Source organism: Bufo bufo, chromosome 6, assembly GCF_905171765.1.
Source record: "Bufo bufo chromosome 6, aBufBuf1.1, whole genome shotgun sequence".
Lineage (NCBI taxonomy): Eukaryota > Metazoa > Chordata > Amphibia > Anura > Bufonidae > Bufo > Bufo bufo.
In genome coordinates this window covers 356,654,865-356,726,255 of record NC_053394.1, presented here as the reverse complement: position 1 = coordinate 356,726,255, position 71,391 = coordinate 356,654,865, and the positions used below count along the sequence as shown (strand labels likewise).

Here is a 71,391-nt window from a genome sequence, read left to right as displayed (position 1 = left end):
ACATATAAGAACGTACGTTGTTGTGCCGAATGACCCTGAGTGAATTGGAACATTTGTTATATTTCTGGGAGATTCCCAGAATCTGTCCTGAGACAGATAAGTGAACCTAACTCACAGGGGGGGAGGATGTGAAGTGCGTAGGTGAGATATTATAACAATTCTGTACATCATAGAGAAGACAACATGGAGTCACATTTGCCTTCAATCCCTTCTTTAGAACCAAATTTCTTAGATAATATGGTTCTTACCCTTGCCCTTTTCCCTGTATACCGCCAGATATTTTCTATATCCTTCAGGTGAGTTGTCTTCAGGATTAGGCAGCAGAGTCTCATAAAATGACATATTTGATACTCCTCTCATTATCAGTTTCCGTACACATGGTATGATACATGTTGCAACTAATGCTATTACTATAATAATTATCAGGATAATAATTCCCAACTGTACAAGTGCCTTTTTCCAGGTAGTGAACCAGCCAAAATACTGATCCCAAGGGTTATCGATATCTGAATTTCTTTTGAGCTCGATTGATAAATCCTCGAGTTTCTTTATTGCCAGTGTGACCTTACCATTAGGGCCGGTGTTGTTGGGTATGAACGTGCAGCAGGATGAGGGGTCTGTCAATACCTTACAGACACCACCTCTTTCTGCAAGTATCATATCGAGTGCCATGCGGTTTTGAAATGTCATAATGGAATCTGCCTGTAACTGTTCTGCTACACCCTGTAACACCCTGGTGTAGTTTACAAACCTTTGTTGATTATAGTAAATATAGTTGATCCAGTCTACATTTTTGTTGATTGTTATGTGGGGAATTATGGATTCAAATCCTGATGCCACCTGATCTCTGGCCTTGAATTCATCAGGGACCCCTCTTGGGACCCCGATTGCATCAATATACACGTGTGGGTCGAAGCTACCTTTTGGGAGGGCGCAACGGTTGCGTATATGTGTGTTGGCGTCTATCATTTTCAGTGAAGATGTGTATGTTCATGATGGCTTTAGCAAGGGCACATTCACCTTTCCAGGAACCCTCTAGTCTAGATCTTATCTTTCCATCCCCACAGATCCAATATACATCTCCAATCGAGTATACTTGATTCTGTGTGAGGGAGGTATCTGTTTCACTTTAAGTTGCACAGTATGCTTCAGTGAAATTACCCAGGGATCTTCCTTGATCTCCCCCTCTGTGGCAGGTATAGTTACCAGGATAGATATGTATACCTGCACCAGGACAGGGAGTTTTTATGAGGAGTGGGTATTTTTGCTTCCATTCTTCACATGCAGACTGGTTACTAAATTAATTTGAGAATAATTGCAAAAAACATTCCTCAACACTAGAGGGCAGTATGAAGGGCACAGTACCTAGGTAAGGCTTAGCGGTCCCACATATATAACAATTACTTTTATTTACTGAAGCAGCACTGTACTTCATCCATTCTAACCATAGGTTGGCATCAGAGAACCCAGTTTCTTCTGCCAGAGCCTCCTCATATGTTGGGTCAGATATTGCTCTCATATTGTTAAAAGTTAAGATACGGGGTTTGAGGGGGTTTGTTTGTTTCTGAGGGTATGTCCATTCTTATAGTGGTTGCCGCATCTTGTGGAAGGACTGCACTTCATTATGCTGCATAAACAGGAGTAAGTTGCAACGTGAGTACTGGAGGAATTGTACCAGAAGGTAGTGATTTCACCTTTCTGCGTTATAGCAACTTCAGCTTTGTTATCCTCCGGCAGAGTCATTAGGATCGTCAGTAATCCCACAGTCCAAGTGGACCGTCTGTGCCATCTTCCAGAATTGAGGGAGTGCATCCTGGTGGAGGTCAGAGCTGTCTGCTCCCGTTAGTACCTCACTTTGTCCTTTTTCGAGGTCAGAGCTGTCTGCTCCCGTTAGTACCTTACTTTGTCCTTTTTCGAGGTCAGGACTGTCTGTCCCCGTTATTACCTCCTTTTGGGGTGCCTCCTTTAGCAGTTTCACTCTGGTGGCGTGGATCCAAGTAGGTGCTTCTTCCGTGAGTACTGCTGTGCGGGTCGCGGCTACCACTGTAGTCGGTGGTCCGTAGGTGAAGTCTCCTGCAAATTTTCCTTTCTTTAATTTCTTTATCAGCATGAGCTCTCCCACTTGGAATGGGTGAGTTGGTTCCTGTGGAAGACAAGGAGACTTACAAGCAACTTTTTTCCTCAATTTCACTTAGGGTTTTAATCAATCTGGTTACATTGGTGTTTGGGTTGTTCCTCAAACATGTGATACATCTTCCCACATAATCTGACACTTACTGTTTAATGCCTGTAATATAGAAGTTCTGTGCTAGCAGCATGTGTGTTTGAATGCTGTTGTGTCCTACTCCATGAAAATGTGCAATGAACAGAGGGGAGCTGTGCTGTGGTATGCATGTTTCCCCCTCTTTGCAGAATAATCCTGTCCTAGGATTCTTTTGCAAAATTGGATAACACCAATCGGCCATTTCATCGTCAGTAGCTGTGGACTGGAGATCCACAAGCATCTGAGTTAACTCAAGTGAAGGAGGTACTAATTTCACCATCTGCAATGTGGCCGGGGCCATCAGTGCAGCCTTCTTGGCCTCCGCGTCTGCCAGGGCATTGCCTTGGGACACATGATCCTTACCACCAGTATGCGCCCTGCAGTGGACAATTGCAATCTGTCAGGGAAATCTTATGGCTTCTAAAAGTTGTATGACAAGTTGTGAATGTGAGACGTACTTACCATCAGCTGCAATGAATCGTCTCCTTTGCCAAATGACCCCGTGGTCCCAGACCACTCCATGTGCGTACCTGCTGTCAGTGTAAATGGTGACTAGCTTGCCTTCATGTAGTATGCATGCTCTCGTGAGTGCAATCAATTCTGCTACTTGTGCAGATTGGTATGTGATGGGTCTGGCTTCCAGGACAATATGTGTAGCATAACAATAGCATATCCTGCATGATAAGTGTTGTCATTTGGTCTGCTGCAGGATCCATCAACAAAAACATCAGGATCCCCTTCTACTGGTACAGATTGTAAATCAGAGCGGGGTGATGTCTCATGTTGTATGGCGTGTATACAATCATGTGCCTCTGTCAAGTGATCCTCAGGTCCTTTAAGTCCTAATAGGGCATTCAAGATAGGTGCTGGACCTGAGGTGTGTGTTGCGTATTTGATTTGGAGGGAGGGATTGCTGAGGAGTAGAATCTCCCATCCAGATAGTCTTTGTGCAGACATGTGCTGTGTGTGTATGCCTTTGAGAAGGCCTACTACATCATGTGTGGTGTACAGGATAGTCTCATGTCCCATTGTGAGTGGCGTTGCAAGCTCAGCTATCACAGCACAGGCTGCAAGAGATCTCAGACAGGCCGGCATTCCTTGGACGGATGCCAGAACCACCTTTGAGAAAAAAGCACAAGGACGTAACTTGCCTCCGTGATACTATGTCAGCACACCCGCCATGGTTTTACAATTTTGTCGAGCATATACGTGGAATGTGAGTTTGTAGTCAGGGAGGCCTGAACCTGGACTTGTCATTAAAAGAACATTTCAAATAATCGAATACATTAAACATTTCCTCAGACCACCTGATGAGATCTGGCATGTCTGCCAGAGTGGCTTGTCTCATTACATTGTCATAGGAGGATCAATCTGGAATCCATTGTCTGCAGTATCTTATCACACCAAGGAAAGATAACATTTCTTTCTTGGTGTGCGGGGTGACCAGGCCCGCTACCAGACTGGAATCTTTCTGTGCTGATTCTCCTTTCTCCCTTTGTGAGAACAAAGCCCAAGTATTCAACTTGCTTTTTAAACCATTGCATTTTCTTGCGTGACACCTTGTGTCCACATTCAGACAACCATTTCAACAAAGATAAACCATCTGTTACATTGGCCTCCTCTGACATACTGCACAATAACAAATAATCCACGTATTGCAAGAGCACAGAACCCTGGGAGGGGGGGGGGGGGTGCCAGTGTTTTAAACTGGCTTGGAGGACAATGCTGTACACTACAGGTGAATCAGCATATCCCAGGTGAGTTTACGTCCCTCAAAGGAAAAAGCAAAATTTGTCTGGTCCACTTATCAACCGGAATAGAGAAGAAAGCATTTTTCAAGTGTATCACGCTGAAACAGACAGCTTCTGCAGTAGATGGCTGAGAGCAACTGAGAAATGTCTCGGCTGTCTACTCACGGTTTTCCTAAACGTTTGCAACTATGTGTGGGGGTCTGTATCTTCCTGATCTCAAAGCATCCCGCTGCCTCCTTCTCATATAAATGTTTCTCAAAGTCTTGTATTTTGTCTGAGGTCCATGAGAAAATGCGCTGCTTTACAATCAACATGAGATTAGGAAGGAGAACTTGGCTGTCAGTTTTTTTGCAGCCTTCAGTCTCTGGTTGGGAGGGGGAAACTCACACTTAGATTTTCCTTCACCCACAGTAAGAAAATGCATCAAATGACAGAGTGATAATATTACAGTGAGATATGTTCTTACACTTACCACCAGAACAATAGCTCTCACACAAACAGATTAATCTTAACACTCTATGTATCTTATACTCTAAATATAGGTATGCGTCAAACCAAGGTAGGTCAGTCTCCCGGAGACTGTTCTCTTACATGTACTTCTGGTACAAAAAAAATCTCTGTCGACAGTTAGAAAAAGTAAATAGACCTCCCGGAGAATCTATGGTGTGTCCCTGACACACAACAACTTACGGAATGGATCATGTGATCCTATGATGTGTCCCTGACACAAAACTAATCTCCCGGAGATTTTTTTCCGTGCGTGGCACTCCAAGTGCCGGCCTTATTCATGAAAGTACTCCAAGTACTCATTATAAACTCCCGGAGTTTATTTTTAAGGCTTAACAATGTATCCCGGATACATAATAAAACTCACGGGTAGAGATGTGGCCAGTGCCCTCGTACCCGGCAGTGGACAAAAGGGATGTCTCTCTTACCGGACACGAGGATGGCCTTCTCTATCCCGGAACGGAGCCCCCAACTGAAAGGATTTGGACCTTTCTGGACCTCTACGACCACCTTGGTTTGATGTCACTGACGTCAGGAGAGATGTTTCTCAGTTGGCAATAACAGACACGCACACAGGCAATCACTGAGAAACACTCTGATTTTATTATGCTATTGCTTGGCATCATATAGGCAGCAGAAAAGTTTGCACAACAACAGCGTTAAACCCAGGGCTTTTTTTCTGGCGGAACGCACCGGAACGGCGTTCCGCCACTTTTTGACATCGCAGCCTGCGATGTATCAACGGGGAGGGACTGGGAGGAGGAGCTGGGGGCCAGTGCGCTCACTGTGCTCCGGCCCCGCAGCTCCAGTAGAGACTTATAAAATGTGTAATTAAATGAATAATGATTCATGCTGCCCCTCAGTAGTATAACTTTCAATATATTGTACTCACAGCCGGCTACTGTTATCGTAATGCAGGCCGGCAGGGCAGACGAGCGGCAGCGTCACTGACTGACGTCACGTGCCTGCGCCGCCTGCTTCATTCATAAAGTAGGCGGCGCAGGCACGTGACGTCAGTCAGTGACGCTGCCGCTCGTCTGCCCTGCCGGCCTGCATTACGATAACAGTAGCCCTGTGAGTACAATATATTGAAAGTTATACTACTGAGGGGGCAGCATGAATCATTATTCATTTAATTACACATTTTATAACTGTACTGGAGTGGCAATGGGGGGTCTGTGGATGACACTGTTATGGGGTGGGGGTCTGTGGATGGCACTGTTATGGGGTGGGGGGGTCTGTGGATGGCACTGTTATGGGGTGGGGGGGGTCTGTGGATGGCACTGTTATGGGGTGGGGGGGTCTGGATGGCACTGTTATGGGGTGGGGGGGTCTGTGGATGGCACTGTTATGGGGTGGAGGGGGGTCTGTGGATGGCACTGTTATGGGGTGAGGGGGGTCTGTGGATGGCACTGTTATGGGGTGGGGGGGTCTGTGGATGGCACTGTTATGGGGTCGGGGGGTCTGTGGATGGCACTGTTATAGGATGGGGGGTCTGTGGATGGCACTGTTATGGGGTGGATGGGGGGTCTGTGGATGGCACTGTTATGGGGTGGATGGGGGGTCTGTGGATGGCACTGTTATGGGGTGGGGGGGTCTGTGGATGGCACTGTTGTGGGGGGGGGTCTGTGGATTGCACTGTTATGGGGTGCTGGGGTCTGTGGATGGCACTGTTATGGGGTGGGGGGTCTGTGAATGGCACTGTTATGGGGTGGCGGGGTCTGTGGATGGCACTGTTATAGGATGGGGGGGGTCTGTGGATGGCACTGTTATAGGATGGGGGATCTGTGGATGCCATCCCCAGATCCTCCACCCCATAACAGTGCCATCCCCAGATCCTCCATTAACAGTGCCATCCCCATCTGGGGGGTTTCTTTGCTGGGCTGGACTTTTATAGCCCCCCCCAAATTTTACTTGCATCCCTGTTCTCTAAAGGGGCGGTTTTAGGGGGCGGTCCTAGGGGTGGGTAGGGGGCGGTCCTAGGGTTGGGTAGGAGCATGGCCAGGGGAGGGGGGGTGAGTTCCACCACCTTTTCTCTGAGAAAAAAAGCCCTGGTTAAACCAATAATAAAATGATAAACATTGACGCCCATACAGATACAATTGGAACATCCCTTTTATGGGTATGTAATACGTCACATATAAGAACGTACGTTGTTGTGCCGAATGACCCTGAGTGAATTAGAACATTTGTTATATTTCTGGGAGATTCCCAGAATCTGTCCTGAGACAGATAAGTGAACCTAACTCACAGGGGGGGAGGATGTGAAGTGCGTAGGTGAGATATTATAACAATTCTGTACATCATAGAGAAGACAACATGGAGTCACATTTGCCTTCAATAACAGCCCTGCTTCAATCTGTTTTTTTGTGGGGCAACTGGTATATCACACCAGTAGTAATTATTTATTCCAATGGCATTCGTCACTATCTGTAGCTGCGGTAACGCAGCAAAACCGCAAACAAATGCTGCACTACCTAAATGCACTATATATAAAGTAATTTATTGATATATAACACTGCTTCAATCAGTTTTTTGGAGGGGCAATTGGTATATCACAACAGTAGAAATTATTTGTTCCAATAGCGTTTGGCACTCTGTGTAGCTGCAGTATCGCAGCAGAACCGCACACAACTGCTGCACAATGCAAATGCACTATAATATACTTTCTATGTTAGAAAGTATATTATAAGTATATTACATCCCTCAGTAAGTCACCTAAAAGGACTTTTGTGGCCCTATTAGCTAGTGTTTGGTGTTCCTAACAGTCTGTCCCTGCACCACAAAGGAACCTCCCCCTACGCTGGCAAAAGACTGAATCTAAAATGGAGGCCAGATCAGGTTTATTTATAAGGTAGGGGGTATGTCCATGTGCTGAAACGTCTCAATTGGCTGTCCTGTACCACCTGATGGATGTGTCATGGGTCAAAGTTCTTCACAATGCAAAAGGATATGGCGCCGGCGGACATCGCCATATGTTTGCTCGTTCGAACAGGAAAAGTTTGCTGCGAAACGACCTTCGGGCGAACCGCAAGACCATCTCTACTCCTGAATATGAGCCCCCCACCCTCAGGGTCTTGCATCCGTGGTTAGACATACCAGGTCTCCTAACCTCCATGGAACTCCATGATTCAAGTTTTTTCTCTTTAACCACCATGCTAAGCTCAGAAAAGTTTGGTCTGAGATTCTTATCTTTGAATCTAGGGAGCTGTTCTTTTCCCAGAAAGAAAGGATTTCTCACTGGAGAACCCTTGAGTGAAGTTGTGCCCATCTTACTGCCGGGATACATGACGTGAGAGACCCCAAGATAGACATTCCCTTCCTAATAGAGACCACTGGGTTTCTAGTTAGATCTCGGAGTCTAGGATCAATCCCAAAAAAGTCTGAATTCTGGTAGGAAGAGGTTTCGACTTTTCTAGGTTTAAGACCCAGCCTATCCTGTCTTGAATTTCTGATACCGCTGAGGCAGCTCTTCCACAGGCTTCCTCTGTTTTTCCTATTAAAAAATCATCCAGGTATGGTATAAAAAGAATATCTTTTTCTCTTATATGAGCCACCATCTCTGCTATTATTTTTGTGAAGACCCTTGGAGCCATGGAAAGGCCAGGAGATTCTGGAACTGAAGATGTAGCTGCCCTCTTATTTTTATTGCGACTCTTAAAGAATTTTTGATGTCCGAGGAAGATTGGAACGGGATAGTATGCATCCCTGAGATCGAGTACTGCCATGAAACAGTGAGGAGGGAGGAGGTTTATTACTGATCTTATAGTTTCCATTTTGTATTATTTATTTTTTTATCTGTAGGAATCGGTTTAACATTTTTAAGTTTATTATTGTTCTGAAAGAACCATCAGTTTTTACTAGAAATAGGGGAGAGTAAAATCCTTTGCCTTCTCCCTTTGGCACAGGAACTAAAACAAATTTGACAAAATTTTAGCACTTCTTCCATAGCAGAAATTCCTTGAGCCGAAGTCTGAATTTTTGTTATTAGGAACCTTACTGGAGGGACCATACGAAATTCTAGTTTTAGTCCGGTGAGAAGTGTCTAGAATCCACAAGTTGCAAGAAATCTGGGACCAGGCGAGGAAAGAAAAAAAAAAAAAAAGCGTTAATCTGCCCCCTACCTGACTTCTGGCATCATTGCTGATCCTGTTTCTTTTTGTCTCCAAAGGGCTGGATCCACCTCCCAGGACAGGAAAGGTATGAATCTTCAGACGCCTCTCCTCCTCAGTGGTTTTTATAGACGAGACAAGAGACATCTTCAGTACATCCGGACCAGCTCCATCTCATGGTTTCGGTCATTATCAGAGTTTAGTATTATAGTTTTATTTTTATTTTTTTTGCACACCCAGTGATGCAGGATCCAACACCAAAAAGAACAGAATGGAAGAGTAAGGTGGAAAGGAAACAGGAGGGGGGGAATTAAAGTGGTGCTGTCATGGACTCCGGAAAACAACATTACAGGTATCCCAGAGTGAAAAATTAGGGGGGGCCCACAGCCTGAAGGACTTTGCGTCCAAAGGAAAGATTAGACACTTCTGACAGGTTTAATCTATAGTGTCTATAGAAGGTAGAAGCAACGTTGCTGCTCTGCAAATGTCTTGTATAGAAACCTCTGCCCTTTCTGCCCAGGAAATTGCTACCGCTCTTGTGGAATGGGCCGACCAGCCAGACGGGACAGGTTCCTGCATAGAAAGATTTGCCAAAGAAATAGCCTGCTTGATCCAACGGGCTAAAGTACTTTTACTAGCTGATTTTCCCTTATTCTGGCCTGAAAATACGACAAACAATGAAGAGGACTTCCTCCAACCTCTTGTAGCCTCTAGGTATTGTAGGACACATTCTCTAACATCCAAAGAAAGGAAATCTGCCTCTTCCTTGTTCCTCGGATTCTCATAGAAGGAAGGAAGAATCACTTCCTGACTTCTATGGAATTCCGATACTACTTTGGGTAAAAATGCTGGGTCTGGCCTAAGACGGACATAATCATCTTGGAAAATCGTATATGGAGGGCTAATGGAAAGAGCCTGAAGCTCACTAATTCTCCTGGCTGATGTAATAGCTACCAAAAAAATACATTTCAAGGTCAGGAACTTAATTGGCAGAGAGCAAATGACAAAAATTGGTGGCTCACTCACTGTCCACTAATAGAAAAGGTGCACTGCCCCACAGCACTCCCTATTGCTGATGTGGTAGAAAAATTTGTATAGGGTTGGGCGTCACTCAGTATCGGGAAACCATATAGACAAGTAAAATATCTGAAAGTAGTTTGTCTGAAAATTATTTTATATATATCACACTTAAAATATTGACAACATGTTGCATGAAATCATAAAAATCAATACACATTAAAAAACAATGCACATTAAAATATCACGTGTCTAGAATTATCTAAAATGACTAAAATTGGATGGCACTGAGTCTCTGAGGCCCTGGTGAGCCTAACTGTTATCGATTGTCCTCAACAGTTTAGTTCAAAGGCATATGCGATAATCATCCAAAGTTTGTATAGTGACTAAACGCCACACAATTAATAAAAAAATTCGATAATATTTCTATAATTTTCGCAGGGTACTTTACCACTCCTGTGATCGGTCTCCTTTTCTCCAAAGGTTTTGCAGTATAGTGCTCTGTTGTGAGTTGCAAGGACCTGTGAATCAGGTCTATATGTGGAGATCAACTGTGTTCCTGGATAATCGTTCCAGCAGTCTTGCCGCTTTGACCTTCCAGGACCTGTTTGTGGCATCCCACATGGTTTGCTGGGCGGTCAGGTGACTTTCGATTCCAGGCGGGGTTTTCAAATTTCTTTAGCGTCCGATTGTGGATATAAGTCTCTTTCCTTTATCGTCCCTCACTGTCTTTTACCATACGCGTTTCGGGGTAAAGGAGCCCCTTCCTCAGTGGTGTAGACAGTGATGGCTAAATGTCCTTTTTATATTATCATTAATTGGTAAGTTGCATGCTGGGACAGTGAGGGACTCAGAAGACCTGGATATGGATTTCAAATTTACCACAGTTCAGATATACACTTGTGGAAAGACGCATATGCGATTTCTATATTTTCGATATATTCCCTTCGTGTCTTATATTAGTTGCAGAAAACCGCATGTGCGATTTTTTTCTCTTCATATTTTCGATCTGTCTTTTTAGAACATCGAAACTTTTTGTCAGAATTATTTGCCTTATACTGTGCAGAGACTGATGTATATTGCTATCTGATAAATAGTCATGTATATCCATAAATAATATATTAAGACCTAAAAACATTTTAAACATTATTAAATTTAAAAACCGCATCATTGTAATGTCAAAAAAACAGAAAACGCACCTGCGTTTTTGCTAAAAAATTTAAAAATAGGAATAAAAATGAAGAAAAATACAATCGGAGACTACTGGTGCTTTTATAGGGTAAAGTTTATACATTCGTCCACATGTGCTGTTGTTCTATAATGCTGTGTATACAATAGAATGTGGGTATGATGTGTATGGGGGCGCGGGCCTGCCAGGAAGGAGAGATCTGGGTGCTGATAACAACAGCCTGACACAGATGTCTCATTTCTGATAGACAGACGCCCCCTTATAGAAACCCAAAGAGTTCCATGTCTGCATTCAGACCCCTTGGGATTAGGGAGTCGAATTCAAAGATCCTCTTTGATTCGTTTCTGGACATTCGGAGGATAAGATTCCCTCCTCTCCATGGGTATTCAACTCTCTCTAGTGCCATGTATATAAGGCTGGATGGATCGCTTTTATGGTAATCCCTATAGTGTTTAGATAGGGAATGCAATTCGTATCCCTTTTTTATATTAACGTGTTCTGATATCCTCTTTTTTAATGTACGCTTTGTTCGCCCTATATATTGTTTACGACATGGGCATTCTATCAGATAAATCACGTTAGTCAAATCACATGTCAAACCCTCTTTGATGTTCAGAGAAAATGAGTTTTGAGTTGAGGTTGCCTTTAAAATGTTCTTAGGAAATGTAGTAATTTTACAATTAGAGCAACGTCCACATCTATGAAAGCCATTAAAAGATAGCCAGTTCTGTTTTTGTATACCTTGATCTTTGTTTTTTATAGAGGGGGCTACCTTCAGACCCAAATTAAAGGCCCTAGTATAGGTGATCTGGGGTGTATTGGTGAGCATTGGTCCGATTATCTTGTCCCCAAGCAAATGATGCCAATATTTCCCAACGATCCTCTCCATATTTTTTATACTGTGCATGGAATGGTAGGATCATTCTCAATGTTTCATCATTCGCTTGTTTTTGCTTGGGGACAAATAAATCATCCCTTTTCATTGTCTTAACTTCCCCCAGTGATTTTTCCAAATGATGGATTGGGTACTGTTTGTCAATGAATTGTTGTTTTAGGGTCTCCACTTCTATTTCAAATTGTTGGTCCTTTGTGCAGTTTTGCTTTAGTCTCCTGAACTGACTTTTGGGAACATTGATGAGCCACCTAGGCAAGTGGCAGCTCGTATACATTATATAACTGTTTTTACTCACCAATTTATGGTATGTACTGCATATTAATTTATTTCCATCCACCTTGACATCAAGATCCAAAAATTGTATATTTTTTGTGTCAATGGTGGAGGTGAATCTTAAATTCAAATTATTTACGTTTATTTCTTCCAAAAAGTCAAAGAGGGCCATCATTGTGTCTTGCCATATAAACACAATGTCATCTATGTAGCGCCGCCATAGTACCAGGCCCGCCCCCAACCTAGGCTTTTTAACAGTGGATTCCCACTGTGCCATGAATAGGTTGGCATAGCTGTGGGCGAATCTGGTACCCATGGCAGTGCCCTTACACTGTACATAGAAGTCTCCATTAAAGGTGAAATAATTGTGTGTCAGTATATATCTGACACCTTCTATTACATAAAGTATTTGTTCCTCCTTCATGGTGTTGCTCAGGACTAGTTGTTGTTGAAGCGCCCCTAAACCCTCTTCATGGTTGATTATTGTGTACAGGGAATTAACATCCAATGTACACAATATCCAACCCTCCTTATATTCCATCTCCTCCAATACTTTGATCACCTCAGTGGTGTCTTTGATATATGAGGGTATATTTTTCACAATAGGTTGTAGTAATTGATCAATATATCTCGACAGATTGGAGGAGATGGAATTAATCCCCGATATTATAGGTCTTCCTGGGGGTTTTGTTAAACTCTTATGTATTTTGGGGATACAATACATTACTGGCAATCTTTTTTCTGTATTCATAATATACTTGGCTTCCTGTTCTAGCAGAATCCCTGAAGTAGTGCCCTTTCTATAGTACTGTGTTAATCGTTTAAAAAACTCCTCTGTGGGATCTCGTTTCAATTTTGTATATGTGGTCTCCTCATTCAATTGTCTCAAACATTCCTCTATATAATCATTTGTATTGAGGATCACAATCGCTCCACCCTTATCCGCTGGCCTTATTGTTACCTCATTAGTGGACTGTAATTGTTTGATTGCTTCTATTTCCTTTCTGGACAAGTTATATCTCAGATTATTTACTTTTAATTTCCTCAAGTCATATTCCACACACTTCTTAAAAGTTTCTATTTGATGGCTTATTTCTTGTTTCAGATAATTTTTTGAAGTCATCCTCAGCCCTGTGTGTACATATTGACTATTACCTAAGTATCCATTATCAGGTTTTTAATAAAATGTTTTTTCAGACAAAGCTTTCTGATAAATTTTTCCACACTTATGTATGTGGAAAATTTATCCAACTTAGTGGGGGCGTATTTTAAACCTTTATTTAATAAAGTGACCTGTTCATCCAAGAGTTTAGCACTACTCAAATTTACTATACTCAAAGCGTTTTCTGTTTGTTGTACCTGCTTCTTTTTACAGTGTCTTCCTCTTCTAACCTTCCTTTTCCCCTGTGGGATTGTGTCCTTGTGTGTGTCCTCACCTCGTGATTCTGTGGTGGGAAGTGATTCTGCCTGGGATAGTGATAATTGTGATTGTGCCTCTGTGGAGTGTCTCTCGTGGGTGTCTCAAATTGTAATGGTGTGGCTGCCTTTGTTCCCTCATATTGTCCCTTACTGGGGTCGGTGTTCAAGTTCTTCTCATTCTTGTTTTGTGGTGGGGGGGGGGGGGTGTATAATCTAAAAAAAAAGAGGTGAAGAAAGTGATTTATACCGATTTGATGTTGAGACATTATAGTGATTCAAGTCTCCCTTTTTATTTGCATCACCATTCTCTTGTAGTTTTGGAAACTCAGTCTCATGCTCATTAGTAATGAATTCCCCTACAATTGTGTTGGGAATATCATTAGTATTGAGCTTCTTCAGTTTTTTAATTTTTTTTTATACATGATATCATTCTCTAATGTATCTAAGTTTCTACAGATTCTTTGTTGGCATTTCTGTACTTGTTCTGTATTTGGGAAGTGATCCATTATTTTTTTAATATCAGTAATCTGGTCTGAAGTTTCACTTAGAATTTGTGTGCGTCTATTTATAATAATGTGAATCAAACTAATAGATTGTGTTTTAAGGAAAGTGTCCCATTCTTTTTTAAAAGTGTCACTCACCAAATCTAGTGCAGGTGTTTTATTAAGTGTTAATCCTTTGGGGATATTACCACTCTGTATATATTGATTGAGAGCCTTCACCTCCCATTTATTACATAATTGCTTCTGTAGTAATTTTTCTAAATTGTAAAAGCTCTCATCAATATTTCTTTCAGGTTGGTCACAATTATCAGTAGTGGTTTCAAAATTATACGCATCTATTGTCTTGTATTTAGTATCTATATGTTGCCAAATATCCATAATGGACCAGTGGGAGCACAACCAGAGGGAGAAGAAAAAAGCAAATGACAAAAATTGGTGGCTCACTCACTGTCCACTAATAGAAAATGTGCACTGCCCCACAGCACTCCCTATTGCTGATGTGGTAGAAAAATTTGTATAGGGTTGGGCGTCACTCAGTATCGGGCAACCATATAGACAAGTAAAATATCTGAAAGTAGTTTGTCTGAAAATTATTTTAGATATATCACACTTAAAATATTGACAACATGTTGCATGAAATCATAAAAATCAATACACATTAAAAAACAATGCACATTAAAATATCACGTGTCTAGAATTATCTAAAATGACTAAAATTGGATGGCACTGAGTCTCTGATGAGCCTAACTGTAATCGATTGTCCTCAATAGTTTAGTTCAAAGGCATATGCGATAATCATCCAAAGTTTGTATAGTGACTAAACGCCACACAATTAATAAAGAAATCGATAATATTTCTATAATTTTCACAGGGTACTTTACCACTCCTGTGATCGGTCCGCTTTTGCTCCAAAGGTTTTGCAGTATAGTGCTCTGTTGTGAGCTGCAAGGACCTGTGAATCAGGTCTATATGTGGAGATCCCCCGTGTTCCTGGATAATCGTTCCAGCGGTCTTGGCGCTTTGACCTTCCAGGACCTGTTTGTGGCATCCCACATGGTTTGCTGGGCGGTCAGGTGACTTTCGATTCCAGGCGGGGTTTTTAAATTTCTTTAGCGTCCAATTGTGGATATAAGTCTCTTTCCTTTATCGTCCCTCACTGTCTTTTACCATACGCGTTTCGGGGTAAAGGAGCCCCTTCCTCAGTGGTGTAGACAGTGATGGCTAAATGTCCTTTTTATATTATCATTAATTGGTAAGTTGCATGCTGGGACAGTGAGGGACTCAGAAGACCTGGATATGGATTTCGAATTTACCACAGTTCAGATATACACTTGTCATATGTTTATAGTAAGTGTCTATGGAATAGACCCACTATAAAGTATTCTCAGTGGTCTCAAATATATATTGATTATTAACTGAGTATGCCTTGTTGTATTTATTTTAAGATTAAACTTTTATTTTTATCATTTAAAATAATGATGAGACGGCTGAGTTCAGTGAAACTGCTGCGCTATTAATATTAGAGAGAGGGAGAAGAGGGACCAATTACATAGTACTGGTTTTGGCTTATCTGTCTAGAAGGCTTATTGCATATAGGGGGAGAACCTAGTTAGTTTCACTAGAAGTCCCTATGCCCTTACCCTACTTGACCTAGTCTAGTCAGGGTAATAGCCTAAATGGCTGTAGTCGGAGCACTCGTCTTGAAAAAGACGACCCCCAGCCTCAGGAACCTCGGGCCTGTACTAAGAGTCCCTATGCTCTTACCTCTCTATCGTTTGTTGTCCTTTTTCATCCAAAAGGGATACCACATAAGCGATTTTTTGAGGCCACATCTCCTGACCAATTCTTGAGCCAAATAGCACTACGAGCAGAATTAGCCATGGATGAAGCCCTAGCGGACAACCTGACTGCATCCGCAGAGGCATCTGCCAAAAAATCGGCTGCTTTTTCAATAGCCTCGACCGATTCTAATAATTTATCTCTAGGGGTCTTATCCCGGATCTGCGTCTCCAGCTGTTTTATCCACAATATTTGTGCCCTAGCCGTACAGGTGGAAGCTATATTATTAGGTTTAAAGGATGCACCTATGGATTCCCATGTTCTCCTTAAAAAGGTGTCAGCCTTTCTGTCCATCGGATCCTTAAGATTGCCCAAATCATCAAAGGGTAGGGATGACCTTCGAGACACTTTAGCTATGGGCACATCAATTTTGGGGGCCCTATCCCATAGAGAACATTCACCCTCTTCAAACGGATATTTTCTTTTGATTACTGATGGGATTCATCATGGCCTCTACATTCTTGTGGATAAAAAAGGCTCTTTTCTTAGTCTGCAGGCCCCAAACATGATATCCTGAATCGAGCGAACCTCTTTTGTATTTTCCAGATTCATAGTTGCCCTCACTGCCTTGATTAATTGATCTACCTCCTGAACAGGAAAAAAAGGCTGCATTCCTCATCTGAAGAGGATGTAATGGACTCCCTTTCACCGTTTTCAAGTTCGTCCTCTGAACTAGAGGGGTCAGAATTTACAATTGAAAAAGATGTTATCTTTGGCGCTCTTTCGTCTGCGTTCTTTACTTGACATGACTTAATTCTTCTCTAATCATTTTCTTCATACATTTGACCATACTAGGGGATTCTTCCGCTATGGTACTCTCAATACACCCTTTATATAGGGGCTTAGTGTATGAAGTATCTAGTTTAGCCTTACAGATACCACATTCCTTATGACGTATTTTAGCGGTAGCTTTTCTGGGTTTCTCTGTTTAAATTTCCAGGGTGTAACTAACAAAAAATCACGATCTCTAGAGAAAAGTTAAATGTAGATCACTTACATTTCTTCAGGCCCATACCCATTCCTACCATAGGTGCAGGGGTAACTGGGTCCTTAGGGTTTTCTCCAGAACTCTCCATGCTGGAAATATCCCTATAGCCCTGGATCTGGAAGACCTCAAAGACCACAGGGAAGACTGGCTGGATACTGGCTTTATCTTTAGAAACTGCACATGAACGTCAGGCAGAAGCCTATGTGCTGCTCTGGACGCTCTGCGCTCCTTCCTTTTCAAATTTGCTGTCTTTCCCTTAAGCTCTGCCCCTTCCTGAGTCACTGGATCTTCACTTCGTCGATTCCTCTGCCCTGTGCTTGCTGCCCGCACCGCACATGTCCTCGCGCGGTATCTTGATCGGGTACAGTGCTGGGAGGGTAGAGAAGACTTCAGTACCCGGTATTTTAGCCATCCATCTCCCCTCCAAGGTGTGTGGAGCGGGGTCACCCGGCGCACACCTTCGCCAGCCTGTAATGTTCAAAAGGTAGAAACTACCCCACCGAAAATAACAAACACCTGTAAGTGGTCCTCCCTAGGACAGGAAACCACTGAGGAGGGGCATCTGAAGATTTATACCTGTGGGTTTCCTGTCCTGGGAGGTGGATCCCTCTCCTGGTGCTGTCATTTGGTTTCTAAATCTATCCTCCCTTGTTTTTTTTAACCCCTTCTCGGCTATTTTGAAAAGGATGGTTAAATTTATTCCTCGAGGAAAAGGAATCCTGAAAATCTTTTCTTTTATCCGCAGCTTTGTCTAATAGATCATCCAGTGCCGACCCAAAAAAGTATTCCCCTTCACGTGGAGCACCAAGCAGCAGATCTAACCACCAATCTAACAGAATTGGCTCAGAGAGCCAGACCATAAGGGAATGGGCCGTTCATGTGGAAGCTATACTTGGTCTGAATGAAGAGGTAGACGCCTCCCAGGCTCCTTTTAAAAAAACACCAGAAGCACCATTATCCTAGAGACTTAAAAAATATCTACATCTATTCTAGGCGCCTTGTCCCAAGTAGCAGTCCTCTTTAAAAGGATATTTTTGCTTAAGGCTTTTTGAAATATAAACTTTTCAGTTTGGTTTCTTGCACTCACCTTTGATTAAGGCCTCATGCACACAACTGTTGTGGTCCGCATCAGAGCTGCTTTTTTGCAGCTCTGGTGCAGACCCACTCACTTCAATGGGGCCACAAAAGATGTGGACAGCACTGTGCTTTCCGCATCCGTTGCTCCGTTCCATGGCCCTGCAAAAAAAATAGCATGTCCTATTCTTGTCCATTTTGTGGACAATAGGCATTTCTACAATGGGCCGCCCATTCCGTTCTGCGAATTGCAGAAGGCACACAGGGGACTTCCTTTTTTGCGGACCACAAAAAAACAGAACGGTCGTGTGCATGAGCCCTAAGGCTGATACATTCTTATGTACTGGGAAGGCGCTGTGGTGTCTGGATTCTAGACGACCACCCCCCCCCCCCCCCCCCCAAACATAACATCCTGAATGGACTTTGGTTCTTTTATCTTTTCTATGCCCATTGTGGATCTTACATCTTTTAAAAGTCAATCCGTCTCTATTGGAAAACATAGTTTGCCACTTATCTCTCCTTCCTCAGAAGATAGGGATGAAGTTTCAGAATGCCAATATAAAGGTGGAGTGCATTTTATCTTCAGAATCAGATTTCTCCTCCTCCATGCTTCCCACTGGACCACCAAGCCAGAAACTGATTAGGACGCAGTCCTCCTGCTTACAGCGCTCTTCGCATAGGCGCTCTTATTACATCACCGCACCCTTTCCCAGGCCTATCTCCTTGCTGGAAGCTCCTCGCCATGGTCAGGAAGTCTGTCTCTAGTGCATCAGCAATTGCACACAACGCTCTAAGCACCCAAGATGCTCCCTCTGGCACCCAAGATGCTCCCTCTGGAGACTTGCTGTGCCTCTGCCTGTCCCCACAAGCGCACCAACCGATGCTGCTTCTTACCCTCTGAGGACTGCAGGTAAGCTCCAGGCCCTATTCCAGCCTAAAAACTGGGTCCGCATAGGAGCACTACACCATGGGGAATGATCTGAAAGAAAACTACAGGCTTCCCCAGAGACCGGAAACCAGATGAATTGGGAGGAGTGTCTGCCCTTTTATTCTGCAGGTTTCCTGTCTATAGGGCAGATCCTCTTATGGTGCTGTTGTGGGTGAAAGGAAAAGGGAAAACAGCAGGAGGCACTATATGGATAAACTTTGCATCATTTATTAGTGTATTTCAAAAGCAATAAAAAGAAAAGTGCAAAGCCAACCAAGTTAATTTTGCAGGATGTGCTACAGGTTTTTTGCTACCATTTTGTACAGAAAACAATTAGTGTATTTATAGCAGCATAATTGTACTATTAACTGCCTATAGGTCATTCTTAAACTGTTGGGCCTAGTGTAAAGGATAGGCCATTCTTCACCCAACACTTAAGTGTAACTGAAATCTGTTAGCTGGAGTAGATTTTACAGTAATTTTGGCACACAATACAAATTAAGAGGTGAGCACTGCTTAATAAGTTTAGCGTGGTCACGCCACTTTCCCTAAGACCAGCATATGAAATGCCAGCCTTTAGTGAATCTGCCCCTTTACCTTACCCATACAAGGCACATGTCAGGTGGCACCAATTGTCTCCATCTCTTGGACATAAGCTCCTGGACAAACACTATTGGGCACCAATCATGTGAAGGAACCTGCAATCCTGCACCCATTTTTTGTAGATTTGAAACAAATAGAGTATTGGTGCATTTTACTGGTCAGTGCAATACACTTTTTATGGAATTGTTCTGACTAGGGATGTCCAGTTTTTTTAAGACTGAGTACGAGTACCGATACTTTTATTTAAGTACTCACCGATACCAATTACCGATACTAATTTTAACAATAAAATACACATGTATTTTCTGACCACTGACCAACCAAAAGGCCCAAAAACAGAACTATAACATTCCAAGGAGACCTTACACTGAATGGGCATTATACTGTATGGGGGCAGCCACAAGGAGGCGTTATACTGTATGGGGGCAGCCACAAGGAGGCGTTATACTGTATGGGGGCAGCCACAAGGAGGCGTTATACTGTATGGGGGCAGCCACAAGGAGGCGTTATACTGTATGGGGGCAGCCACAAGGAGGCGTTATACTGTATGGGGGCAGCCACAAGGAGGCGTTATACTGTATGGGGGCAGCCACAAGGAGGCGTTATACTGTATGGGGGCAGCCACAAGGAGGCGTTATACTGTATGGGGGCAGCCACAAGGAGGCGTTATACCGTATGGGGGCAGCCACAAGGAGGCGTTATACCGTATGGGGCAGCCACAAGGAGGCGTTATACCGTATGGGGCAGCCACAAGGAGGCGTTATACCGTATGGGGGCAGCCACAAGGAGGCGTTATACCGTATGGGGGCAGCCACAAGGAGGCGTTATACCGTATGGGGGCAGCCACAAGGAGGCGTTATACTGTATGGGGGCAGCCACAAGGAGACGTTATACTGTATGGGGGCAGCCACAAGGAGACGTTATACTGTATGGGGGCAGCCACAAGGAGACGTTATACTGTATGGGGGCAGCCACAAGGAGACGTTATACTGTATGGGGGCAGCCACAAGGAGGCGTTATACTGTATGGGGGCAGCCACAAGGAGGCGTTATACTGTATGGGGGCAGCCACAAGGAGGCGTTATACTGTATGGGGGCAGCCACAAGGAGACGTTATACTGTATGGGGGCAGCCACAAGGAGACGTTATACTGTATGGGGGCAGCCACAAGGAGACGTTATACTGTATGGGGGCAGCCACAAGGAGTTGGCTCTCAAGTGAACCGAAGGTCAGGAGGGACTTGCTCCTGGCAAACACCGCTCTGCTGCAGTGAAGCAGACTGTGATGTAGTTACAATGTATAGTTATTGCAGGGACTCAGAATCGTCTGAGAGTTTATTAGTTAAAAGAATCAAATGAGTCACTGTCACAGAGTCCCTGCCAGGCTTCCTGCTCTGCTACATGCACCCTGTACACACACAGCTCCACTACATGCTATGCTAATAATGCCCCCCCTTCCCCCCGGACGGACTTACAGGGAGCCGCAGGAACTCTGTGACGGTCTCTGACTCATAACTAATAAACTCAGACAAATCTCTGAGTCCCTGCACTACGCTCCCTGTGCTGCGAGTCAGTGCTGGTTGCCTCTGATTGGTTGGAGGGCAGGGAGGGGCGGAGCTAGCTTTCACCATAGGCTCCTATTACACTGCCTGCTGCTGCCTCTGAAGCTGTATTTGCTGTGCGAGATGCAGGGCAGGCCGCGGACGGACACAGACACATAGAAGCGGCGCACAGGTATCGGCAGTGGAATCTGGGACATTTGCACGAGTACATGTTCTCGTGCAAATGTCCGGTAACGGTCCTGATACCGATACTGGTATCGGGACATCCCTAGTTCTGACTAGGGATGAGCAAATAGACTTCTGATGAAACATCTGCACCATCTTGCCAGTCAGCTTGAAGTCAAGGGGGTAGTGGGTTCCTTGCTTCAAGTCAAGGTAGGCACGCCCCTAAACATCCCTTTTTGTTAGATTGACAGCCTGCAGTGCAGCTGGGATCACTAACAGCAGCAGCCGGAGACAGAATCGCATTTAGCCAAGGAGCGCACTGCGTATGTGTGAGACTTATGCGTTCCTGGGCGCACTGCAGGCTGTCTAACAAAAAAAAAAAAGGGGATGGTTAGGGTGTGTGCTAGCCTTGATGCAAGGAAGCCACTGCCCCCTTGCCTTCAAGCTGACTGGCAAGATGGCACCTTAAAAACATTGTTTTTTTAATCTATGGAGCCTCAGACTACTGGATCAAACATTTGATTAACAGACTGGGGCTACTATGAAATCATGCTGGTGGTTTTATAGGTTTGAGGTGACCGGTTCCCTTTAAGGTTTTGGGAGTTTTACACCGAGTATCTAACACGTCGGACCTCCACAGTTGTTTGATAAGGCAGCAGTGCAACATGCTTGCCTCCAAACCAAGCACAACACTGTACATTGTATAGAGGCTGTGCTTGGTATTGCAGCTGTCCTATTAACTTCTATGGCACCAAGCTGCACCTAGGCCCTGTGACGGATGAATGCAACATCACATGGCCATGGGAAAAACCGCAATTAGACTTACCGGTAATTCCGTTTCCTTGAATCCACCATGACGGCCCACCTTGAGATTGACCCTTGACCTCTGTAGGGGCAGGAACACATAGAGAGTTTAAGAACCCCCCACCCCTCCACCTCCTCAGTGCTTTACAATTACCCGAAAAGGTGGAACAAAAGTAAAAGGATATTAATCCATACCCTTAAACTCCTATCTATCCGTAAGTATGCAAAGATATATTCGTAAGCATATATCTCCCCTTTTTTTTTTTTTTGGGAAGGGGAATAGTATGGGCCGTCATGGTGGATTCAAGGAAACGGAATTACCGGTAAGTCTAATTGCGGTTTTTCCATTTCATCCACCATGACGGCCCACCTTGAGACATAACAGATAACTAAAAGGGTGGGGATAACGCCTGTAAAACCCTCCGGCCGAAAAGAGTTTCATTCGAATCCGGAAGATTAAGACGGTAATGTTTTACAAAGGTATTGGTGCTTGACCAGGTTGCAGCCTTGCAAATCTGGTCAAGCGAGACTCCTCCTTTCTCAGCCCAAGAGGAGGCAGTGGCCCTAGTAGAGTGGGCCTTAACATTATCAGGACTGGGTATATTCTGGAACCTGTAACAATATTCAATGGTGGATCTGATCCATCTGGCTATGGAAGACCTAGCTAGTTTCTTTCCCTTATTTTTCCCCGAAAACTGAACAAGGAGATTGCCATCAACCCTAAAATCCCTGGTATAATCCAGGTACTGGATCACTGTATCCCTGACATCTAAGAGATGTAAATTAACACTAGACCCTGAAGATTCAGATCTGGGGATGGAAGGTAGAAAGATCTCCTGTTCCCGATGGAAGGGAGAGACTACTTTTGGGAGAAAACCTGGATCGAGAGTTAAACGGATGTGATCTTGGGTGATCTGGAGGTAGGGTTCCCTACAAGAAAGGGCCTGGATCTCTCCAATACGTCTTGCTGAGGTGATAGCAATTAGAAAGGCAGTTTTTAGGGAAAGGTGTTTTAAAGAGATTTCTGATAACGGTACGAAGGGAGGTTTTGTTAGGCCTTCTAGGACTATGTTAAGGTCCCAAGTAGGAGCCCTTGATTTCAGAGAGGGTCTCAATCTTGAAACCGCTCTAAAGAACCTCCTGATCCATCTGTGGTTAGCTAGGCTGCAGTCATAAAAGGAGCTGAGAGCAGAAACCTGGACTTTCAGGGTACTAGGTCTTAGGCCCAATTCCAAGCCGCACTGTAGAAAATCCAAGATCCTATTGATGGGAGGGGAGGAGGTGTCTGGGCGCTCCACTCCTAACCAGGAACAGTATCTCTTCCAGATCTTTAGGTAGATGGCAGACGTCACATTTTTCCTACTGGCCCTTAGGGTAGATATCACTTTTTCTGAAAGACCCCTGTTTCTTAATGTCTCGCTCTCAGGATCCAGACTGACAGTTTGAATATCCCGGGGTCTGGATGACGTAGAGGGCCCTGGACTAGAACATCTTTCTGGAAAGGGATTTCCCATGGATCTTCCAGCGATAGCTGTTTTAGAGTGGAGAACCAACTCCTCTTCGGCCACAAAGGGGCTATTAAGATCAGAGTAGTTGGTTCCCCTAGGAGTTTCTGGATGACCCTGGGAAGAAGAGGTATTGGGGGGAAGGCGTAGGCCAGGTTCCAATTCCAGTGTATCGATAGGGCATCGATTGCCCAGGGTCTGTCTTCCCGGTTTAGGGAGCAGAAGCATTCCACCTGCGCATTCTTTCTGGAGGCGAACAAGTCTACCTCCGGACGGCCCCATCTTTCCGAGATCTTCCGGAAGATGTCCCTGTTCAGAGACCATTCTCCTGGATCTATCGTCCTCCTGCTCAGGAAATCTGCTATGGTATTTTCGCAGCCCTTTAGGTGGATGGCGGAGAGAGATAAGACGTTCTCTTCTGCCCAGGAGAAGATTCTTCTTGCTAACACACCCAAAGGCCGTGACCTTGTCCCTCCTTGATGTCGCAGATAGGCCACCGTTGTGGTGTTGTCGGACATTACTCTTAGGTGTTGCCCTTTTAAAAAACTCTCTCCCCTTACTAACGCCTCCAGGACTGCATACAGCTCTCTGTAGTTTGAGGATTTGACTCGTATCTCGGCTGGCCAGGAGCCCTGTAGAAGATGATCTCCAATCTTTGCACCCCAGCCTCCGAGGCTTGCGTCCGTGATAACCTGAACTGCCGGATGTTTCTGCCACTGTAGGCCTCCGAGCAGTCTTCCTCTTTCTTTCCACCAGTCTAGGTCTGTTTTTACGGCCTGCGGGATCCGGAAAGTCTTGTCCAGACTTACCTGCTTCCCGTCCCAGATGCCTAGGATCCAACTCTGGATCACCCTTGTGTGGCCTTGGCACCAGGCAACCGAAGGGATGCAGGCTGTTAAGCTTCCCAGGAGACTCATGGCCTTCCGGATGGAGCAACTGCGAGACATCTGAAATGCTCGGATCTTTTCCACTAGAGTCGTGGTCTTGTCCCGAGGGAGGAAGGTTCTTAACAGGGATGAGTCCAGCTCCACACCCAGGAACCTTATTCTCCTGGATGGGATTAGGGTGGATTTCTTTAGATTTATGATCCAGCCGAGATTGTTTAGGAATTCCGAGAATCTTTGCGTAGCTCGGAGGTTCTCGGACTGTGTTTTGCCCAGAATCAGGAAGTCGTCGAGATATGGGATGATTGTAATTCCCTCTTGACGAAGATAGGCCACCATCTCTACTACTACTTTTGTGAAGACCCTGGGGGCCGAGGAGATACCGAAGGGAAGGGCCACATATTGAAAGTGATGGATTGATCCGTCTTGACCCTTTATAGCAAATCTTAGATACCTCTGAGAGAGATGATGAATGGGGACGTGGTAGTAGGCGTCCTTTAAATCGATCGATGTCATGAACGCCCCCTTCAGGATCAGGGGAATTATGGATGGGATTGTTTCCATCCTGAACCTCCTGTATAGAATGGACTTGTTTAGGGGTTTTAAGTTTATAATGGTGCGAAAGGATTGGTCTGGCTTTTTTATTAGAAAAAGGCTGGAATAAAACCCTCTCCTTTCCTCTGGGATAGGGACCCTTTGAATCACCCCTAGGTCCAAGAGGTCTTGGACGCCCTGCCAAATTTTTGGAAGTTCTGATCTGCGCTGGTGTGAGATGCAGAATCTTCCTGGGGGGACTGATGCGAATTCTATCTTGTAGCCCTGAGAGATTACATTTAGAACCCAGGGATTTGAAGTTACCTGTTTCCAGGAAGATAGAAAACCCATCAGTCGCCCCCCTACTCTGGCGTCACTGCTGTTTGTTTGGTCTATTTTGGGGGTTGAGTATGAAGCCTCTTCCTCTCCCTCCTTTGGGATAGCTCCATCGGCCAGTTTTCCCTTTCCCCCTGTAGGATCTCTGCTGAGGCTGGAATTGACGAAAGGGCTTCTTTTTAGAATCTTTCTCCTCTGGGAACCCCTTTTTCTTGTCTGCTGCCCCCTCTAGGATTTTATCCAAAGTGGGACCGAAGACAAATTCCCCTGAGAAGGGGATGGAGCAGAGTTTAGCCTTGGAAGCCTTGTCCCCGGACCAGGCCTTCATCCATAAAGCCCGCCGGGCTGCATTAGAAAGAGCCGCATCCTTGGCTGAGAAGCGGATCGACTCTGCAGAAGCATCGGCCAGAAATGCAGTGGCGGAGCGTAGAAGAGGGAGCGAGTCTCTGATCTCTTCTCTTGGGGTTTTATTTTTCAGGTGTACGTCCAACTCCCCTAGCCATATATGCATTGCTCTAGCAACAGAAGTAGCAGCGATATTAGTCTTGACCCCAAACATGGCTGATTCCCAGGATTTTTTTAGGAGCCCGTCCGCCTTTCTATCCATAGGATCGTTCAACTGTGAGGAGTCTTCAAAGGGTAGAGCGGTCTTCTTTACTACCTTAGCCACTTGTAGATCCACTTTAGGGGTCTGATTGTAAGGTTTGCATTCAGTCGGATCAAAGCAGAGCCTGTTTCTGAACTCCTTAGGAACGCCTAACCTCTTCTCCGGGTCTGACCATTCTTCCATTATCATCTCCTTTATATTTTCATTAATAGGAAAAACTATAGGGGATTTAGATCTAAGGCCCCCAAACATTTCGTCTTGTACCGTACGAGGTTTAGGGGTATCCTCGATACCCATTGTGGATCTAACTGCTCTCAGCAGCTCCTCCATTTCATCAGCGGAGAAGAAATATTTTTTATCCTCGTCCGGAATTTCCCCGTCAGACAAGGGTTCCTCATCAGGAAATTGTCTGGATGAGATGGAAGCCACTTCCACCTCCTCGCCCTCAGAGGAGGAGATAGCGGACAACTTGCGTTTCTTGGAGGGGATAGGAGTACTAGCGGGGGTTGTCAGGGTGGCTAAAGAGGACTTAATTTCGTCTGCAATAAAAGATTTCATTTCAGACAGAATATCTGGTTGTTCTTCTTTCCAAATTTCCGATGTGCAAGATTTGCACAACCTTTTTTTGTAGTTCTCAGGGAGACGCTTTGAACAAGCGCAGCATTTTAGGAGTTTGGATTTTGGCTTTGACTCCTTGCTGCCCTGGAGAGGAAACAACCAGATATGCCAATTAGAATTTCAATGTCAAAAGACTGAAATATATACCCCCCAGAAGGGGACTCACGGTACTGGCAGTAGTGGGATCAGGGCCTTCCTGGCGGGGAGCAGGTGTCTCAGACATCGCGGTGCTGCAGTCAAGAGCTGGAGGGAACCGCGGTCTCTTTCCTTTTCAAATTTCCCGGCGTCTGACGTCATCAAGCTGCGCCTCTAGTGACGGCAAGAGCCGGTGCCACACGAGCCTATGAGAGGATGCGTGCGGCGTCCGGCCTGCCTCCTCGCCGTACCTGCTCCCCCAGCCGGTCACAAGCGCACAGCATGCAGAGGAAGAGCGTCGCATACCGCACACCGCGCGCCCATGAATCCGGCACCCCCGACTGCTTCCCTAAGGAGGGAAGGAAGTACAAGAGGTATGGGGGAGGGCCACAGGCCTCAGCATAGGCCGAGACGAGGGTCCTCGATGTTCCAAGCTGGCCAGCCTTAGCCCATGCCGCGGGAGGCCAGCTGGAGAACCTGCAAAGCAAAAACTAACGATGTAATCCTCCCTGAGGAGGATCCTCTCCACGTGTTGGCCCCTGTAGGGGCAGGAAAGCACTGAGGAGGTGGAGGGGTGGGGGGTTCTTAAACTCTCTATGTGTTCCTGCCCCTACAGAGGTCAAGGGTCAATCTCAAGGTGGGCCGTCATGGTGGATGAAATGGAAAGATGCCTAAAGCACCAATGCCTTCTCAAACTGCTGATCAGCAGGGCTCCTGGATGTTCAACCTGAACTGATCAAATACTGATGACCTAGCAGGAAGATAGGTCATCAGTATAAAACTTCCAGAAAACCCCTTTATAGGCTCTCTGGTATCAACTACAACTCCCCAAAAAGACCCTGCTAACTTTTCTCATTACCACCACCACCACCAAGGTAACTCCCATTATGCACTCAAGGATTGTTTCTCTCTTCAGGGACATGCAACCCAAAGAGAATTTGAATTCTTAGTGCCAGCTAGAGTGGATATCAGTTTAAGCCTTTTAATAACCACCCCTTACAAGTCTAAGAATCTTCCAGCCCATTATAATACACCTGAGTAAAAATTTCTAAGGTGGTGCAAACCTAGCAGACCGTATAGTGCATAGGCCCATGCCACAGAAGCTTTCCAATTCCAAAGAATGTAGAGCCATGGTGCTTCTTGACTCAACCATGACAAGATGAAATTGTAGTAAAGGTGGGGCATGTACAAGTCCTGTGCATCAGTTTTCTGGTGAGTATTTCATGCAAGCCTTCTCTAATATGCAATTTTCTTATGCCATTAAAAATTGAGCACACAGACAGTCCTAGTGATGGGTGAGGCCACTGCAGCCCAAGAGACAACCTTCACTGGTGAAGGTGTAAACCCTAGCACATGATATCCAAAGAGGTGCCAAACCCTCCTAATCTGTCACTTCATGCCCCAGGCCTTTTACAAAGTACAGATCAGCTCTCATTAATTCCTGGTAAAGCCATTTGATCACACTTCATGAACACAAGGACTAGTTAAGAAATTTTAATGCAATTCCATGTACAAGTTACATTGTGACTGGTTGCAGTCTGCACAAATCTTTGTGGTTTGATAATCTATTAGAGGAATCAAGTCAAGGATCCAACTTCATGATGAGTAAACATTCAGTCGAGCTGGAACGCTCCCATCTAGGAAGAAAAGGGTTGTTAGAACTGCAGGAAAAGAAATGAAATTTACATGACCGACAGCATGGTTGCCAAGTAACACTACATTAAAGGGGGTATGGATAACAGACTGGGGAGGTCCTACAAATTGGGAGCCCCATACCACTGCAGCCTTTTGAAAAAAAAAAAAAAAGGAAAAAGGAACCAGCTGGTTGGGCATCTGCATATCCCCTCCATTTCTATGGGAGACCCACAGATAGCAGTAGGACCAGTATACCCCTTTAATAAAAATGCAGCATGGCAAGCTGACCCGTTATGCAAGATCTGTATGTTAATGGCTTGTCTCATCAGGGTGAACCCTTGTTCACATCAGGGGGATGCCCCAACTTGGGACCTCCTCCTCTAAGGGACAGTCTGTGGACTGCACTCACATCCCTTTTACTGTGACTGTTAGGAGCTTAAAGGGTGAAAAACCCTCCCAAAATGTCACTATTGTAGATTTCTGAAGTAAACCTTGGAGCACAACTCAGGGAACAATTGTGTGAAAGAACCCTTAGTGAAATAACTAAAGTAGAAAAATGACAGAGGGACTCAGTTGGATCATATGAGATATGATCTTAAAGATGAGAATACCCCTTTAAGTCTAAAATTAATGTCATAAAAAACCTCACCCATGTTCTAATTATTCTGTTTATGTAGTGCCACAGTTGTATCCTGTATCCAAAAGATACGGCCCGCTCCTCTACCGCATCTCTGGGCCGCGGCTGCACAGAGAGGACCTTTATTTCACCCAGGCAGCCGGTCTGTTGCTCGGGAGTGTGCACGCCGGCTGCCACGCATGCGCATTAGAACATTCATGCTGCATCAGATAGGGAGAGGATCGGAGCTGCTGCTTGGCGGGGCTTGTTGCGGGGGTATTGAAGGCACTGGGGGTGGCTGATGGACATATTGGGGGCTGCACTTGTCTAAGGCACTTCCTTCATGGTGCATTAGCATTGCTCTGAGAGTGAGGATTGAACAGCAGAAGCTGCTTCACATAGACGGCAGGCTGCCAGAGTGATGAGTCATACATTCCTCATGAACGAGCACGCAAGGACTGAGCTCTGAGTGATGTCATAAGGAGGTGTGGCCGGCCTTCACTTGAACTGCCTAAGCCTGCCCGATCTATTCTGAATGGGGTTATAGCAGCAAGCACATGGCTTTCAGCAGGCCCCATTCAGATGAAGGGAGAAAGTTTCAAGTTTCAGAAACTTCTGCATAGTGTGAAGACACCCCAATATGGCAGCTAGAAACATGTCAAGTGTGGACTTTAACCCTTGGACAATCCCTTTTACCACACAAGACATGCAGAGTACGTAGCACGACTGCTACAGAGAGGCCTCAGTAATAGAGTGTCTTCATGAACAACATGTCAGACAGGGATAACAAACATCACAGGCTCTCCACACTGCATAAACCCCGCACAGCACAATTCTTACCTGATCAGTGCCATACTTTGTCCTTCACATGCAGCAAAGACTTGAAAGGGATACGGCAACTTAAAAAACAAAAAACAAGTGTAAAGGCATGGAACCAGAACATGACAGTCATCTGGATGTACAGAGATGGTGACAATCAGCAGGAATATTTATTCGTCAGTTATCGCATCTGACGGCACTTCCTATAATCCTGGTCTCATCCTGTGTCAACCAAAGTTATGGGGGGACCATGTTACCAGTGGAGCACTAGTTTTAGTAGATGGCCCCCTATGGTGCCCATCTCCAGCTTCACCTCCTTTATCTGCAAGCTGAGAAGTGTACCCTTCAGTGATGAATAGGCTCACTTGGCTGTTTTTAGATCTAGCACAGGTTAACCCCATGAGGACCAGGCAAATTTTTGTTTTAGCTTCTGCTTTTTACCTCCCATATGGCACCATTTTATATTACATATGATGCACAGAGATGCTGAAAAATTCCAAATGTGCTGGTGTTTAGAAAAAGTTGGGGTTTTGTTTTTATAGTGTTCCATATGCAGTAAAACTGACCCATTACCTTTATTCTGCAGATCAGTACAATTACAGTGAAAATTTATTGTCATGTTCTGACACAAAACATTTAACTATAGAGCGGTGAGGGTGCTCTGCAGTTTTTATCGATACCATTAGAGTGTCATTGTGATCACTATTCAATTTTAAGGGGTAAAGTGATGAACAGTGAATCAGCCATTTCATTTTTTTTAGCAAGTAATAAGTTTATATTTTAATAGTATTGGCATTTTGGGATGTGGTGATGACTGATTTTTTTATTGTTTGACAAGTGTCATTTGATTATATAAACACTTACACCTATATTAAGTTCCCACAGGGCTCTTTAATATGCAATAGTCTGATGGCTTGTGCCATAGACTGCAATTAAGTACCACTACAGCACAGGGCAGTTTATGTTCCTATGGAGCCTCATCAGGCAGGAGCATTGCATGGTAGGCATAGGAGCCTCCATCAGGCTCAAGGCTACCACAGCAAACAGGGCTGTGGTAGAATCTGAGGGTTTAAGTGCCCGCGATCAGCTTCATTGCCGATTGTGTCTGCTATGTAAAACTTCTAATGCATTGGCTCCATCTTCAAAGAACTGCACCTGGATGGACAGTTATGCTCAGCTGCAGAAAGGGTGTCCTTATACTTGAGACAAAAGATGAGCGAATAGTCTGACTTTGGATGTTTCATTCAATTTGCATAAAACTTTGTTTCAATACTGTATGGAGCGAGCGCTCTGTACAGTATTAGAGTGTATTGGTTCAGATAACCAAAGTTATTACTTTGCGTATCAAATTTCTACTGTAAAGAAAAAGAAAAAAAACATTTCCCAAACTCTGGTTCAGTTCCAAGTGGTAGAATGAAACTGAACCAGAGTTCAGGAAAAGTTTTTTTTACAGAAGAAATCAATTTCTGAAATTACCTGACGTCCCATGAGACTTCACGAAGTAATGACCAGCTCAGAGCCAATACTGTACAGAGTGCTTCTTCATACAGTATCAAAACAGTTTTATGCGAATTGACTTTGGATGCATCATCCAAAGTAGATTTGCTCATCCATACTTGTGACCAAGTGATGCCCAGAGTGAGGGCTGCATCTGGTGCCCATAATATGCTAGGCTACCCGCCACTAGCTTAGTGTATGCTCAAGTGAAAGCATGTAGAAAGCAGTAAAACTAGTGAACTTACCGAGTACAGAACCGACTCAAACCTAAAAAAATAAAATAAAAATTAGAACTGCAGTTATCCGAGAATACAACGCCACTGTACATTATAGCTTTCTATATGTACTCCAGTCCAGGGACAAACTATGCCACAGGTTTCCAAGAGTCAAGACAACTTCTGAAGTGTGCTCAGATCAACCTTTATCACCACCAACAATCTGACGGTAATTCCAGCTCTTTTAAGGTTTGTCTCATCAGTGCACAAAGAGGGTGTCTAGTTCTAATCCTGGGCATTCCATCTGGGCCATGTGAAAGTTATGGAGATCAGAAGCCCAATCACTAGCTTTGCACAGTATTTGATTACATGTAGAGCCCTGAATATGGGACCAACTTCCCAGGGAGTCGCCCCAGCCACACAACTATCCCTGCACTTTTAGTCCCTGTGAGAAAGCACATTACAAGTGTTTGTTGCTCAGACAAAAGCTAGACCTTAAAGGGGGTGTCACCCACCAGACCTGTGGAGGGAAGCATACCTTGCCTGTCCCCACTGACAACTTCCCTCTGTCCAGCACTATGTTCTGGTGTGCCCATAAATTTCTGCAACCAATGACTGGTTGCAGCAGAGTCATGTCTCTGCAATATGGCACATAACCCACTGACATGCCATGTCACTTGGGGACACAACTGGCCATCCAGCTATGGTAGCATGTGACCCTCACCCATTCCAGAAGTTTCCAAGCAGGTAAAAAATAAGCTGTGACATAGCAGGAAAGTATGCCATGTGAAGCCTGGTAAACAAGAAGTCTACAAAAGCAGAACATACCCTTTTAAGACCTGTCCATAAGTGCAACTAATGATATTGCAGTTGAACAGTAGTGTGAATGTGCCCTAACCCTAAGTCCTACCTTTACCACTTCACTTTGTGCTGCCACATATCTGTTACCCAGAAGTACACAATTATGGCCCATTCACATCTGTATTTTTCTATTCACATCCATTCAGCAATTCTGCTGATCTGATGCGGACCCATTCATTTCAACAGGGCCGCAAAAGATGCCGACAGCGCACCATGTCCTATTCTTGTCTGTATTTGCAGAGAACAGGCATTTCTACCATGGACATTGTGATCTGCAAAATGCAGAACACACGGCCTGTAATTGTTTTGTGGATCCACAAAGACTGATAGTTGTGTGAATGTGCCTGGAGTAGTAGGAGCAGTATTGTGATCACTTCAGATTAAAACAAGTTACCTTGCCAGTCATGCGATGCCCTCTGGCCTCTTCCAAAACAAGGGCCCCCATACCTGAAAGATACAAGAGTACAGTTAGTACATTATAAATCATGTACATAACATGAGCTGTAACATCCATAGTGTCCTCAGAGACCAGTCTCACCACCTGCAGTCTGCCGGTAATTCCAGCTATTTAAAGGTTATTCTCATCATTGAACTACATAGGTATAGCGGTCAATAGGGCTTCCATGCACATTTAAGGAGTAGTCTTACCTCTAGTATCATTCTTTGATGTCTGGTCACACCAGCAGACACCTAGAGAGAAAAAAAATAATAATCAGGCATCCTGTCCTCAAGTTGGAAAATAAGAAAAGCCTCAGTGTGTACGGTGTCCTCATTATTTCAGACAGGGATAACAAAGCATCATCGGCTTTTCGTGCACAGCAGGTAAAAAGCTCCAATTCACCTGAGAAATAAGTCTATGGATCCAGCCTGCAGCCAAATACAGCTCCCATTGAGGCCATTAAAGGGAGCTCCTGGTGAGATGAAGTTCTGTCCTCCACAGGACAGGGAATCATCATGAGATTACAAGAACAGGGACCTGTACCCCCCATAGTGCACAGACCTGCACTAGGAACATGTGCATCGCCACGCCATCTCTATGGAACCGCTGAGAGCTGTTCTGTACCACCTACCCGTCGAAGAGCAACAGGGAACATTCAACCTGATATGCCCAGTCATTTTAGGGGTATAGGCCCGCCATTCTCAAGATAGTGGAGGTCCAGCAGACAGGCCTACCATTCAATAGAATTCCCTTTAGGATCTATAGACTGGATCCCTTAGTGGTGGCAAGCTACAAAGATTTTAGGCAGGGTCAATAGGAGGCACCATATGCTCCTACCCCAGAGAGTATGGCGTGTTAATATAAAATGTGAACACAGATCAATAGGCGGCATAGCAGCACCAAGCAATATTTTACTGGACCCCGCTAAAGTTCAATCTTACCAAAGACTAAAGGCCCCTTTAGAGCAGACAATTGTCAGGAAGGAAGCGTTCCTCCCTAGCAATGACTTACTCATCGGTGAAGGAGACCTGTATTTACATGCAGTGATCTCCTCTATAGTATGGGGAGGGGCACTATAATGACACTCATCCCCATAAAAGATCGATTTACCCAATGAATAAACATTCCACGTTCATCAGCAAGACCTTCACTATAGCAGATCACCAATTAGCATTCTGAGGAACTCCCATTATAAATGATCTGCCCAATGCTTGGTCAGTAAAAGGCACTTAAGGCATGAAAGTGGAAATTCAGGACTTGTGTTGCCACCAGACTACTTTACTGCAGTTTGTAGTAAATTGGCCCAAATCTACAGTAAAATTGACAACAGGTACAAGGAGTCAGTGCAAGACTTCCAACAAGCCATAAGTCTGTATGAGAACCTATGTCCAAGCTGGCCAATTTTGGAAGGACCAGCCAGCCATCTAATGAGTTTGTCCCAATTGACCAATGCCAAAGAAGCTAGGGTTGGGCACATTGTATTTCAATATACCCAAGAGCTCAGTGGAGACAGGTCGTGGACCATGAAGGTGTCAGAACTCACCAGCTTTAGTGTCAGCCAGGATCAAAAGGCTTCTTGAATGACATCTGCACAGCTGTCCTGTAAAAGGAGAAATCCAGGTTACTAAGAAACTGGCAAAATCAGGTACCAGTAATAACTGCAAGAGCGACCACACAACCCCCGAGAGGACATTGCCTGAGCTGGCTGATAGCAAGCATATGTAAGATGTGAGGTATGTGGTGCAAGAACAGTCTAATGCCATCCATACAGGCAGAACTACCCATCATATGTGACTGTGAATACCCTTATACTTCCAAACCATTAACGTCTGAGATGTGATGACCCACATTTATCACCAGAAGAGATGTCCACCTGCTCCTGGGCACCACATGCAGGTGGAGAATGAATGGAGGTGCCACACATGTGCCAAGATGGCTCCATTAAAACCAATGCAATCTGCCAGGCATGCCTGCTAGAAGTGAAGCGAGAGATCTGTCATCTGCACGGCCAGCCTCCATCCAATCTCCAGAAGGGTGATGCAGGTGGTGCCCCAGGAATGATGAGGGTTGTGGAACCCCCGGTCTGAAGGTAAATATGGGTCCCAAAGGCTATCAGACATGTCTAACATCCTGGGGAAAGGCTGTCAATGGGTTCAAAACCTAATCACCAAGCCACAGGATGAGTAATAAGCGTGATAGGTGGGTGGTCAGCCACTGAGACCCTCAATTAGGAGAACAGCGGTCCCATGTAAGCAGAGCATTGGTGGAGGTGCACACTGCTGCCCCAAACTAAAGGACTATGGTGGGTTACAGGAACCCCATTAGGATGAGTGGGACCCCTACCAGTCTAATAGTATGCCCCTACCCAGCAGAAATGCATTAACCCATTCCTGGAATACCCCTTAAAGCACATGACCACCATGATAAGCTATGGCAAGCCTATGCTCACCAGTCAAAACCATTATAGCTTTCTATATGTACTCCAGTCCAGGAACAAACTATGCCACAGGTTTCCAAGAGTCAAGACAACTTCTGAAGTTTGCTCAGATCAACCTTTATCACCACCAACAATCTGACGGTAATTCCAGCTCTTTTAAGGTTTGTCTCATCAGTGCACAAAGAGGGTGTCTCGTTCTAATCCTGGGCATTTCATCTGGGCCATGTGAAAGTTATGGAGATCAGAAGCCCAATCACTAGCTTTGCACAGTATTTGATTACATATAGAGCCCTGAATATGGGACCAACTTCCCAGGGAGTCGCCCCAGCCACAACTATCCCTGCACTTTGTCCCTGTGAGAAAAAGTACATTACAAGTGTTTGTTGCTCAGACAAAAGCTAGACCTTAAAGGGGGTGTCACCCACCAGACCTGTGGAGGGAAGCATACCTTGCCTGTCCCCACTGACAACTTCCCTCTGTCCAGCACTATGTTCTGGTGTGCCCATAAATTTCTGCAATGACTGGTTGCAGCAGAGCCATGTCTCCCCAAAATGGCACATAACCCACTGACATGCCACTTGGGGACACAACTGGCCATTCAGCTATGGTAGCATCTGACCCTCATCCATTCCAGAAGTTTCCAAGCTGGGACATAGCAGGAAAGTATGCCATGTGAAAGCTGGTAAACAAAGTCTACAAAAGCAGAACAAAACCTTTTAAGACATGTCCATAAGTGCAACTAATGATTTTGCAGTTAGTGTGAATGTGCCCTAACCCTGCAGTCCTATCTTTCCCACTTTTCTACTTTGTACTGCCATATATCTTAGTGTTACCCAGAAGTACAGAATTAGGGCCCATTCACACCTGTATTTTTCTATTCACATCCATTCAGCAATTTTGCACAGCTGATGCGGACCCATTCATTTCAACACGGCCGCAAAAGATGCCGACAGCACCATGTGCTGTCCGCATCTCTATTTCCATTCTGCGGCCCCACAAGTCCTATTCTTATCAATTTTTACAGAGAACAGGCATTTCTACCATGGACATTGTGATCTGCCAAATGCAGAACACACGGCCTGTAATTGTTTTGCAGATCCACAAAGACTGATAGTTGTGTGAATGTGCCTGGAGTAGTAGAACCCTGTAGTAGGGGCAGTATTGTGATCACATCAGATTAAAACAAGTTACCTTGCCAGTCATGCGATGCCCTCCGGCCTCTTCAGAAACAAGGGCCCCCATACCTGAAAGATACAAGAGTAGTTAGTACATTATAAACCATGTACATAACATGAGCTGTAACATCCATAGTGTCCTCAGAGACCAGTCTCACCACCTGCAGTCTGCCGGTAATTCCAGCTATTTAAAGGTTAATCTCATCATTGAACTACATAGGTATAGCGGTCAATAGGGCTTCCATGCACATTTAAGGAGTAGTCTTACCTCTAGTAGCATTCTTTGATGTCTGGTCACACCAGCAGACACCTAGAGAGGGAAAAAAAAAGAAAAATAATCAGGCATCCTGTCCTCAAGATGGAAAATGATAAGAAAAGCCTCAGTGTGTACGGTGTCCTCATTATTTCAGACAGGGATAACAAAGCATCATCGGCTTTTCGTGCACAGCAGGTAAAGAGCTCCAATTCACCTGAGAAATAAGTCTATGGATCCAGCCTGCAGCCAAATACTGCTCCAATTGAGGCCATAAAGGGAGATCCTGGTGAGATGAAGTTCTGTCCTCCACAGGACAGGGAATCATGAGATTACAACAGGGACCTGTACCCCCCCCATAGTGAACAGACAAGCACTAGGAACATGTGCACCGCCACTCCATCTCTATAGAACCGCTGAGCTGTTCTGTACCACCTACCCGTCTAAGAGCAACAGGGAACACTCAACCTGATATGCCAGTCATTTTAGGGGTATAGGCCCACCATTCTCAAGATAGTGGAGGTCCAGCAGACAGAGGCCTACCATTTGATAATTAGACAGGGGATCACTTAATCTAACCAGAATTCCCTGTAGGACCTATAGACTGGATCCCTTAGTGGTGGCAAGCTACAAAGATTGAGCAGGGTCAATAGGAGGCACCATATGCTCCTACCCCAGAGTATGGAGTGTTAATATAAAATGTGACCACAGATCAATAGGTGGTATAGCAGCACCAAGCAAGATGTTACTGGAACCCTCTAAAGTGCAATCTTACCAAAGACTAAAGGCCCCTTTAGAGCAGACAATTGTCAGGAGGGAAGCGTTCCTCCCTAGCAATGACTTACTCATAGGTGAAGGAGACCTGTATTCACATGCAGTGATCTCTATAGTATGGGGAGGGGCACTCTATAATGCCATCACTCATCCCCATAAAAGATCCATTTACCCAATGAATGAACATTCCACGTTCATCAGCAGGACCTTCACTATAGCAGATCACTAATGAGCATTCTGAGGAACGCTTGTTAGAAATGATCAGCCCAATGCTTGGTCAGTAATAGGCCCTTAAGGCATGAAAGTGGAAATTCAGGACTTGTGTTGCCACCAGACTACTTTACTGCAGCTTGTAGTAAATTTATTGGCCCAAATCTACGGTAAAATTGACCAGCCAGCCATCTAATGAGTTTGTCCCAATTGACCAATGCCAAAGAAGCTAGGGTTGGGCACATTGTATTTCAATATACCCAAGAGCTCAGTGGAGACAGGTCGTGGCCCATGAAGGCGTCAGAACTCACCAGCTTTAGTGTCAGCCAGGATCAAAATGCTTCTTGAATGACATCTGCACAGCTGTCCTGTAAAAGGGGAAATCCAGGTTACTAAGAAACTGGCAAAATCAGGTACCACCGATAACTGCATCATTCACAAGAGCGACCACACAACCCCCGAGAGGACATTGCCCGAGCCTGCAGATAGCAAGCATATGGGATGTGAGGTATGTGGTGCAAGAACCATCTAATGCCATCCATACTGGCAGAACTACCCATTATATGTGACTGAGGGTGTGAATACCCTTATACTTCCAAACCATTAAGGTCTGAGATGTAAAGAACCACATTTATCACCAGAAGAGATGTCCACCTGCTCCTGGGCGACACATGCAGGTGGAGAATGAATGGAGGTGCCACACATGTGCCAAGATGGCTCCATTAAAACCAATGCAATCTGCCAGGCATGCCTGCTAGAAGTGAAGCGAGAGATCTGTCATCTGCACGGCCAGCCTCCATCCAATCTCCAGAAGGGTGATGCAGGTGGTGCCCCAGGAATGATGAGGGTTGTGGAACCCCCGGTCTGAAGGTAAATATGGGTCCCAAAGGCTATCAGACATGTCTAACATCCTGGGGAAAGGCTGTCAATGGGTTCAAAACCTAATCACCAAGCCACAGGATGAGTAATAAGCGTGATAGGTGGGTGGTCAGCCACTGAGACCCTCAATTAGGAGAACAGCGGTCCCATGTAAGCAGAGCATTGGTGGAGGTGCACACTGCTGCCCCAAACTAAAGGACTATGGTGGGTTACAGGAACCCCATTAGGATGAATGGGACCCCTACCAGTATGCCCCTAGCCAGCAGAAATGCATTAACCCATTCCTGAAATACCCCTTAAAGCACATGACCACCATGATAAGCTATGGCAAGCCTATGCTCACCAGTCAAAAACATTATAGCTTTCTATATGTACTCCAGTCCAGGAACAAACTATGCCACAGGTTTCCAAGAGTCAAGACAACTTCTGAAGTGTGCTCAGATCAACCTTTATCACCACCAACAATCTGACGGTAATTCCAGCTCTTTTAAGGTTTGTCTCATCAGTGCACAAAGAGGGTGTCTAGTTCTAATCCTGGGCATTCCATCTGGGCCATGTGAAAGTTATGGAGATCAGAAGCCCAATCACTAGCTTTGCACAGTATTTGATTACATGTAGCGCCCTGAATATGGGACCAACTTCCCAGGGAGTCGCCCCAGCCACAACTATCCCTGCACTTTTAGTCCCTGTGAGAAAGTACATTACAAGTGTTTGTCGCTCAGACAAAAGCTAGACCTTAAAGGGGGTGTCACCCACCAGACCTGTGGAGGGAAGCATACCTTGCCTGTCCCCACTGCCAACTCCCCTCTGTCCAGCACTATGTTCTGGTGTGCCCATAAATTGCTGCAACCAATGACTGGTTGCAGCAGAGTCATGTCTCTGCAATATGGCACATAACCCACTGACATGCCATGTCACTTGGGGACACAACTGGCCATTCAGCTATGGTAGCATGTGACCCTCACCCATTCCAGAAGTTTCCAAGCAGGGACAAAATAAGCTGCGACATAGCAGGAAAGTATGCCATGTGAAGGCTGGTAAACAAAAAGTCTACAAAAGCAGAACAAACCCTTTTAAGACCTGTCCATAAGTGCAACTAATGATATTGCAGTTGAACAGTAGTGTGAATGTGCCCTAACCCTGCAGTCCTACCTTTCCCACTTCTCTACTTTGTGCTGCCACATATCTGAGTTACCCAGAAGTACACAATTAGGGCCCATTCACACCTGTATTTTTCTATTCACATCCATTCAGCAATTCTGATGCGGACCCATAAATTTCAACACGGCTTCAAAAGATGCAGATAGCGCACCATGTCCTATTCTTGTCCGTATTTGCAGAGAACAGGCATTTCTACCATGGACATTGTGATCTGCAAAAAGCAGAACACACGGCCTGTAATTGTTTTGCGGATCCACAAAGACTGATAGTTGTGTGAATGTTCCTGGAGTAGTAGGACCCTGTAGTAGGGGCAGTATTGTGGTCACTTCAGATTAAAACAAGTTACCTTGCCAGTCATGCGATGCCCTCTGGCCTCTTCCAAAACAAGGGCTCCCATACCTGAAAGATACAAGAGTACAGTTAGTACATTATAAACCATGTACATAACATGAGCCGTAACATCCATAGTGTCCTCAGAGACCAGTCTCACCACCTGCAGTCTGCCGGTAATTCCAGCTATTTAAAGGTTATTCTCATCATTGAACTACATAGGTATAGCGGTCAATAGGGCTTCCATGCACATAGGAGTAGTCTTACCTCTAGTAGCATTCTTTGATGTCTGGTCACACCAGCAGACACCTAGAGAAAAAAAAAAAGGAAGAATCAGGCATCCTGTCCTCAAGATGGAAAATGATAAGAAAAGCCTCAGTGTGTACGGTGTCCTCATTATTTCAGACAGGGATAACAAAGCATCATCGGCTTTTCGGCACAGCAAGTAAAGAGCTCCAATTCACCTGAGAAATAAGTCTATGGATCCAGCCTGCAGCCATATACAGCTCCCATTGAGGCCATTAAAGGGAGATCCTGGTGAGATGAAGTTCTGTCCTCCACAGGACAGGGAATCATCATGAGATTACATGAACAGGGACCTGTACCCCCCATAGTGAACAGACCTGCACTAGGAACATGTGCACTGCCACTCCATCTCTATGGAACCGCTGAGAGCTGTTCTGTACCACCTACCCGTTGAAGAGCAACAGAACACTCAACCTGATATGCCAGTCATTTTAAGGGTATAGGACCACCATTCTTAAGATAGTAGAGGTCCAGCAGACAGGCCTACCATTCAATAGAATTCCCTTTAGGATCTAGATAGACTGGATCCCTTAGTGGTGGCAAGCTACAAAGATTTTAGGCAGGGTCAATAGGAGGCACCATATGCTCCTACCCCAGAGAGTATGGAGTGTTAATATAAAATGTGACCACAGATCAATAGGCGGCATAGCAGCACCAAGCAATATTTTACTGGAACCCGCTAAAGTTCAATCTTACCAAAGACTAAAGGCCCCTTTAGAGCAGACAATTGTCAGGAGGGAAGCGTTCCTCCCTAGCAATGACTTACTCATCGGTGAAGGAGACCTGTATTTACATGCAGTGATCTCCATAGTATGGGGAGGGGCACTATAATGACATCACTCATCCCCATAAAAGATCCATTTACCCAATTAATGAACATTCGTTCATCAGCAAGACCTTCACTATAGCATATCACTAATGAGCATTCTGAGGAACGCTTGTTAGAAATGATCAGCCCAATGCTTGGTCAGTAATAGGCACTTAAGGCATGAAAGTGGAAATTCAGGACTTGTGTTGCCACCAGACTACTTTACTGCAGCTTGTAGTAAATTTATTGGCCCAAATCTACGGTAAAATTGACAACAGGTACAAGGAGTCAGTGCAAGACTTCCAACAAGCCATAAGTCTGTATGAGAACCTATGTCCAAGCTGGCCAATTTTGTAAGGACCAGCCATCTGAGTTTGTCCCAATTGACCAATGGCAAAGAAGCTAGGTTTGGGCACATTGTATTTCAATATACCCAAGAGCTCAGTGGAGACAGGTCGTGGGCCAATGAAGGAGTCAGAACTCACCAGCTTTAGTGTCAGCCAGGATCAAAAGGCTTCTTGAATGACACCTGCACAGCTGTCCTGTAAAAGGAGAAATCCATGTTACTAAGAAACTGGCAAAATCGGGTACCAGTAATAACTGGAATACCCCTTAAAGCACATGACCACCATGATAAGCTATGGCAAGCCTATGGTCACCAGTCAAAAACATTATAGCTTTCTATATGTACTCCAGTCCAGGAACAAACTATGCCACAGGTTTCCAAGAGTCAAGACAACTTCTGAAGTGTGCTCAGATCAACCTTTATCACCACCAACAATCTGACGGTAATTCCAGCTCTTTTAAGGTTTGTCTCATCAGTGCACAAAGAGGGTGTCTAGTTCTAATCCTGGGCATGCCATCTGGGCCATGTGAAAGTTATGGAGATCAGAAGCCCAATCACTAGCTTTGCACAGTATTTGATTACATGTAGAGCCCCGAATATGGGACCAACTGCCAAGGGAGTCGCCCCAGCCACAACTATCCCTGCACTTTTAGTCCCTGTGAGAAAAAAAGTACATTACAAGTGTTTGTTGCTCAGACAAAAGCTAGACCTTAAAGGGGGTGTCACCCACCAGACCTGTGGAGGGAAGCATACCTTGCCTGTCCCCACTGACAACTTCCCTCTGTCCAGCACTATGTTCTGGTGTGCCCATAAATTTCTGCAACCAATGACTGGTTGCAGCAGTCATGTCTCTGCAATATGGCACATAACCCACTGACATGCCATGGTAGCATCTGACCCTCACCCATTCTAGAAGTTTTCAAGCAGGGACAAAGGGAAACCCTAACCCTGCAGTCCTACCTTTCCCAATTTGTACTGCCATATATCTTAGTGTTACCCAGAAGTACAGAATTAGGGCCCATTCACACCTGTATTTTTCTATTCACATCCATTCAGCAATTTTGCACTGATTCATTTCAACACAGCCGCAAAAGATGCCGACAGCACACCATGTGTGGTCCGCATCTCTATTCGCCCCACAAAAAAAAAAAAAGTCCTATTCTTATCCATTTTTACAGAGAACAGGCATTTGTACCATGGACATTGTGATCTGCCAAATGCAGAATACAGCCTGTAATTGTTTTGCGGATCCACAAAGACTGAGTTGTGTGAATGTTCCTGGAGTAGTAGGACCCTGTAGTAGGGGCAGTATTGTGGTCACTTCAGATTAAAACAAGTTACCTTGCCAGACATGCGATGCCCTCCGGCCTCTTCAGAAACAAGGGCTCCCATACCTGAAAGATACAAGAGTACAGTTAGTACATTATAAATCATGTACATAACATGAGCTGTAACATCCATAGTGTCCTCAGAGACCAGTCTCACCACCTGCAGTCTGCCGGTAATTCCAGCTATTTAAAGGTTAATCTCATCATTGAACTACATAGGTATAGCGGTCAATAGGGCTTCCATGCACATTTAAGGAGTAGTCTTACCTCTAGTAGCATTCTTTGATGTCTGGTCACACCAGCAGACACCTAGAGAGAAAAAAAATAAGGAATCAGGCATCCTGTCCTCAAGATGGAAAATGAAAAAAAGCCTCAGTGTGTACGGTGTCCTCATTATTTCAGACAGGGATAACAAAGCATCATCGGCTTTTCGTGCACAGCAGGTAAAGAGCTCCAATTCAGGGCTCCAGACTAAATATATATCTATATATCTCAAGGAGCCATTGGCTCCTAACCTGAAAAATTTAGTCGCCTAACTTCATATAATTACGGTATAATAAAACAGATTTTTTTAATTTAAAATTGGATTTTTTATATAAAATGCTTTGAGGAAAATATATTACCATCCAAAAGGTTATTCCATCATGAAATAAAGATTAGTTTTTTAATTATGTAGAATAAGGCTGTACGTGGACTCCCATATTGTTGAATGGATTAGGCAGTGGCTGAGGGACAGGCAACAGAGGGTTGTAGTCAATGGAGTATATTCCGACCATGGTCTTGTTACCAGTGGGGTACCTCAGGGATCTGTTCTGGGACCCATATTGTTTAATATCTTTATCAGCGAAATTGCAGAAGGCCTCGATGGTAAGGTGTGTCTTTTTACTGATGACAAAGATTTGTAACCGGGTTGATGTTCCTGGAGGGATACACCAAATGGAAAAGGAGTAAGGAAAACTAGAGGACTGGTCAAAAATCTGGCAACTAAAATTTAATGTTGATAAGTGCAAGATAATGCACCTGGGACGTAAAAACCCAAGAGCAGAATATAAAATCAGTGATACAGTCCTAACCTCAGTATCTGAGGAAAGGGATTTAGGGGTCATTATTTCAGAAGACTTAAAGGTAGGCAGACCATGTCATAGAGCAGCAGGAAATGCTAGCAGAATGCTTGGGTGTATAGGGAGAGGCATTACCAGTAGAAAGAGGGAGGCGCTCATGCCGCTCTACAGAGCACTAGTGAGACCTCATTTGGAGTATTGTGCGCAGTACTGGAGACCATATCTCCAGAAGGATATTGATACTTTGGAGAGAGTTCAGAGAAGAGCTACTAAACTGGTACATGGATTGCAGGATAAAACTTACCAGGAAAGATTAAAGGACCTTAATATGTATAGCTTGGAAGAAAGACGAGACAGAGGGGATATGATAGAAACTTAAATACATAAAGGGAATCAACAAGGTCAAAGAATATTTAAAAGAAGAAAAACTACCACAAGAGGACACAGTTTTAAAATTAGAGGGGCAAAGGTTTAAAAGTAACATCAGGAAGTATTACTTTACTGAGAGTAGTGGATGCATGGAATAGCTTTCCTGCAGAAGTGGTAGCTGCAAATACAGTGAAGGAGTTTAAGCATGCATGGGATAGGCATAAGGCCATCCTTCATATAAGATAGGGCCAGGGGGTATTCATAGTATTCAGTATATTGGGCAGACTAGAAGGGCCAAATGGTTCTTATCTGCCGACACATTCTAGGTTTCTATATGTGTAATTTTTTTGGTAAATAAATTCCTTTCACAATGTCCTGCTCTTCCAGAGGTTTTTGTAAGATTGGGCAGTTTCTCTGTCTACAAGATATCAGATGCTTGTTTACTTTTGCAGTTCTCAAAACTGAATTTGACTCAGCAGAGATCACATGCCTCTTCACAGCAAAAATGTTATAACATGAACAGCGTTGAGAAAAATAACTTAATCCTAACTTCTACAAACCTATGAATGCAGAATCAACCTAATCAAACTAATATGAAAAGTTATTCTAAAAATCTTCCATCTACTTGCATATTATAAGTTATACCAGCAAGAATTAGTCTATGTAGAAAACCGATTTAAATCAAGCCTTACTGACTAGTGATTTAAATCAAATACACCCTGATAGGATCACAGAAAATAATGCACTATAATAGATGCAAGCATAACTATGGACTAAGCCCTCACTATTGATAAAATCTAAGACACTTGCTCAATACATTTGATCAAAACAAATCTAAGCCCACCTACCAAGAGACAAGGTGGTCTCCGTTCAGGAGCGTCCTACACTAAACCTGCCTATGCCGTTATGCATTTATGTTCAGGAGCGCAGACCCCGCACATAGTGTGTTACTCCTAGTTACCTCCATGTGCAGCAGAAACTAGTGGGAGGAGCACACACCTATATGTATTTATTTTACCCCCGATTTGTTTAACTTGTCTTGGAGTGGCACCTTCATTTGTGAATACGCTCCTATTTTGGGAGTAGTATTCATGTGCACTTTTGCCCCACCTAATAGGCGACCTTGATAAGGTGGTACATATAGGTATGTGCTCTTCCTCCCACCAGTTGCTATTGCACATGGAGGCAACTAGGAGCAACACCCTATGTGCGGGGTCCGCGCTCCTGAACATAAATGCATAACGGCATAGGCAGGTTTAGTGTAGGACCCTCCTGAATGGAGACCACCTTGTCGCTTGGTAGGTGGGCTTAGATGTGTTTTGATCAAATGTATTGAGCAAGTGTCTCAGATTTTATCAATAGAGTGAGGGTTTAGTCCATAGTTATGCTTGCATCTATTATAGTGCATTATTCTCTGACTGTATAAGGTAGCCATGTACATCCACAACATTCATCATATCGTGCAGGATGTTTTATACATTTTTCTTCCCCCATGATTGGCAGTGTAATAGGCCCTTAAAGGGATTGTCACCAAGCTTTGGGCTATAGAGCTGCAGACATGCACGGCTAGATCGCCGCAGTGCTGGGCTCCTTTGCGGGCATGGCTGGGCACCAGGAAGGTTCGTACAGCCCCTTGGACACATACAAGAATAATTTACATATCTCAAATCCTTTTTTTAAAGAAAATAAAAGCACACAGCCCTATAGGACCGGTATATTGCAGACATGCTAGCGGCGATCTAGCCATGCATGTCCGCAGCTCTATAGCCCAAAAGTTAGTGACAGAATCCCTTTAAGGCATGGAAAGTCAGGACTTGTGTTGCCACCAGACTACTTTACTGCAGCTTGTTGGAACTTTATTGGCTCAAACCTACAGTAAGATGGACACCAACAGGTACAGGTAGTCAGTGCAAGGCTTCCAACAAGCCATGAAAAGGTTCATACACAGACTTATGTCCAAGCTGGCCATTTTTGGAAGGAGCAGCCAGCCATCAAATGAGTTTGTCCTAATTGACCAATGCCAAAGAAGCTAGGGTTGGGCACATTGTATTTCAATATACCCAAGCTCAGTGGAGACAGGTCGTGGCCCATGAAGGCGTCAGAACTCACCAGCTTTAGTGTCAGCCAGGATCAAAAGGCTTCTTGAATGACATCTGCACAGCTGTCCTGTAAAAGGGGAAATCCAGGTTACTAAGAAACTGGCAAAATCAGGTACCACCGTTAACTGCATCATTCACAAGAGCGACCACACAACCCCCGAGAGGACATTGCCTGAGCCGGCTGATAGCAAGCATATGTGGGATGTGAGGTATGTGGTGCAAGAACAGTCTAATGCCATCCATACTGGCAGAACTACCCATCATATGTGACTGTGTGAATACCCTTATACTTCCAAACCATTAACGTCTGAGATGTGATGCCCCACATTTATCACCAGAAGAGATGTCCACCTACTCCTAGGCACCACATGCAGGTGGAGAATGAATGGAGGTGCCACACGTGCTCAGATGGCTCCATTCAAACCAATGCACCAGGCATGCCTGCTAGAAGTGAAGAGAGAGATCCGTCATCTGCATGGCCAGCCTCTAGAAGGGTGATGCAGGTGGTACCCCAGGCATGATGAGGGTTGTGGAAACCCCTGTCCTGAAGGTAAATATGGGTCCCATAGGCTATCAGACATGTCTAATATCCTGGGGAAAGGCTGTCAATGGGTACAAACCTAATCACCACCAAACCACAGGATGAGTAATAAGTGTGATGGGTGGGTGGTCAGCCACCGAGACCCTCAATTAGGAGAACAGGGGTGCCATGTGAGCAGAGCATTGGTGGAGGTGCACACTGCTGCCCCAAACTAAAGGACCATCTATGGTGGGTCACAGGAACCCCATTAGGATGAGTGGGACCCCTACCAGTCTGCCCCTAGCCAGCAGAAATGCATTAACCCATTCCTGGAATACCCCTTAAAGTACATGACCACCATGATAAGCTATGGCAAGCCCATGGTCACATAGGTCACAAAAACAACCACAGCTCTCAGCTTCCAGGGCATGCTGGGTGTTGTAGTATCAGAACAGAGACGTGTTGGCCATCATAACTCTAGATATAACCCATTGGCCCCCCAGTACTACCCGTGGCACTACCAACAAAACAATGCCACCTCCAGCTAAAGATAAGCCTAGAACAGGCCCCAAGGCACCCTCCTGCCACGGATGGCACCGGATTGTGCACAGAAGGAGAACGTACCTCACTCCTGCTGCTACCGCCATGCTAAAAGACCATACACGGATGTAAAGCGAGTTTTTATAGTACGGAAATCCCGCTCATCAGGCACCGCGATGCTAACAGGAGCATGTCGGGAAATGTAGTCCTAAGTGATTCTACAGCGCATGCGTCCTTCAGTAAACGACCGAGGAGATTCATTATTATTCAGCAAAATAACGACACGAAGTAGAGCCGAGTTACCTTTTAATCTGCGGATGAATTTGCAGGAAATGTGATTGTTTCCTTTTTCCCCCCTCGTTCCGCTGAGGTGTAATGTGGCAGAGTGATCACTAGGTGGCGCTCTTTAGCCATATACTGTAGAACCCATGCGCAGTGCGGGGAATGTTACCCTGCTCAGTGCACTGTAAAGTGCACCTGGATGAAGGGGGGCTGCCATGGTGAGAAATATTGCTGGTGGCATGAAGATCCACCAGGGGCTGGAAGTGCTGAACGGCTGATCTGGAGAGATAATGAGATTTCTGACTTTGCATAGTACTTGGACCATTAAGCAGACGGTTAATTAGAAATGAAATGGAAGATTACCCTCTTATAGAGAGATAAAGGCATAATCGAGCCCTGCGTCTGTATCCTTGTGCCTTGGTAGTCACCGCTGTGCTATCACTCCCCTGCCCGTTATTAATGGTAATGGGGATCCACGCACCGTCACCGACTTCATCCCTCTCCTTTTTTATTTGCAAGGAGTCACTTGGAATTTGTGCAATGCTGGCCCGCTGCCATTCCCCAGAAAAACAAATCCTTCTCTAGAAAACTATGACGCCGTCTTCCTGATAATTGGGCTTTAGAGCGTAATTTTCCATGAATAAATAATTTTGCTAATAAACAGACAAAACGTGACTAAAACCGGATGCTTGTCCTAGATGCGCGGCGGGAACAAATATTACACTACATCTGTCTGAAAGCTGCTTTATGCCAGGCGCACACTTGGTGGTAGTGCCACATCATAAAGCCGTGGTGCAACCGCACCGCACACATACCGTGAATTCCATTCCAGTGGGCGGCTGAGAGGGCATCTCCAGGTATTTTCCTGCCTGATGAGACAGGAACCATAAGTAATGGTAGAACGGCAGTGACTGGGATCGGTGAAGGTAGTAATCTCTTGTTTAAAAGGGCATCTGTCAGCAGTTTTGTACGTATGAAACTGTCACGCCTTGCCCTGTGAATGTGCGGAGATCTGCCAGGCTGGCTGCACATGTCTGATTTTTCTCTTTGTTTTGGTTTGAGCTGGATCCATCTTCCCTCAGGTGTACTGGGTTGATTATGAGCGAGGCTATTTATCCCTCCTCCCCCCCAGTGGCCTGTGTGGGTTATAGTTCTTTCCTGGGAGCTCTTGATTTCTGGTGGATCGTCTGCACCAGCTCTGCTCAAGATAAGTCCTCTCCTTCCTTTCCCTTTGTGTGTTTTATCTAGGCCTCTAGGGAGACGCTTGCTTCTTCCCTTTTCCCTGCTGCTTAGGGTTTGCCCAAGGTGTTCAGGTTTAGGCACGAGGGCATGTGCATATCCACCCTAAGGGTATGCACATGGGCACAGCAGTTTAGGGATCGCTAGGAGGTGACCATTTTCTCCCTAGCTTTTGGGCCTAGTTGTTTATTCTGTTTGTTTTCCAGTGTTTGGTTATTTCCCCGCTTACCTACCTATCGTGACAGAAACTGGCTGACCTGTTGGCAGCTGAAGGCATCGGTGTTGGTCCCATGTTCATATGTGCCTGCATTGCTGATAAAAATGATGTTTTAATATGTGCAAATGAGCCTCTAGGAGCAATGGGGGCGTTGTCATTACACTCTGCAACTGCCGCTCCCTCTGCACTTTGATTGACAGGTCCAGGCAATGTAAATGCGATCACACCTGGCCCTGTCAGTCAAAGTGCAGAGGGTGCGGCAGCTACAAAGACAGCAGAGCCTCTAGGAGTAATGGCAACGCCCCCATTGCTTCTAGAGGCTCATTTGCATATAGTAAAATCTAGTTTTTCTTAGCAATGCGGGCACATATGAACACGGGACCAACACCGATGCCTTCAGCTGCCAAGTGCACATGTAACAGGTCAGCCAGTGTCATAGGTAAGAGTCTTATGTCATCAGAATCATTGTAGTGAAGCAGGGTGCAGGTCAGCAGAAGCTAGCAGTCTTGGTCCCATCCTCATCTGTTGCTTTATTTCTTAGGGAACTAAACTTTTATTATATGCAGATAAGCCCCTAGGAGCAACTGGGGCGTTGCCATTACTCCTAGAGGCTCCATTCCTCCTGCCTGCACCCTCTGCACTTTGATTGACAGGACCAGGCAGTGTAAATGTCATCATGCCTGGCCCTGACTTCTAGTCTTGCACCTTTGTCGTGCGTTTCGGTAATCGGCGCAGTATAGAGGAGAACTGCTGGCGAGCCCCACTCATGTATAGCGTCTGCATCGGGTACTGAAGCGTAGGGGCCACACGTGATGAGTCCTTCTGGGTCTGTGCCTCCACGCCACATAACATAGGACATGTCAATGGATCTGCACCGCGATGCGGCGTGCACGTGGCCGGTGCCCGTGTTTTGTGGATCTACAGTTTGCCACCGCCGTCCCATGGTCATGTGAATGCACCCTTATGTAAAGATGTGTGGAAGTACAGTGATCCCTTATAACTGTAAAATCAGGGTCAGGAAGCTACTACCAAGGCACATAAGATTATGGGGTGCATCAAAAGGGACACAGATACACATGACGAGCCCAGGCTAGTAGGACAGGATAGGAGTGATAGTAGCAAGAATGGTGATTGTAGTTGTTACTCACTCTGACACTCCCCTGGGCCGTGTAATGATGGGAGCACAGTTCTAACTTTTGGGGCACACCCTGGTTCTGGCCATTCTCCTGCCTGATAGTGGTTGGTGTTGACTTGCAATACATTTTTTCCAAAGTTTTTTTTTTTTAAGTATTAAAGCACAAGAAAAACTCGAAAAATTTGATTTTGCTATAATTATACTGACGAATGAAGGACACACGTCAGTTTTCCCACATAAGGTACACCATAAAACTTTGGCAGAATTGCGTTATTTTTTTTTCCCCAATTCCACCCCATTTGAATTTTTTTTTCCAGCTTCAAACTACATCGTATGCAATATCATAATGGCGTCAGTGTTTGTATCTTTTGTATGCCAGTTTTAAGTCCAAAGCTTGGTCTACCACAGGACAAATACATGTATATACTCCCTATTAGGGCGCCTTCACACGCGGCAGAATTTTCCACAACTGAAAATTAGTTCCATTCCTTTCAATCGGGCGGCAAGCACGTGGATTTCTGCAAGCCGCATTCAGGTGAATGGAACTGATTTGCTGCAATAAAATCTGCAGTGTGTGACGGCGCCCTTTTGGGGAACAGCCCCATTCTGCTCATCTCTTCCTGATGCCGTATGGTGTTTTTCATGTTTATCTGGTTTGACTTGTTTTTACATTTTATTGAAATTAATACACGGCGGTCCAAAAGTGTGGAGCATGCTGCGGTATTATCTGTCCTGAAAAGTCAAAAAGACTGAACTGAAGACATACTGATGCATCCTGAACGGATTGCTCTCCATTCAGAATGCATTAGGATAAAACTGATCAGTTCTTTTCTGGTATTAAGCCCCTGTGACGGAACTCAATGCCGGTAAAGAATAACGCTAGTGTGAAAGTACCGAACTAAAACATATTTCCATGAAGTCATCTCTGGGAAAATTGGATGTTAAGTCAGCACATTCCCAAATCATGGAAACCACCTAGATTACAAAGGCTTGTAAAACATGTATGACACATATCATTAAATTCAGCCCCAACACGTACGTGCTTGAGGGTTTCCCACCGCCCGTCTCTCCAAAGATCACTCCAACCAAGTTAATTATAACTGAAGAATGAAGAGAAAACCACATGGTTGTATTAAGGGAACTCATAGTAGATGTTGGACAGTAACCACTGAGACCAGGATGACCACCTGGGCAGCCACGACACAACAAAGAAAAGCAAAGATGAAACCAAAGATTTAACTAATAACACATTGGCCAATCTCCACTCTCATTCTCACATCCTTTAGTATCAAAGGGTTTAGGTAACCCCGTAGTCCACTCGGGGTCCTGGGCAATATCTGGCAATGGGTGCCGGATAATTGCACGGACCTCCGCCCAATTTGATACAAGAGAATGATGAGAAGACAGGTAAAATCAGGACATTCGGAGGGGGGTTTAAGAGGTAGAAACGGGGGAATTATTAATCAATAAGCATTCGAGGTACCATGTGGTGGTAGAAAAACATGAATGTAACTTAGTTCGGGTTTCCCAAGGAAGTAAGGTAATATATTTGCCCCATACCATGAAGAAGGAATTCATTTAACCTTTTGCTCTTCATGTTTAGCAGCTTCAATCCAATACATTTTCCTAATGAAGGATAATTTTTCACGAAAAAAGTTTACAGGGAGGAGGGGGACATTGTTTGCATACTTGGAGTATTGCTTTATTCGCTAATGTGGAAATAGGGTAAGGGTACGGCCACACAGAGTTTTTTGGATGAGGTTTTCGAGAGGATCTGTCTGCAGGATTTTTGGCTAAAGCTAGTGCAACATTCCACGCCACCAGTGTCTGGTTTACAGGAGACAGGTCGGGTCTCCCCGTGGAGGAGCGCTGGCCAATCAGAGCTGGTGTTCACACATTAGGCACGCTGACGTCATGGGTCATGTGACGTCGGGTGCGTCATATGGCCCGGAACCCCAGCCTATTTAAACAGGCAACCTATACCTAAATTGCCTCACTAGTACTTTTCAGCATTATGGACTCTTGGATACCTGACCTCTGATTTGTTCCCTGACTCTACCTCCTGTCTGACCCCTTGGACTTGATGAGATATCCTGGTTTTGACTCCTGCTACCCCTGGTTTTGTGTCTCTGGTTCTGTTAGATTTGGTTTGGACTCTCCTGGTATTGATCTTGGCTTGGTACATTTCTGTTTTTTGTGGTCCGATTTCTGTGCTATTCTGTCACTAGTCGTTTGTTATTTGTCTCCCTGCTTTCCTTTCCCTGATTCGGACCTTACACTTATTTAGGAAGGGACTGCCGTCCAGTTGTGGGCTGTCTTTTAGGGCGGATCTGGCAAATAGGTAGGGACAGTGCTGGGTAGTTCAGGGCTTATTGTTACCTACCGTGGCAGCCAGAAGTGGATCCACCAGCATGGAGAAGTATAATTCCTTTTTTATATTTCCAATTTCTTTCTAACCCAATTCTGGCTTTAGCAGATCTGCCTCAAAACCTCATCCAGAAAACTATGTGGCTGTACCCTAAAAATTTGAGTTCTTTTTTGGGAATGTCATATTGTGTTTTATCTATAAAGCTCAAGATCGCCCAGGTAGAGTTCAAGGGCTTGTTAGGGTTCTGTTGTTGAGTAGAATATAAATGTATTTGTCCCAAAATACTTGTATTTTTGGGCATTTACAGATGCAAAATTATATAGATTTGCCTAGGGGGCGCTGCATTTAAAAACATTTAAGAGGTGGAAAAGATACCCATTTTGTATTCTTGAATAGAGGTTATATATGCTGTGGGGATTAAAAATGAATATTTTTCAAGGTATTTAGGCCATGAAGCTGGTTACTCCAAATTATCTGCTTCTATTCCCATTATGAATAATTAAACTCTGGATGTCTGTAAACACCACTAGGGGGAGCTCAGTACCTAGGACTTTATACAGCTAGAACTTAGTAGAAAGTGTGTGAATCTCTATGCAGTGAGCACCACCCTAGTGGCGGCTGCAGAAAAAAACACTTGACTGTGTCAGGAAGCAATAAAAGCTGCTCTGTGATGGATCTCCCTCTTCCACCTTGGGCCAGTGGTCTGCCTCCATGAAAGGTACACCACTGGCTGGCAGTTTTTATTACCTGGGGAGTTCACAGTCAGCTATACTAATCAATAGCTGAACAAAGATGGGTCGGAAACACTGGGAACTATTGCTTGATAGTGGCTCTCTGCTCAGGGTCACAGTGGGAGGCTTTAATAGGAGACCCTCTATGACATCGATATGTCCTAACAGGATATATTGACAGGAGTTCTCTCAGTGAAACAAGCCCTTTAAACAAATTGGGTTCTATCTACAGTACTATATAACCAACTCGTTATAGCTCTGATTTCTCATAAATTCTGTTATTCTGTTGTATCCTTCTTAGATAATCACTTTTCTTGCTGATAACAGGGCAATGACCATAGGATCCTGGAAAAAGGCGGAGGTCCTGCCCTAGAGAGAAAAATGGAAAATACGAGTGGTGCTGATAAGTCTTTGGCTTTGTTAAGAAGACAATGAACTACGGATACTTTGGCACAGATGCTCAAACTCCCCCGAGTGCAACACACTCCACTGCTCTAATGTCTTTAAATCATAGAAGGATAAGGTTGAGTTGTTGTCAGTCCACATGGCATCTGCAACAGCTGAAAATATCATCCTTTTATAGATGATTTCGATTGGGAACAAACTTTAGGGTTCACATTAGGTTGAGCAAAGTGTTGTAGCCCTTTATAAGGGAAATTGCTGATTTTTGTTAGAAGGGTCCTTTGTCGATAAGCTGATCACTGCTGGATATAATTGTGGATATCGGGCCTATGAAAGCACTTTAGATGCCTGTATCTTCAATGCTTCCAGAATGGGTAAAAGGCTTCAGGCCAACCAGATCGTTCTTCCAGAGTCCAGAAGACTGCCTAATCTGCAGGAGACCGGTATCATTTGTAATCGTGACTGACAAAGCCTTTGGTTGTCACCCCATGTGATGCGGCCTTTTCCAAGAGGCAGCTTAGACAACAGGAGGCACATTTTCAACTACTGGCAGACTAGAGCCCATTTGTGGAGTGCACTTTTGGAATACTTTCCAAAAAGTGGAGGGTGCTCATGGTGATTTAAGCCTACAAAACTTCACCAGGATCCATGTGGCTTTTTTGGACCTAGCTTTGACCTGGACCACTATCTGACCTCAATAACTGTCACTTTGGACCAGACACTGCATGGACAACCTGGAAACATCAGGACTGGCTGTTTGGGAACTCTATACGGACTACAACTTTAGCAGCCCTGAGACAGCAGTTCCATGGCAGATGTACCATATTTGTGTCAGTCACTGATTTGATCTGGACCCTTTAGTTTACCTGCTTCTCTAGTTAGTTACCCTGTAGTTAGTGTAGGATTCGTAAGAGAATGAAGACTCTTGAGGTGGGCTTGTAAGGGTGGCACAACCAGTGTAGTATAGAAGCACAGGAACCAGGCAGGTGGAAGATTTTACACAACTTTACTTCAATAATGAAATATATAAGTCTGGGTTGTACAGTGACACAATATCAGTCTCTGCAGATTCCCACAAACCACCAACACAGGTCTCCCCTTAGCTTCCAACTGCCCCTCTCAGTGGTAACTGTCCCAGCCGCTCTCCTGTAGCTGTGCTGTCTCTACCCCTGGCCTCAGTCTTCTCATATGTCTCACTAGAATCCACTCTCCTTGATGACTATCCTCAGGGATCTGTCCACAATCATTGTAGACTCCCATCTCATAAGGACTCATTCAGATGGCCGTAGTGTTTTGCAGTGTTACGCTGAGCGCTCCGGGTCCCCTGCTGGCCTCGGAGCACTCACAGCGTATGCCCCCAGGCAGCACTCCAGCGTCTCGGCGTGTGCGTCCTCGCTCTCTAGGGGGCGCGCGCGCCGGGACTCTTAGATTCAAAGGACCAGTGCACCGGTGATTGGTGCCTGGTCCAAAGGGGTTATTAAGGGTTAAGGTTGTGAGAGGCAGTGCTGACTTAATTAGGCTGCACCTGTGCACTGCCCATTTATACCTTCTCCTCCCACAGCTTGCTGCCGGATCTTTGTGCCTTGTGCCTCAGAGAAAGCGTTCCTTCCTATGTTAGTTTGCCTTACCTGTTGCCGTACCCATTGCTACCGTCCACTCGCCTTTGAACCTTTGCCGCCTGCCCTGACCGCTGCTACGTCCGACTTCGCTCTTGCCAACCTTTGCCGCCTGCCCTGACCGCTGCTACGTCCGACTTCGCTCTTGCCTTCTCCCTGTGTACCACGCCATATCACCAGCCAGAGAGGTCGAGTTGTTACTAGGGGACACGACCTGGTAGTTACCGCCGCAGCAAATCCATCCCGCTTTGCGGCGGGCTCTGGTGAAGACCAGTAACTGCTTAGAACCGGTCCTCTAGTACAACCCGCGCCATCGCCTCTCTGGTCCAGAGGATCCACTACCTGTCCTGACCGGTACGTGACAGTAAGATCCGGCCATGGATCCCGGTGATGTTCCCCTGCCAAGCCTGGAGGACCTCACCACCATTGTGACCCAGCAGGGTCAACAGCTGGCCCAGTTGACCGCTATGTTGCAGCAGCTCCTGCCTTCTCTGCGACAGCCAGCTCCTCCGTCTGCTCCTGCTGCATCACCTCCGCCTGCAGTTACCACCGGTTCCAGAATCCGTTTGTCCCTACCAGACAAATATGACGGAGATCCTAAGCAGTGCCGTGGGTTCTTGTCGCAGTGCTCTCTCCACCTCGAGCTCCTGTCCGACCAGTTTCCTTCTGAGCGAGCCAAGGTAGCCTTTATTCTCAGTTTACTGTCCGGGAAGGCCCTGGCCTGGGCTACACCACTATGGGACCGCGCAGATCCTGCCACCACTTCCGTCCAGAGCTTCTGCCTAGAGTTCCGGAATGTTTTTGAGGAGCCTGCCCGGGTTACCTCCGCAGAGACTGCCTTGCTAAATTTGACCCAAGGAGGCTCTTCCGTGGGTGACTATGCCATTCAGTTCCGCACCCTGGCCTCTGAGCTGAACTGGAACAATGAAGCCTTTTGCGCCACCTTCAAGAAAGGACTTAACAGTGAAGTAAAGGACGTCCTGGCTGCACGTGAGCTTCCTTCAACTCTTAGTGACCTCATCTTGCTGGCCACTAGGATAGACAAACGTTTCGCCGAAAGACAAGAGGAACTCCTCCTTGAAAAGGAAAAAGCTCGTCCTAGACGCTTTCCTCGTCTGGCTCCCGTTTTTTCCGCATCCACCTCAACCCGCTACTGGGTTTTCCGCCGCGGAAGCCATGCAGGTGGATCGGTCACGCTTGACTCCGCAAGAACGAAGCCGCCGCAGAAACGAGAACCTGTGTCTGTACTGTGCCAGTACCGAGCACTTCCTTAGAGATTGTCCTCTCCGTCCACCGCGTTCGGGAAACGCTCGCACCTAGTAAGCGTGGGAGAGGCGTTGCTAGGTGTGGATTCTTCCTCTCTACGTCTCATCATACCCGTGCAGATGATCATCTCTTCCAAGTCCTCTTTCTCCGCAGCCGCCTTCTTGGATTCCGGTTCAGCTGGCAACTTCATTCACGCCTCCTTGGTTGACAAGTACTGTATTCTAGTAATCCATCTACCCAAGCCGTTTTTCATCTCTACTGTTAACGGTGAGAGACTCTCTGCCACCGTGCAGTTCCGTACCCAGCCTCTGCAGATGGACATCGGAATATTTCATACCGAGACTTTAGAGTTCTTTGTCCTTCCCTTCTGTTCCTCCGAACTCCTCCTGGGTCTGCCGTGGCTTCAACGTCATAGTCCTGTCCTGAATTGGTCCACCGGTGAGATCCTGCGTTGGGGCTCCTCCTGTTCGGACCGCTGTCTCAAGCCTGCTCTGGTCAAACAGAACCCGCAAGTTTCTCCGCCTTCTGGGCTGCCCAAGCCATACCATTCCTTCACGGATGTGTTCTGCAAGAAACAAGCTGAGGTTCTTCCTCCTCACCGATCCTATGATTGCCCGATCGACCTGATACCCGGTTCTACTCCACCTCGGGGCAGAATTTATCCTCTCTCTCCTCCTGAGACTCTTGCCATGTCCGACTATATACGTGAGAACCTACAGAGAGGATTCATAAGAAAATCTTCTTCTCCTGCTGGGGCCGGTTTTTTCTTCGTGACAAAAAAAGACGGCTCCCTCCGCCCCTGCATTGACTACAGAGGTCTTAATAAAATTACCATCAAGAACCGTTACCCTCTGCCTCTAATCTCTGAGCTATTTGATCGTCTCCGAGGGGCTAAGATCTTCACTAAATTGGACCTTCGAGGGGCCTATAATCTGATGGAAGACCGCCTTTAACACAAGGGAAGGGCCATTTTGAGTATTTGGTGATGCCCTTCGGCCTCTGCAATGCACCTGCTGTCTTCCAGGAATTCGTCAATGACATTTTCAGGGACTTACTTTACACCTGCGTGGTCGTATACCTGGATGATATCCTCATCTTTTCCTCCAATTTGGATCAACACCGGGTCCATGTGCAACAAGTTCTTACTCGTCTTAGGAGAAATCGCCTGTACGCTAAACTTGAAAAATGTCTTTTTGAACGGACCTCCCTGCCTTTCCTGGGATACATTATCTCAGCCCAAGGACTTCAAATGGACCCAGCCAAACTCTCGGCGGTTCTGGATTGGCCACGTCCCTCTGGCCTCCGAGCCATACAAAGATTTCTGGGCTTTGCGAATTACTACAGGCAATTCATCCCTCACTATTTCACTCTGGTAGCTCCTATCGTGGCTCTCACTAGAAAAGGAGCTAACCCCAAATCCTGGCCTTCCCAAGCCGAGGAAGCCTTCCAGTCCCTGAAATCCGCCTTTGCCTCTGCACCCGTTCTCTCTAGACCAGATTCCACCAAGCCCTTCTCTCTTGAAGTAGATGCCTCCTCGGTGGGAGCCGGAGCTGTCCTCACCCAGAAGTCTTCCCGGGGCAAAACTTCAACTTGTGGCTTCTTTTCTAAAACATTCTCTTCCGCAGAGAGAAATTACTCCATTGGGGACAGGGAACTGCTGGCTATTAAATTGGCACTGGAGGAATAGAGACATTTACTCGAGGGGGCCACACATCCTGTGTACATCTTCACGGACCACAAGAACCTGGCTTATCTCCAGTCTGCTCAGAGATTAAATCCCTGTCAGGCTCGTTGGTCTCTGTTCTTCGCCTGCTTTAACTTTGAGATCCATTTCCGTCCGGCTTGTAAGAACATTAGGGCAGATGCTCTGTCTCGCTCCTCTGATGTGGTGGGCGACGAGTTAACACCTCGATATATTATCCCTCCAGAACGCCTTATTACAGTGGCTCCCGTGGACCTGCGCCTTCTTCCTCCTGGCAAATCCTACGTACCTCCACGTCAGCGGCTGCGAATTCTCAAGTGGGGCCACGCCTCCCCTTTTGCCGGTCATCCAGGGGTGCTAAAGTCTCTCCAACTAATCTCCCAAAGGTACTGGTGGCCTTCTTAGGAGAAAGATGTCTCGGACTTCGTCCAGACCTGTATGATTTGCGCCCGGGATAAATCGCCTCGCCAGAAACCAGCGGGTCTCCTCTTGCCTCTACCTGTTCCTGAAGTTCCCTGGTCTCACATCGCCATGGACTTTATTACAGATCTTCCCTCCTCCCATGGCAAGTCCGTTATTTGGGTCGTGGTGGATCGCTTCTCCAAGATGGCTCACTTTGTACCCCTGCCCGGTCTACCCTCTGCACCCATGTTGGCCAAACAATTTTTCCAACACATCTTCCGTCTCCATGGCCTTCCCAAACATATTGTCTCGGATCGTGGGGTACAATTCGTCTCCAAATTCTGGAGGGCTCTATGTGCTCAGCTCGGGATCAAATTGGACTTTTCTTCTTCGTACCATCCTCAGTCTAACGGCCAAGTAGAACGGGTGAACCAGATTTTGGGTGACTATCTGCGTCACTTTGTATCCTCACGCCATGACGACTGGGCTGATCTACTTCCCTGGGCAGAGTTCTCCTACAACTACAAACAATCCTCTGCCTCTAACAAGTCTCCTTTCTTTGTAGTTTTCGGCCGTCATCCTCTTCCACCTCTGCCACAGTCTCCCACTCCTTCTTCTGTACCTGCCGTTGACAGTCTTGTACAGGATTTTTCCTCCATCTGGCGAGAAACCCATGCTGCTCTCCTCAGGGCTTCTGCCCGTATGAAGGTTCAAGCTGACAAGAGACGCAGATCTCCACCGGAATTTCGCCCGGGTGACAAGGTGTGGCTCTCCTCTAGGTACATCCGATTTAGGGTCCCAAGTTACAAGTTGGGCCCTCGTTTCTTGGGACCCTATAAAATCAAGAGTCGTATCAATCAAGTTTCTTATCTTCCTCCCTCCCTTCGAATCCATAACTCCTTCCATGTCTCCCTTCTTAAACCTGCTGTCTTTAACCGTTTTTCTCCCAAGCTTGTTTCTCCCACCCCTTTCGCCGGTACCTCTGATATATTCTCTGTCAAGGAGATCTTGGCGACCAAGATCTCCCGGGGGAAAAGATTTTTTTTGGTCGACTGGGAGGGCTGCGGTTCTGAGGAGAGGTCATGGGAGCCGGAAGAGAACATCCTGGACCGCAGTCTCATCCGCAAATTCTTCGGTACCAAAAAGGGAGGGAGACCAAAGGGGGGGTACTGTTACGCTGAGCGCTCCGGGTCCCCTGCTGGCCTCGGAGCACTCACAGCGTATGCCCCCAGGCAGCACTCCAGCGTCTCGGCGTGTGCGTCCTCGCTCTCTAGGGGGCGCGCGCGCCGGGACTCTTAGATTCAAAGGACCAGTGCACCGGTGATTGGTGACTGGTCCAAAGGGGTTATTAAGGGTTAAGGTTGTGAGAGGCAGTGCTGACTTAATTAGGCTGCACCTGTGCACTGCCCATTTATACCTTCTCCTCCCACAGCTTGCTGCCGGATCTTTGTGCCTTGTGCCTCAGAGAAAGCGTTCCTTCCTATGTTAGTTTGCCTTACCTGTTGCTGTACCCATTGCTACCGTCCACTCGCCTTTGAACCTTTGCCGCCTGCCCTGACCGCTGCTATGTCCGACTTCGCTCTTGCCTTCTCCCTGTGTACCACGCCATATCACCAGCCAGAGAGGTCGAGTTGTTACTAAGGGACACGACCTGATAGTTACCGCCGCAGCAAATCCATCCCGCTTTGCGGCGGGCTCTGGTGAAGACCAGTAACTGCTTAGAACCGGTCCTCTAGTACAACCCGCGCCATCGCCTCTCTGGTCCAGAGGATCCACTACCTGTCCTGACCGGTACGTGACATGCAGTCTGGAAATTGCAAATCCGCAAAACACAGATACCGGCCGTGAGCTTTCCGCGTTTTTTGGACCACACATGCCCGACCCTATGATAGTAATGACTATTTTTGTCCGCAATTGAGGACAAGAATAGGACTTGCTCTATCTTTCTTGTGGGGCCACGTTACAGAACTACAAATGCGGACAGCACACAGTGTGCTGTCCGCATCTTTTGCGGCCTCATTGAAATGAATAGGTCCACACCCGTTCTGCAAACTTGCGGAACAGAAGCTGACCCATTCATACGGTCGTCTGAATGAGCCCTAACTCTCCATAACAGTTCCTCACAGCCCCTCCTTTCTAGCCCTTTCTACAATGACTGACACAGGCTGTCTGGCCATTCTCAGTACACTCAGTCACATAGTAATATATTCACTCTATAGAAAGACATATACCGTATTTTTCGCTTTATAAGACGCACCTGATGATAAGACGCACCTAGATTTTTGAGGAGGAAAATAAGAAAAAAAAAATTTGAACCAAAAGGTGTGCTTTTGGAGGGGTTTTGAACTAATGGTGTGCTTTTGGAGGGGTTTTGAACTAATGGTGGTCTGTGGATGACGCACTGTTATGGGGGGACCTGTGGGTGACGCACTGTTATGGGGGGACCTGTGGGTGACACACTGTTATGGGGGGACCTGTGGGTGACGCACTGTTATGGGGGGACCTGTGGGTGACGCACTGTTATGGGGGGACCTGTGGGTGACGCACTGTTATGGGGGGACCTGTGGGTGATGCACTGTTATGGGGGGAACTGTGGGTGACGCACTGTTATGGGGGACCTTTGGGTGACGCACTACTACGGGGGATGTAGCATCATATATAGCATCTTATGTAATGGGGGTCACTATTCACACAGGGACAATATACTGTGACACATATGATACTGTGACCAGCATAAGATGATCTTATGCTGGTCACAGTATCATGTGTCACAGTATATTGTCCCTGTGTGAATAGTGACCCCCATTACACCACAGGGCACACAGTAGACTTTATATGTAAAATCTTTTAATGGCTCTGCTTTCTTCTATACCAGTACTCACTATAAAAGCAGCAGTCCGGCCAGCACGTGACGTCACTCACTCAGTCACGCTCCTGCCAGCTTCATTAATGAAGTGGGAGGAGCATGACCGAGTGAGTGACGTCACGCGCCGGCAGGACCGCTGCTTTTATAGTGAGTACTGGTATAGAAGAAAGCAGAGTGTAATGAAGCCATTTTCATATGTAAAGTCTATAATCTTCAAGCAGTGTCTCTGCTTTAAACTAGGGCAATCCTCTGTAGTGCAACTCACTATGAAAGCGGCGGGCAGAGCGGCAGCGTAACCTCGTGATTCTCACTCATTAATGCTCCTCCCACTTCCTTCCCATGAATGAGTGAGAATCGCGAGGTTACGCTGCCGTTCTGCCTGCCGCTTTCATAGTGAGTTGCACTACAGAGGATTGCCCTAGTTTAAAGCAGAGACACTGCTTGAAGATTATAGACTTTACATGTGATAATTACCGTGAGCGGGGTCCGATGTATTACAGTACAGTGACTGCATCGGGCCCCGCCGCGAGTGTTGCCAGCCTCCGTCCCCTCCTCCCACCCCTCTGATACATTGCGGCTTGCGATGTATCAGCGTCAGCAAAGTAAACATGGCAGTGTTCGCTTTATAAGACGCACTGCCATTTTCCCCCCACTATTGGGGGGGAAAAAGTTCGTCTTATAAAGCGAAAAATACGGTAACTTAACACTAACCTCAGTTACATATCAAACTTAGTAAACCATGGAATTACAGGTTATACATTTTTCAGATAGCAAAATAGCTAAGATAGGGGTGACTCTTTACAATTCCACTATAATGCACATACACATTTTTGTTGGGATCATGTCTCTTAATGAGGCCATAACCTTTGCGTATATTAAACCACTGCACAATCCCTGAAACCTTTATTATTGGCACGTTCCTCTCGGATACTGCAGTTGTCATTGGCTTGGCAGTAGTTGCTCTCACTGATCTATGTACTTGTACCCACCATGTTCTGGTCAGTGGTAAATATGGTAGATCCACCTTTCATATTCTTTTTATCTTGCAAAATAGATCCCAGATGTTTAGGAGGTCAACTCTGCCCACCCACAGCACCATGCTTGGACTTCCTTCGGGTTAGCCAATTGATCTATGAGGCTGGTAAGAGAAGTCATTATTTCTTCAAGAATTTTTCTTCTTCTCTGCACTTGAGAACTCAATAGATGGTCTTGGGGTGGCTCTGGGGCTTCTTCCTGCTCCCCATGTTCATTCTGAATCCACTCCTCTTTGCTATATTCAATTGCCTCTGTGAGTAACTTTTGAAAACTTTTGGTTGAGACTTGATTCTTCTTCTCAAAAACTGTTTTAAGGGAATATACTTTAGCCCCAAAACAAATTGGTCAAACAACAACTCATCAACAGGCCCAAGACTAATTTCACCCTTCTCCTACATTCTCTGCATTAACTCCTGCAGTGCCAGGGCAAACTGCAGTAAAGTTTCTCCATGCTGACACCTGCTGAAGAATTTCCTCCTCAGTAAGGACGAAGATAAGGGGTCTCCATATAAGCAGTCTAAATAAGGCTACTTTCACACTTGCGTTTTTGCTGGATCCGGCAGGGTTCAGCAAAAACTCTTCCGTTACTGATAATACAACCATCTGCATCTGTTATGAACGGATCTGGTTGTATTATCTTTAACATTGCCAAGACGGATCCGCCATGAACTCCATTGAAAGTCAATGGAGGACGGATCAGTTTTTTATTGTGTCAGAGAAAATGGATCCGTGGCAATTGACTTGCATTGGGGGTCATGCCGGATCCATCTTGCTCCGCATTCCAGGACGGAAAGCAAACTACAACATGTTATGGGAACGCAACGGAACGGAATGCATTTTGGAGTATTCCGTTCTATTCAGTTCAGTTTTGTCCCCATTGACAATGAATGGGGACAAAACTGAAGCGTTTTTTTCCGGTATTGAGCCCCTATGACGGATCTCAATACCGGAAAACTAAAACACTAGTGTGAAAGTAGTCTAATCCACCACATCACTCAGTCTTTTCCTGATTTCTTCAGGAGCCAGCAGCACAGCTCTCCGGGCTTCTTTCCAGGAACAGTATGGGCAGATCCACTTTATTAGCCTGTGGAACCCCATATAAGCGAGGGGCACATTTTAGTATTTCTGCCCATTCTGTCAGTGGCATGTTTAAGCCATAGGGACACTGCCTGTATTTGTAATCATAGGAAATAAATGCAGGTATGTAGGGGCTTGCCACCATATTTGCATGTAATTGCTGTATATCCTGTTTGTGACGCCAAAATGTAAGGGTGGCACAACCAGTGTAGTATATGAGCACAGGAACCAGGCACATGGAAGATTTTACACAACTTTACTTCAATTATGAAATATATGTCTGGGTTATACAGTGACACAATATCAGTCTGTGCAGATCTCCACGAAACATTGACACAGGTCTCCCCTGAGTTTCCAACTGCCCCTCTCAGTGGTAACAGTCCCAGTCACTGTCAGCTGCTCTTCTGTAGCTGTGATGTCTCTAACCCTGGCCCCAGTCTTCTCATATGTCTCACTAGAAGCCACTCTCCTTAATGATCCTTCTCTCAGAGATCTGTCCACAATCTTTCCAGACTCCCTTCCCATAACTCTCCATGACAGTTCCTCACAGTTCTCCTCCATGTCAGCACCAAGCCTCATCCCCTCCTTTCTAGCCCTTTCTACAATGTCTGACGCAGGCCGTCTGAGCATGCTCAGTGCTCTCAGTAATAGTAATATATTCACTCTATAGAGAGATGTATAACTTAAACAGGTTCTCCGGAAATTAAGAAAATGAAAATACTTAAATATTACTTCATTATAAAAAATATTACCAAATACCTTTCATTAGTTATAATGGCTTGTTTTGTCCTGGGAACGATCATTAGAAAAAATAAAATGGCCGCCATCCTACTAGTACACACAAAACCTGCCCTAATTCCACAGGTGGACAAGTTAAAGAGCTGCGCCATCTTCCTCTCTTACTTGTCAGGCATTATGATCCTGAATACAGTTTAAAGGGCTTCTACCACCAGAAATACTGTTATGTAGCTGACTGACATGAGCGATGCGCTTATGTCAGCACTACATAACAGTATGTTTTTTACCTTTCTCCCTGCAGCCGTTTTGGTAAAAAAAAAAGCACTTTTATAATATGCTAATGAGCCTCTAGGTGCTATGTGGGCGTAAAATCAGCACCTAGAGTCTCTGTCTACTCACGCTTTATCCCGCACAGGTCCCCTGTTCTGCCCGCCCCGCTCATCTTGATTGATGCTACGGTCCACCGCATCGTTGACGAAAAATTCTGCGCTTGCGCCATTCACTTCTGTATTCGGCGCAGGCGCAGTGAGTGAAGGCTGATCTCCTGATGCCGGCTTCCTCACTGTGACGTAGTCGGCGCAGGCGCAGTGAGGAATCCGGCACCATGAGCGCATCATTCACTTACTGCGCCTGCGCCGAATACAGAAGTGAACAGCGCAGGCGCGGGATTTCGTCTGCGATGCACGGAACAGATATGCTTCCTAGACAAAATGAACCATTATAACTAATGAAAGGTATTCGGGAATATATTTAAACTAAAGTAATATTTAAGTATTTTCATTTTCTTAATTCCCTGAGAACCCCTTTAAAGGCTATGTACATCTTTGAGGGCATTTTTTATTATTGCATTGTATTCATTTTGAGCTAAAAAATTTTTTTGCAATTGGTCTTTATTAAAAATATGGAGTCCTTTTCTCTGTACAGCCTCTGAATTTTCTCTCTCTTTTGTCTACCAGCTCACGTGACGGGCTCCTTATCTTTGCTCTCTGACATTATAAACACTAGCCATAACTCGTTCTTATTTTACTGATAAGGACTCATTTATACAACTGTGTGTGTCCCGTGCCCGTGTGAATCCCGTATTGCGGCACTGACCCATTGACTTGAATGGGTCCACGATCCGCAATATATGGCAAAAGATAGGACATGTCCTATCTTTTGCGTTGTGGAGGCACAGACCCTAAAGCCCATGGAAGCGCTTCATAGTGCTTCCATGGGCTTCCAATCCATGCCTCTGCTCCGCACCGTGCTGTATCTTGTGGATTGTGGACCCATTCAAGTCAATGGGTCAGCATCTGTGATACAGGATTCACATGGCCGGTGCCCCATATATTGCGAACCCGCTGTGGAATACCACTCAGAAAAAGCAGTCTTTAGGAAGGATAAGGTTTATTGCGGCTAGCCAGGAGCATTAACAGCCTTAATCACACAAAGGAAAATGCTCAATTGGAGAGGTCCACAGTCATCTTATACAAACCATCCTAAACCATACATACATATCCTCATTGGATGGGTTAAACTCTCTCTGCCAAACCACGCATGCTTGCTTCATGTTCTTCTTAGCCAACATCTGCTATCCATTACCAAAACTTTCTTCATCCTGTCTAATCTATAGCCCCTCACCCAAGTGAGCCCTACACCCACCTTTGGAATGTGTACATATGCATAAGATTTGGGAATGTAGTATCTGGCATAATCAGTAACATATAACATAGTAAACAATGGAATACAGGTTATATAAATTATAGGACAGGCTGTAGTATATACCACAGACATGTTTACCCCTCTTACAGGCTCGCAGGTATTTTATTGTACAAATCCCACTTTCAATCCGATTTTTAGGATTGATTGTGTGCAATTAATTTCCTTTTTTTCCAAGCAATAGCAACATAAAATCGAATTTGGCATAAAATACCTTTCAATACCTCATTACAATGAACTCCTCCAAATTACACCTGTAGGACAGTGGTGGCGAACCTATGGCCCGCATGCCCTCTCTGTGGGCTGCTGTGAGCACTTCCATCAATACAGGTAGAAGCGCTCATTGCTGTAGTGCAGGGGAGCCGGCGGTCCTTTCATTCACTAACCGCAGCTCACCTAACCACGCTCCTTCTGTCCTCAAGGCTCGGCCCAGCAGTGACATGACCTAAGCCGGCGCTCCTCAGCAGCACGATGTACTGTCATTCATCACGCTGCTGTGTAGGAGGAGCCGGGAGTCAGCAGTGTGGTGTCTGGCAGTTTCCTGCTGCTGCTGCGGAGCGACGGCATCTGAGCATCGGAGGAACCAGGTGAGTATTTACAGTTTTTTTTTTGTGTCCTCTGAAAAGGGCACATAATCTGGAATAACTACTGTAAAAGGGGCACATATCTGGCATAATTACTGTGAGGGGGCGCATAATATGGCATAAATACTGTGAAGGGGCACATAATCTGGCATAACTACTGTGAAGGGGCACATATCTGGCCAAAGCTACTGTGAAGGGGGCACAATGTGGATATTTCTACTGTCAAAAAGGGGCAAGAATTCCTATGTGGGGGCATTAAGAGGACAGGGTGGGACCAGTGTGTATCATGTTTTAGGCGGAGTTAGAGGCGTGGCCTAGTATAAAAAAAATTGCCACACGTCCCTCTGTGTTTTTGAAAAGTTGGGATGTATGCGGTGTAACGGATCTCCTGGCACCCCGACCGGGTACCTCCAGTGCCTCCCGAGGACTCCAAGCACTCCGCTCGACACCTATACCACCACAGGAACCAGGAACAGGAACAGCTCTTACACGAGCTAGGAGTAATAGCCAGGGGAGTATACACGTATAGCAATCCCCACACACATGAGACGAGGCTCTATGTTGAGTGTAAAACAGGAACACTTTATTGAGGGCTACCCGCCTGTATTTATGCAGGTCCCCATCTGGTGTACACGCCCCTAGGGGACCAGAAGGAAGACTGTGACACAGGACAGATACGTAGCACTCAGGATACACAGACACAACACATCCCCACAATGCATCATGGTTTCCTCCTCTCTGCCCTGGAGACACCCGAGGAGCAATTCAATTATCTCTCAGGACAAAGGGAAATCACCAATACACATGTGGGAACAACAGAACAGGAATCACCACCCAAACACACAATGTCACACCCTCACAGCAAACACAGACATTTAACATATTCCCAGATAGCTCAAGTCTGAGTGCATATCATTAGGTGAATAGCACTCAGAATACACAAATACAATAAAATTAGCTATCTGGGTACCATCACATAACATACAATACAATTACACAGACAGATGGTTCTGTCACACACCTCAAAACCCCACATGTCCCCATATGGCTTGGATCTGAGCGCTCAGATGCCACAAACACAGTCAAATCGCCATGGGGTTTAAGTTTTGCATGGGCTGATGAGAGGGCCCATAATCTTGGGGCAAGAGGCTGGCAACCAGGCCCCTCCAAAACCCAGTGGCGAGGTTATTTTCGCCACATGCGGCTCCCCTGTGCTCCAGATATGTGGAGAGGCCACTCGGGGGTCATTATACTGTGTGAGGAACCATTACACAGTATAATGGCCCCCAGTGCCCCTCATACAGTATGGGGGGCCCCCCACACAGTGTAATGACCCCCCCCCCCCCAGTGCCCCCGTGTTCATTTTTCAGGTTAAATTGCCATGTTGGCACTTTGCTATAAATAAATGGGTTTTGGGTTGCAGTTTGGGCACTTGGTCTCTAAAAGGTTCGCCATCACTGCTATAGGAGGTTGACATACTTTAGGTTGCAGTAGGGGGTTAACATACTTTAGGGTGCAAAAAAGGGTTTCATGTGCTTGGAGGCACCTACCCATTTTTCGATGCTGACCCTGGATTGCAGGCTCCCATTTCGTGGGCAGCCACCTCCCATGTCGCATCCTTTCGAACTTAGTCATGGCAAGAATGGCAGGGTGTGTCCTACAGCTTGGGTCTCTCCTGGACAAACATTATCAGTTTTTGTAAATGTCCAAGTGGGGCATTTTGGTAAAATTTGGTGGATCAGGTCCTAGTAGTGCTGTTAGCTGCTCTTCCAGGGCTTGTCTGCACAGTTGGCACATGGCTCAGAGGGCTGTCCCTAGTATTTACAGGGAACAGGTCCGCAAACCTGTTTGCGGACCCACTGACTTGAATGGGACCATGGAACGCAGTTTGTGTACAAGAATAGGACATGTTCCATATTTTAAAGAATGGATATATGGATGCGGACAGCGTATGGATTAGTTCCCTGGGTCCCCAACTGTAAGCTGTGTAACCATCTGAACTCATGCTGCTGCCTCCATAAGGTTCTAGATGGTGATGGTGACATGATTTACCCACTGCTTTTTGTTCTGCCCTGGACGGATCCCTTCCTGTGCATGCGCTGAGCAATAAATGGACTATTCGCACAAGAACAGGAGAGAATCTGTCTATGGCAGCACATAATGCAAGTGAATCACGTCACCACCACTGTCTTGGGATCTGATGACATTGTTCAATATGCAATCAAAGGCTCCCAGAATATCTCCAGAGTCTCCACAATATTTTTGGATGAGATTTTTGGATCTGACAAGATTATCCTGTGAACAATAGGTATATGTTTATGCCTGCGATCACAAATAGACTTTCTGGATGATTTTCAGCTACAGTGCCAAAATGTCCTGTCTGTGACTGTCAAGTAGAAAGGACCTTTCTTCACCTGCTGTGACTGATATGACAGGAGCGCAATGTTTTGTTCTAAAATCCTCACCAGAGGGACGCCGTCTTCAGTCCAGATCCAAAAAATAAAAGTAAACTAATCTGCTTAGAAGTTGTGTACAAATACAGATACCCTGGTCAAGGCAGAGTGGCTGGTTGGTGCCCCCAAAGGCATCCACCCAGGGCACATGCCCACCATTTTGTACTTAATAAGCCCATGAGTTAATAAAAAAAAAAAATATTCTGTAGATATATATGTTTTTTTATTATTATTATTAACTGTAATGATTGTGACTGTAATTATACTTAAGGGGAACCTGTCACATTAAAAATGTAGTTTGGACTGCAGAAGTTACAGGACAGGAGGAGATGAGCAGACTGATATATACGTTTGTAGGATAATAGTTTAATTTGTCATTTCCTTTCCTGCTTATTCTGGGCTAGAAGTTCAGTGGCAGTTGTCTTAGTGATTGACAACTATCTCTATATCCACACTCATAGAGGCAAGGCTGCCATGTACTGATTAACCCCTTCTGGAAAAGTCTGGCTGAAGTCAGGCATTTAAGTATGGCACCCACTCAGAAGCTGAGTGGGTGTCATAGCCCCCGGGTTTCTGCTGTTTTAAACAGCAGACACCTGGAGCTAAAGGCTGTGATCGGTGATAACACCAGTCATGGACATTTAATCTTTCAGATTCCAGGGTCAATTCAGAACAAGAGAATTGTATTAGAATGGAGAAAAACGGAATGCCTCTAAAGGCTTCCGCCTTGCATTCCGTCTGGCCATTCCGTTATATTACGTTATAAATGGAACCTATTACGGAATGGCATAGCGCTAGTGCAAACCCACCCTTAATGTGGTATCAATCTAATTGTACTGACCCGGAGAATAAAGGTATCAGGTCAGTTTAACCGCATAGGGAATGCTATAAAAACAAAACAAAAAAAACTGTGAATTGTTTCTTTACAATTGCATCAAATTTGGATATTTCCCCCCCCCCCCCCCCCATCTTACTATTACTTTGTATGCAATATTAAATGCTACCATTAGAAATATAATGTGTCCCATGTGTCTATGTGAGTGGAAAATAAAATGCTTATGGCTTCATGGAGGAAGATTAAAAAATGAAAATTATAAAATGGAAGATAGCAAGGTCCTGAAGGAATTAGGACCACCACCTGGACAGTGTGATGCTAATGTCTGCAAAGTGCTGCGGAATATAGTAGCACTATATTAGTGCATAAAAGAAATAAATACATATTTTGCCACAAAGCTATATATCAATCTGTTAAGCGTCTCCTGCGCTGCGCTTCAACATGCTGGTGCTGCCTGAAGGTTGGACTGCAGTTTCAATGTGACATTTTCCCGACAATATTGTAATTATACATTACAATGACATTAATCGTCTAAAGCTACTTTTACACCAGCATTTTTTGCGTATCCGTCATGGATCAGCAAAAACGCTTCGGTTACTGATAATACAACCATCTGCATCTGTTGCCAACGGATCTGTTTGTATTATCTTTAAATTAGCCAAGACGGATCCGTCATGAACACCATTGACAGACAATAGGGGACGGATCCGTTTTCTATTGTGTCCCCATTGTCTTGCATTGTGTGTCAGGATGGATCCGTCTTGCTGCGCACCACATCGCGGACAGAAAAACGCTGCTTGCAACGTTATTCTGTCCGCGATGGGGACGCAACCAAACGGAACGGGATGCATTCTGGTACATTCCGTTTCGTTCAGTTCAATTTTATCCTCATTGACATGAATGGGGACAAAACGGAAGCGTTTTCCCCCACTATTAAGATCCTATGACGGATCTCAATAGCAGAAAAGGAAAGCGGCAGCGCAAGTGTGAAAGTAGTTGCAGTACTCTGGGGTAGCAGGTTTGAATAGTCTTCTGGATGATCTTTAGACTGTTTCGAGCTTGGAAATCACTAGATATGAGTGAATCCAAGATGACAAAGTGTAATTGAATCCAAATTTCAGGAAAAATTTGTTTCGGACCGAATCTGAATTTTCTCACGCTTCGTTGTGACGAATGGTATTTTTTCCTAAAATGGCTGCTGCACGTGTTAGGACATGGAGCAAGGAACTCTGGGAAGGAGGGATCACCCACAATGCCATGCATGCAGCCAATCAGCAGCCAGCCAGCCCTGTGATGTCACAGCCCTATAAATAGCCTCAGCCATCTTGGATTCAGCCATTTTCCAGTGTACTTAGTGCAGGGAGAGACGTCAGCAGCGCTAGGGACAGTGGTAGAAAAGACTTTAAAACTTTTATTTTTCTGTATAGAAATTCAGGGAAAGGATAGGGAGGAATCAATCCATGGTATTGAAGCAGAACAGGGTTCAGTAGGACAGGTTACAGTCTGGGTAATAGGAATCCTATTACACCATGCTGCACTGACTGCGGATCCAAAT

General features: G+C 45.4%; 1 protein-coding gene, 1 long non-coding RNA gene and 13 other non-coding genes across 18 annotated transcripts; all 15 read right to left on the bottom strand.

The window, feature by feature from the left end:
• Positions 1-22,162: 22,162 nt before the first annotated feature.
• LOC121004056 lies at positions 22,163-23,763 on the bottom strand. The gene is made up of 2 exons (XM_040436119.1): positions 22,879-23,763; positions 22,163-22,847 (listed from the first exon to the last, which is right to left on the bottom strand). Exons 1-2 carry the CDS (start codon positions 23,717-23,719, stop codon positions 22,780-22,782), a joined length of 909 nt encoding a protein of 302 aa, XP_040292053.1. The 5' UTR covers positions 23,720-23,763; the 3' UTR covers positions 22,163-22,779.
• A 4,226-nt stretch (positions 23,764-27,989) lies between these two features.
• Positions 27,990-47,310, bottom strand: LOC121004084. 4 transcript variants are annotated; one of them, XR_005779654.1, is made up of 16 exons: positions 47,272-47,310; positions 46,138-46,194; positions 42,866-42,907; positions 42,612-42,664; positions 41,410-41,466; positions 40,078-40,119; positions 39,827-39,879; positions 37,752-37,808; positions 36,472-36,513; positions 36,220-36,272; positions 34,135-34,191; positions 32,801-32,842; positions 32,547-32,599; positions 31,322-31,343; positions 29,601-29,659; positions 27,990-28,146 (listed from the first exon to the last, which is right to left on the bottom strand). It is a non-coding gene; the product is annotated as an uncharacterized LOC121004084 (long non-coding RNA). The 4 variants fall into 4 exon arrangements; XR_005779657.1 differs by lacking the exon at positions 34,135-34,191; XR_005779655.1 differs by lacking the exon at positions 41,410-41,466.
• On the bottom strand, positions 29,735-29,807 carry LOC121006685. The gene has a single exon (XR_005780368.1). It is a non-coding gene; the product is annotated as a small nucleolar RNA SNORD49 (small nucleolar RNA).
• LOC121006166 lies at positions 31,484-31,556 on the bottom strand. Its single transcript, XR_005780033.1, has one exon. It is a non-coding gene; the product is annotated as a small nucleolar RNA SNORD65 (small nucleolar RNA).
• LOC121006703 lies at positions 32,672-32,742 on the bottom strand. The gene has a single exon (XR_005780385.1). It is a non-coding gene; the product is annotated as a small nucleolar RNA SNORD65 (small nucleolar RNA).
• LOC121006683 lies at positions 32,897-32,962 on the bottom strand. Its single transcript, XR_005780366.1, has one exon. It is a non-coding gene; the product is annotated as a small nucleolar RNA R38 (small nucleolar RNA).
• Positions 35,133-35,205, bottom strand: LOC121006163. The gene has a single exon (XR_005780030.1). It is a non-coding gene; the product is annotated as a small nucleolar RNA SNORD65 (small nucleolar RNA).
• LOC121006701 lies at positions 36,343-36,413 on the bottom strand. The gene has a single exon (XR_005780383.1). It is a non-coding gene; the product is annotated as a small nucleolar RNA SNORD65 (small nucleolar RNA).
• Positions 36,577-36,642, bottom strand: LOC121006682. The gene has a single exon (XR_005780365.1). It is a non-coding gene; the product is annotated as a small nucleolar RNA R38 (small nucleolar RNA).
• On the bottom strand, positions 38,755-38,827 carry LOC121006165. The gene has a single exon (XR_005780032.1). It is a non-coding gene; the product is annotated as a small nucleolar RNA SNORD65 (small nucleolar RNA).
• LOC121006702 lies at positions 39,952-40,022 on the bottom strand. Its single transcript, XR_005780384.1, has one exon. It is a non-coding gene; the product is annotated as a small nucleolar RNA SNORD65 (small nucleolar RNA).
• Positions 40,179-40,244, bottom strand: LOC121006681. The gene has a single exon (XR_005780364.1). It is a non-coding gene; the product is annotated as a small nucleolar RNA R38 (small nucleolar RNA).
• Positions 41,676-41,748, bottom strand: LOC121006164. Its single transcript, XR_005780031.1, has one exon. It is a non-coding gene; the product is annotated as a small nucleolar RNA SNORD65 (small nucleolar RNA).
• Positions 42,737-42,807, bottom strand: LOC121006700. Its single transcript, XR_005780382.1, has one exon. It is a non-coding gene; the product is annotated as a small nucleolar RNA SNORD65 (small nucleolar RNA).
• Positions 42,964-43,029, bottom strand: LOC121006680. The gene has a single exon (XR_005780363.1). It is a non-coding gene; the product is annotated as a small nucleolar RNA R38 (small nucleolar RNA).
• Positions 47,311-71,391: the final 24,081 nt, after the last annotated feature.

What these genes read in the sequence shown, in the direction of transcription:
- LOC121004056 (XM_040436119.1), bottom strand. Translation starts at nt 23,719, where the DNA reads ATGGTCTCTGAACAGGGACATCTTCCGGAAGATCTCGGAAAGATGGGG. An exon ending in CCTTTCCCTAAAAACTGCCT is followed by an intron (nt 22,848 to 22,878) that starts TTCTAATTGCTA and finishes AGCAAGACGTAT; the next exon opens with TGGAGAGATCCAGGCCCTTT.